The following is a 72089-nucleotide window of genomic DNA, read 5'->3' on the forward strand; positions in this document are numbered from 1 at the left end:
TATCTCATTTCTAGATAGTACAAGTCTGCAGCTGCTGAAGAGACCACTGCTTCATCATTTGCTTAGTGAAACCTTTTACATTAGTTGCCTTTAACCTTTAATATTTGTATGGATAACAAAAATCTATTTTCAGTTAAACATAAACATCCTTTATATAAGAAAAAAATATTACAGCCAACCTCCTAAATCAATTTCAGGGATGGAGAATAAACAATTACATAGTTTTGATAGGATTCTGTAAAAGCATTAAAAAAACAAGACACAAAGTTACATAGACCTTATAGAAGTTGCTATTCATAATAGATACAGGCAGTATATTTTGAACCAATTGTACTGATGTGAATCCAATTCCAATCTCAGTATTTGGTAGTAGATAGGATTATTTTGTTTTGCTGGAGTATTACTACACAAATTTATATATGGCTCTAAGAAAATACTACAGGTAAGTTTTATTGCAACTTTTAACTCCACATAAAGAAAAGACAGCCAATGACACCCCAATAATAATTTCTTTAGGAGTCTGATATAAGAAACCACAGAAAACATTCACTTAGAAGATATGAATTAGATTCAAATTCATCCTCTATCACATAAGACATGAAGTAAAATGAACAAAGAAAATTCTTAAGTTTACCATTTGCAAGAGTTTATATAATGTCAACAATCTCTTATTCAAGCATTTAACAGCATTATAAATTTGTGTGGGAATTAAGAGAATAAATATTCCTTAGAGGGAGTACAAAGTTTATCCAAACATTTAAAATAACTTAAAATAATCAGTTATAGAGCACAGTGAAATTAGTCAAAAACAGTATCAAGTAATTTGTTTTTAAAGCAACAGTACAATGTAGGAAAGTAGTGGTTTTAATTCTATGGAAGAATCACAGAAAAACACCTAGAATACTTCTTGAAAAAAATAATGTGTGAACTTTTTCTTTTTTTCCACTTATTTCAAAATTTTATCTCTATTTCAGATCACTTTTTGGTATTCCTGTTAACATTTAAGGTTAAAATGAGGGCCTCACAATTAAGTAGCCATATTGTTTTAATAATGTCATCTCTTCATTCCTATGAATATAATCATCTTTCAACTGTAGGATTCCTTCAGCCTGATTCTCATTTCCTATCTCAAAAATGTGTCTGTAGGGGCGCCTGGGTGGCTCAGTCGGTTACGCATCTGACTTTGGCTAAGGTCATGATCTCACAGTTCGTGGGTTTGAGTCCCGCATCAGGCTCTGTGCTGACAGCTAGCTCAGAGCCTAGAGCCTGTCTTGGGATTCTGTAACTCCCTCTCTCTCTCTGACCCTCCCCTACTCACGTTGTCTCTATCTCTCTCTCAAAAAAAATAAATATAAAAAATTTTTTTAAAATGTGTCTTTAATAAACTGTGTACAGGAGCGCCTGGGTGGCTTAGTCGGTTAAGCTTCCGACTTTCGCTTAGGTCATGATCTCGCGGTTCGTGGGTTCGAGCCACGCGTCAGGCTCTGTGCTGAGTGCCAGCTCAGAGCCTGGAGCCTGTTTTGGAGTCTGTATCTACCTCTCTCTCTGACCCTCCCCTGCTCATGCTGTCTCTCTCTCTCCTAGAAATAAATAAAAATAAAAAAATTAAAAAAAAATAAAATAAACTGTGTATATTGATTCCACTATTTATCTTTTCATACCATTGTCAGGTCTTTCAATACTATGCTTCTAAGTATCTACACATAATAGACAGACACAGGTTTTCTTTACTTCACTTACTTCCCTTAGGAGTAGTTCCTATTTTATGGGTAGCCAAGGTACCAATATAGTATGTTAGATGGCTACAGTATAGTAAAAACCAGAAACAAATGTAACACCTTTATGCTCCTAAACTCTGCATGTGCTAGGCAGAAATACACTAAGAAAAAGCATTTTAAATAATCTTAGAAATAGTAAGATCAAGATCCCGTCTCCCAACAAATAAAGGTAACAAACATACTAGTAACCACAGCCAGACAAGCATTATTTACAAGAATTCCATGAGACATAAGAAATAGACAGTTGAAAGCCAGGTGTTGAGATTTATTCTCCACGTCCAGCAAGTTTATAACCAGTCCAGTGAGTGCCATAGAGTTAAATGCTTTGGGGACTAACTGAAATATGGTTATAGTTATACAAGAAAACACTGATTCAAATCCAGCAATGATTTATCAACTTGCCTATAAGCTGATAGCAAAAAGAAAAAAAAAAGGCACAATTTAGGAACTTTTAAATCTGCCTCATGAAAGACCTTTATCTGTTAGCCTGAGTCCTCTTACAATTTTTTATTTACCTAATATACCCAACAGGCACTGGCTTTTGTAATGTGACTTTCTACCCCTATTGTACTGACAAGTCCAGGTGTTTTTTGTTTTGTTTTGTTTTTAAGATTTATTTTAAGTAATCTCTATACCCCACATGAGGCCTGAACTCATGACCCTGAGATCAAGAGTAGCATGCTCTTCTGAGCTATCCAGGCACCCCTGAACTTGCCTTTTAATGAAGCCCATCAGAGTTAGTAGGCAATGAACTTCAGAGCTGGATGGATGGGGGTAGTGGTCCTTACTGACCTCATTCCTTGCGAACCAGATGATTGCCAGCAATGAAACTACACTAAATTCTGAGGCATGACGACAGATAAATTTAGGAAGGCCTGGAAAAGAGGTACCAAAGTGCATTACAAATACAAAACAGAATATTTTAATATTCGTCATAAATATTTATATAAAAATTTACATATAATGAATAGGCCATTTTATAATACTGGTTAAATCCACGAAGAGCCGTTAAAGCAACAGGTTTATCAAGATCTTAGCTTCAAACTAATGCACAGAAATATTTTCAACTGAAATTCAATAAATATACTGAAGGGGGTTAGACATAACAAAAAACAGTAATTTAAATCTTTTTCTGTTTTTATCAACAGTTATCTTTTATTGGTAATGATGGACTTGAACCACACACTGTAAACCACACTCTGTAAAGAATTTCTGCAAAAATGCATTCATTTTCTGATAATAAACATATTCCATACAGTTAAAAACATAGGGTGGTAAAAAAGAGCAAAAGGGAAAGATAATAATCCTTGGCTCAAACCAAATGATTAAATCAAAGAGAAATATTTTCAGATTCCTCTCAGTGAGTCATGTAATTGACACCATTTCTTTTCAAGGTGTCTCAACTGGGCCCTAGAGTAATATTAACTCTAAAGCCCTCTCCTCTAATATTGCCTCTGATTCAATTTTTGCTAATATGAAACAAATCCTTTCTATAGGAGATGAAAAAATGAAAGTACAGATTTATTTAGATGGAATTAGTTCAGCTACAAGTCAAACTGAAATTAAGGGCTTGTTATAGCACTCCCATTAAGCTTCTGAAAATTCAGCTAGTGGCACTGAGAAAAATTAAACATTTTTCTACTTCTGTAAATATCCAAGGAATTTAAAAACTGACATCTAGAAAAAAAGCAAGGCATAAATTCATCAGCACCAAGTAGAAATGATCTTCCAAAGGAGGTCTCTCATGTGTCCTGATATACTTGTGTTGATGAATAGGTTCTAATTGCCCCTCTAGGAAAAGTCCATTGCCTATAGTCAACACTTTTAGGCAAAATGGAAATGACTCCATTTTACATTTTGATTTATCCAAAATGATTTTAAAAAGGGATTTCAAGGTTTCTGTACTATTTTAAAGATTTTTTAGAGGAGGTATGGTTTCAGGTTAGATTGTTTTCCTTCCCTATCCCATTATTTGCTAAAGTGGGAAGTATCAAATTTACCTTTACTACTAAGAATTCTTCAATTACCATCTAGATCTTGCACTTAGTCACAATACAACAGTTTCCATTTAAAATAAGACTCTGGCAGTAGTGAAAGGTGATCATAGAAAATCTTGGTTGTCTTTCCTGCATATGAAATACGACTGAATTGTTGGTGGCTGGACCTCAAATCACATACAGTCCACTACATTGTTTGATCCATGGCCTACATCTCGAATTTGGCTAGTTAGACAGGCGCACACAGCTACACCTGCTCCGGCTCTGCAGTGAGACACAGATCCAACCAGCTCCCACCTGGAAACACACAGGGAAAACTGTGTTATCTTAAAACAAAGCATGACTTATTTTACTCAGAAGACCAATTGAAAACAAACTCCCTATTATTGGGACTGGTTTTGAAAGACAGCAAGGTTCCTCAGGGAGATATGATATCCCAAATGCTTTATATTAACAGCTATGTCTAGAAGTATTTTAGCACTCTGGAGTAATCTGCTACAGGAAGATTCCATTAAAGCATATAGAAAACATGAAAATTACCTATTCAGCACGGGATCAAATGCTTCCACTGTATTTAAGTATGCATTTCCATTATGACCACCAACTGCAAAGATTTTGCCCATCACTGTTGCGATCCCCACTCCACCCCTGGGAGTGGTAAGTGCTGCTACATAATCCCACTTGTTGCTTCGAGGGTCATACCGCTCAACTGAACTCAGAGGAGAATTATCATCAAAACCACCTATATTTAAAAAAAAAAAAAAGATTTTTCAAATAGTACATTACATAGAAATAAGCTATCAAATCTCAATCCAATAGCTTCTAACATTTTAGAAAATAGAGAAAATCCCGGAAAAAATTCACCCCTATGCCTCTCATCACTACCAATTCTGATCAGACGTTTTCTACAATTCAAGATAATTAGATAGTATTTTACCTCAATGCTAAGACTAAAAATCTTAAAGTGGAAAAAACTGAAGTCCCTGTATCTAAGCAGATAATTTAGAAGGAAAAAACCCCACATTCATATAATTTGTCCTTAGCTTCCTAGAGGTAAGGAAGATCATACTGAGATTCCTTCTCTATGTGTACATTGTGTATTTAAAAAATTTTTTTTAATATTTATTTCTGAGAGAGAGAGAGACAGTGTGAGCAGGGGAGGGTCAGAGAGAGAGGGAGACACAGAATCTGAAGCAGGCTCCAGGCTCTGAGCTGGCTGTCAGCACAGAGCCCAACGAGGGGCTCAAACCCATGAACCATGAGATCATGACCTGAGCCGAAGTCAGACACTTAACCGACTGAGCCACCCAGGTACCCCTACATTGTGTATTTTAAACAGAGGCCTTGAGAAGAGAATAAACTACCACTGAATCATTTGACTCATATTTTAGATATGTTAAAGTTTTCCAACTGTTTCCTTTAATACTACAATTGCCATCATAATTACAGAGATGGCCATGACTGAATTCTAATTTTTGCCAAAACTGCATCTTCATGTTACATAATCTAGATGACAGTCCTCTCTATACATCATTCTAACAGTGTTACTTATTATAATCCTGAGGGTTCTTTCCTTTAAAGATAAATGTGCCTCTTTTTAGACTCCATCTCAGTCTACATGAGTAATAACTCTCATTGGCGACTAAGCCTATTTTCCTGAGGACAGGAAGTATTGCTATTATGATCAGTCTATTTAGAAACAAGGTCAGTAAAAAAAAAAAAATCATCAGTTAACTTCTCTAATGGCTTTAACTTTATTAAATCAATTTAAATGAAGTAAAATTCACCAATTTTATGTGCATAATTCAATAAATATTGACAAATGTATAGAGTAGTATCATTACCACCACAATCAAGATACAAAACATATTTTTCATCACAACAAAGGGTTTAGCTCTCCTAAGTAGGGAACTGTGACAGACAGCAATGGTGTGCTGCAAGAACTCTGGTTTCTCATAGACTCAGGTTCAAATTCCAGCTTTATAAGTGGTACAGACATGTGACTATAAGTAATTTATTCACACTGAGGTCTCTGCTACCTCACAGAGCTACGATGATCAGACAGGATCTGAAGGTAAATTATGTTATTTCTTTTCTTTAATCTACAGAAGCACTGGAATAGTCATCATTACTTCTATTACTTGCAGATATTTCAAGCTAATACTATCCCACATTTGCTTATCAAGAATTCGAGAGGTACCTGAGTGGCTCAGTCGGTTGAGCATCCCGACTTTAGCTCAGGTCATGATCTCATGGTTCGTGGGTTCGAGCACTGACTCGGGCTCTGTCAGAGAAGCTAGCTCAGAGCCTGGAGCCTGCTTTAGATTCTGTATCTCCCTCTCTCTGACCCTCCCCTGCTCACGCTGTCTCTGTCTCTGTCTCTCTCAGAAATAAATTTTAAAAAAATTTTTTAAAAATATTTTAAATTCTAAGTTATGTAACACTAAACAGTTTACACTAACATAAGTGTGACATATGCTAGTGACAACCTCTCTGACCTATTTCTTTCTCTATAAAGAAGGGAATTACTAATCACAATATTGCTACCTATTAACTGGGTAACTATAAAGTGCCAGATGCAGTTTGGGATGCTTCATATATGTTATCTCTAATTCTTAAAATAATTCTCTCAAAGATAATTCTCATTAATTCTAAATAATAATTCCATTATTCCCATTTCATAGCTCTTTAAAACCCTGCTACTGAAAAGTGTGCTGAATGGACCAGAAGCAGCATTGATTGTTAGGAGCTCTCAGAAATATAGCATCTGGGCTCCTTCCTTGTAGTTTAACAGTATCTCCAGAATATACATATACATATTAAAGTTTGAGAAAGCATTGCCCTTTGGTTCCTTCTAATTCTGCAATTCAGCAAGTCAAAAAGCAATACAGAGATGCCAACAGCATTTCATAATGCTTATGAAATATCTATTGATTTGCTTAAAGGAGTCAACATAATTCCCCTGAAATGATGAGAAAAAATGTCTTAGATCTGTAAAGATTTTAGCAAAGCACATTTGTGTCCTTACATTAAAAAAAACATATATCCTAAGTATAATCCTCTAGATATCTTTGCTACGCCTAGTAAAAATATGAAAGTAGAAATTTTAAACATGAAAAATGAAGAAGTTAATAAAAAAGCATGAATGTGAATCTAATAATTCAAAAGCAAATCTTAGGACCAATTCCACTTGAGCCTAAATGCAACATAATCTGTGTTACTGTGTTGTCTTATGACATGATCACTGTATATCCTGCAATAAATTAGAGAAATACCATCCACTCACCAACAACGTATAAGCAACCATGGAGCTCACTAACTCCATTGCCTGCTCTTCGTTGACCCATTTCTTTAACTTCTATCCACTTATCCAGATGTGGATCATACCTCTCCACACTAGATAAAGAAGCTACTCCATCATTGCCACCTACTGCATAAACATGATTCTAAATAAAGAAAAAATAAAAACACACATTAGATTTTTAAATGCTTTAAATGGTCTTCAATGGTAGACTGGAAGGTGCAAGAAAGCAGTGTTTCATGACATAATATGGTGTGCAATCAATATCTGCATCCTGGAGATATGAATATAGCAGACCTTTACTTATTTGGTTAGGGATGTGACATGATGTAATCCAATGAGCAAACTGCCACTTAACTTACTATAAGAGCCACAGAGCCAACTCCTCCACGGGGAGTATTCATTGGTGCCACTGTACTCCATTGATCAGATTCTATGTCATATCTCTCTACATCATTGAAGCAAGTGTTGTCATCTAACCCTCCAATTGCATAAATTGGACCTCCCAAGGAGGCCAAGGCTATGCCTCGCCTGCAAAGACAATAAAAACACATTGTAGCATCCAGTTTTTTTCCAAGAAAAAGGCAGTGAAAATATCATGTTAAAGGAAGTTGTTTACTTTAAGCCTCAGTGTGTTTTTTCCCATTATTTTTAGATTTATCAAAACTTCTAAATAGATGGCTACAAGGTTGCCAAACTGTGTGACTCTAAGTGAACAGTGCCCTCTGGAGTTTTATAATACACAACCCACACAGGTTACTTTAAACTCAAATGAAATAAAGTAAAACCCAACAAAATACCATAAATGTAGTCTAAAACATTCAATTAGCAAAACACACAGCTGCATAACGAGAGATTAATGAACTGACAGAAATTTTGCTATGGAGGGGCGCCTGGGTAGCTTAGTCGGTTGAGCGTCTGACTTCGGCTCAGGTCATGATCTTGTGGTTCGTGTGTTCAAGCCCTGCATCGGGCTCTGTGCTGACAGCTAGCTCAGGGCCTGGAGCCTGCTTCAGATCCTCTATCTCCCTCTCTCTCTGACCCTCCCCTGCTCACGCTCTCTCTCTCTCTCTCTCTCAGAAATAAATAAAACATTTAAAAAGTTTAAAAAAAAAATTTTGCTACAGAAGTCAGAAGTCATCTCATTTCTAAATTAATGTAACAGCAGAGTACATGTTTTGATGCAGGGTTTCATTGTACCACACAAAAGAATCCATTTTTATAATACAAGCTTTATATCACATTGTTTTACTTCTGATGGGCATTTATTTATCTTTCTGAAAAGTAGGAGACTTAGCCCTTGTTCAAAGCTAATTCACTGTAACAGAGATCAGAAAAAAAATTCTATGCGGCACTGGGGTGGCTCAGTCGGTTAAGCATCCGACTTCAGCTCAGGTCATGATCTCACGGTTTGTGGGTTTGAGCCCTGCATCAGGCTCTGTGCTGACAGCTCAGAGCCTGGAGCCTGCTTCAGGTTCTGTGTCTCCCTCTCCCTCTGACTCTCCCCTGCTCATGCTGTCTCTCTCTCAGAAATAAATAAAACATTAAAAAAAAAAGAAAAAAATCTCTTAAAAAACATTACATCAATCAAAATTTAAACTATTCTAAAACTATAATCGTCACTAAGTTGATATGTACTTTGGATAAAGCAGTGTATTTTATAAACATCTACTACCTTGCTTCTTCATCTGTAACCCATTTGAGAAAGAAGACACAGGTGGTATTTAGTTCATATAGGTAAAGCACTTAGAATGGCAACTGGCCCATATCTAGTGCTATGTATTTGCTATATTACTAGAGAGCACAGCTGTTGAACTGAGATTCTAACTCTTAAACTAAAGAGAATCCTAGGAAGAATTCTTAAAGATAATGTTGTTACTCATTTTTCAGTCCCCTTAACCTCCTTTCTCGAGTATAAAGCAATGACTTACAAAATACTGTAGCAATAAAAACTCACAGGTGCGTGAACATCTGTGTGCACACTAGGACATACAGGTGTTATATCATGGCAGATGTGTGCCTAATTAATGTCCCTCCCCTGCCACCATCCCAAGCCACAAGAGCATATGATATTATTGGCTATTTCCTACTACTCAAAACTCTCTTGATCTTCATGAAATCACACATATGAACTTCCTCCTAAATCTCTGGCTGGTGCTATTCTGCTTCCTTTATCAGTGCCTTCTTTACTTCATCATTAAATTCTGAAGTTCCCTAAGGCCTCTTATCACTTTTACTTTCTCTCCCAAGGCAATTTCATTCCTTGCATGGATTTATGACAACATTTATTTACAGTTCTACATAATAGCAATGGAGCATTCTGTATTCCTCCCAGTGACTCAAGTTATATGTGTACATGTTAAAATAATGTCTATTTTGCACCAAATGGGAGATTAAATTAGGTTACCTAGTCTTTTCCTTGTTCAAAATTAAAATTCAGCAAATAGAGTAAGGATGTCAAAGAGAGCTTAATAATTTACATGAACCTAGATATGAGAATAATTTTGCCTCCTTGACTCAAAGTGAAAATGTAACAAAGGGAAGAAAACATGTTATCTGGGTAAATACTGAGAATATTGCCTAAGAGGAGCTTTGTACATAAAACAAAATTCAAAACACCTTAATTTTACCTTGCAATTTTATTTAAAGAAACAAACCCAAACTAATAAAACCTAACTTCAAATACTAAGGTTTATATCAAGGTTTGCAAACTGTAGCAACATTCTGTAAGAGTTAAAAATGGCTAGTAACAAAATGAACAGTTTTATTATTTTTTAAATGTTTTTATGTTTTTTTGAGAGAGTGAGCAGGGACAGGGCAGAAAGAGAGAAGACAGAGGATCCAAAGCAGGCTGTGCACTAATGGCAGGGCTTGAACCCACAGACCATGAGATCATGACCTGAGCCAAAGTCATAACTGAGCTACCCAGGCCCCTCATAAATGAGCATTTTTAAACTGAACTGCACATGGGGATATAATGCCATTTAATTTTCTATTTTCAATTAATTTAACATGAAGTGTTTTTAACTGGGTTTTCTTCTCATCTTATAGTACAAGATATCAGATGGAAATATGAAGAGAGTTCTGCTGAGAAGAGATTTTTAGCTTTTCTTTTTTCTTCACAAGGAGAAAGAATCCTAGGGAAGAAAAAATCTGGTCTTAAAATATACTGTTACCTGTCACTTACCTACAAACAACATTTTAATGCTTTCATAGAACTGAATTTATGCTACATAGTAACTGCCAATAGTTTAAATTCTAATGCATAGATTAAGACATGGGAGAAAATTCTAAAGTACCTTTTTAATTTTTAAATCCTTGCTTTTTTATCATGCTAAGCTGGTTTTTAGCCAAGACTTGGACCAATATATAAGGCCTGAAACCATAAAAATCCTAGAAGAGAGCAAAGGTAGTATTTTCTCTGACAATGATCACAGCAACATCTTTCTAGTTATGTCCCGAGGCAAGGGAAACAAAAGCAAAAATAACCTTTTGGGACTACATCAAAATAAAAATCTGCACAGCAAAGGAAACAACGAACAACACTAAAATACATTGAATGGGGGAAAATATGTGCAAATGACATATCCAATAAAGGGCTAGTATCCAAAATATATAAAGAACTTATACAACTCAACACCAAAATAATAATGATAATAATCATCATCCAATTTAAAAATGGGCATAAGACACACACAGACATTTCTCCAAAGAAGACATCCAGATGGCCAAAAGACACATGGAAAGATACTCAACATCAATGATCATCAGGGAAATGAAAATCAAAACCACAATGAGATGCCACTTTATACCTCTCAGAATGGCTGAAAACCAAACACACGAGAAACAACAGTGTTGGAAAGATAGAGAATAAAAGGAAGTTTGCATCCCAGTTGGTGGGAATGCAAACTGGTTCAACCACTATGGAAGACAGTATGGAGGTTCCTCAAAAAATTAAAAATAGAACTACCCTAAGATCGAGTACTGGATATTTACCCAAAGGATATAAAAACACTAATTGGAAGGAATATATGCACCCCTGTGTTTACTGCAGCATTATTTATAATAGCCAAACTATGGAAGCTGACCAAGTATCTATCAATAGATGAATGAATAAATAAAGATGATGTGGTGTGTATATATATATATATATATATAAATATTACTAAGCCATATAAAAAGAATGAAATCATGCCATTTGCAACAACACAGATGGAACTAGAGAGTATAATGCTACGAAAATAAGCCAGCCAGAGAAAGACAAATACCGTATGATTTCACTCATATGTGGAATTTAAGGGGGAAAAAACAGAAACAAAGCAAAAGAGAGACTCTTAAATATAGAGAACAAACAGATGGTACCAAAGTGGGGGTGGGTAGGGAAGGGGTGAAACAGGTAAAGGGGATTAAGAGTACACTTATCTTGATGTAATATATGGAACTGTTATATCACTATATTGTACACCTGAAACTAATTTAACACAGTACGGTAACTACAATGGAAGTCAAATAAAATTTTTAAAAATCCTCTCTCCAAATCAAAAATCTTCAGCAATTTTTTTTTTAACTTTTTTTTGAGAGAGGCAGGCAGACAGCGTGAGCAGGGCAGGGTCAGAGAGAGAGGGAGACACAGAGAGAAGTAGGCTCCAGGCTCTGAGCTAGCTGTCAGCACAGAGCCTGACATGAGGCTCAAACCCATGAACCGTGAGATCATGACCTGAGCCGAAGTCGGATGCTTAACCGACAGCCATCCAGGTGCCCCAGCAATTTTTTATATGACACAGTTTTCAGATTTCTTACTAACCCGATAGTCTTTACATGCATCCCAGGTTATAACTCACATTTATAACAATTTTTTGCACCCCCATTTACCATGATTTTCAAATTATAAACATGTATTACTATATTAACAGGTTATATTAATAAAAAATCCAATTTAGAATAAATTTAAAAGGATGCAATGAAAAAGCAGAGTCTATCTTATATTCCCATATCCCAAATGATGTTGTGTATCCCACTGAGACCCCAGCTATAGATACAGACAGATCAGCATAAAGAATACCATGACAATCTTCCTTGATCTAAAGGCTCCACTTCTCAAGACAGGCAACTGTATAATATTCATTTTCCATTTTTTTTTAAGAGCTGGGCTTCATATTGGTTCAAGTACTTCTTTCCATAAGAAACATAAATTAACTGCAAACCTGGTTTTCCACCATGTTGTACTGGTATAATTTATATTTCATAATACCTAAAGCAGGCTTAAGTAACCCTAATATTTTTAGGTATTATTGTCTATAGAGTGTATTTGATCTACTATACTTTTGAACCTTGATTTGATCAAATATTAGCAATCCATCTACCTTAAGATACCTGAAAATCTGATATTCAGAATAGTCATTAAAAAAACCTCTGAATAGGCTAGTCAACATCCACTAAGTCATGTTACTGAAAATCTTTCTCCTCTTTAGACTGATCCATTTATCAACATATATTTCAATTTAATGAAGATGAAAATTTTTAAATATTAATGCTCATAACAAAAAATAAAGAGATTTAAAAAAATTTTTTTAATGTTTTTTATTTATTTCTGAGAGAGAGTGAGAGAGAGAAAGAGACAGTGTGAGCATGGGAGGGTCAGAGAGAGAGACACAGAATCCGAAACGGGCTCCAGGCTCTGAGCTGGCTGTCAGCACAGAGCCCAACACAGGGCTCGAACCCACAAACCGTGAGATCATGACCTGAGCTGAAGTCGGACGTTTAGCTGACTGAGCCACCCAGGCGCTCTGAGAGATATTTTCTTAACATGTTAAAATACCTATGCCTTAGTCCTAAAGCCAGTATCTCATTTAATAGGGAAAAACTGGAGACATTTCCACTAAGATCAAGCATAAGAGAAAAAGGCCTACTATATCTGCTACTCTTCACACTGTATTAGATTAACAGTCAATATAATTAGATAAGAAAAACCAATTCAAGGCACAGGAATATGTGGAAAAACTGGCAAAAGTTGAATAAGGTCTATGGATTAATTAATACCATTGTATTAATGTTAGTTTCCTGGTTCAAATAACTGTACTACAATGGTGTAAGATGTCAACATTATAGGTACTAGGTAAAGAGTATACAGCAGGATTTTTCCTATCCCAGCACAACTGACATTTGGAGCTAGAAAATTCTTTGCTGTGGGGAACTTTCTTGTGCATCACAGGATTTTTAGCAGCATCCTTGGCTTCTCCCAACTAGATGCCAGCAACAACTCCCTCAACATCCCCAACTCCAAACTATGGCAACCAAAAATCTCTCCAGATATTGCCAAGTATTCCACAAAGGGAGCGAATCATCTTTAGTTGAGAACCACTGGTATACAGGAACTCGACTATTTTTGCAACTTTTCTGCAAACCTAAAATTATTTCAGAGTTAAAAGTAAAAAAAAAAAAAAAAGCTCAGGTCTAGGTGGAAACTATGTCGATCATTACTATATTCGAAAATATAAAAAGAAAATATAAAATATATGCTCAATAGATGCTTTAACAAAATGTGTTTAAGAAGGTATTTTAAATTTCTAAAAGTGTAAAAAGTAGAAAATTAGTCCTTTCAATTACTGGGAGCTTTATTTTCCAACAAATTAAAAACAAATTGCATGTTGATTCACCTCTTTGTGTTCATTGAAGCCTTCATCATCCATTTATTAGTGAGAGGATCAAACATCTCCATGCTACCTAAATGTTCATTTCCATCATGTCCACCTACCGCATATACTTTACCTGTCAAATACAGAAGCATTTTCATTTGATTCCAAGTCAGTAAATTGTTTTATATATATATACATATATACGTATGTATATATAAACACATATATGTATGTATATATACACATATGTATGTATGTGTATATATATATATACACATCTACTCAACATATAATTAGAATAGCATGATAATTTCAACAACTATTCTTCTGTTCAACATCATGAATTAACATCACTTAAACAGTCAAATGAAAATAATTATAAGCTTCTACTTAATAAAATGCCTGGAATATGCCGTTATACATGAAGTTATTTAAATGCTCAAATACTATCCTACCTTAGGTTTCCCAACTTTTTATTACTTAGATGAAATCACTAATTATGCTTTCAAAGAATATTTGATAAAATTTTTAAAATGCTCAGTATGTTATATAAAGAAAATATAAAATTCAATACATATGATCAAACTTTTTCTAAATGAAATTATTAAAAATACACATATAATAACTGTAAAGATTACATACAAAAATGTCAGCTAGGATTATTTCTGAGTGTTTGGGTTATAGATGATTTTTACTTTTTATTAGAATGCTTTCAAATTTTCCCCAAAAAAGCATTTACACTTCTATAATCAGAAAAAGTTAATTTTTCAAGTCTCCTAACAATGTATCCATGTTTCTGTAATTATTTCATTTTCAGTAATTAGTAAAAAAAAAATTTTCAATAAATGCAGATAGAGAAAAAAGCTGATATACATTTGAGTTCAATAAACACCTTTCTTTCCTTAGTTTATTTTGCAAATATAACTCAGAAGACTTTAATTCTTTATTTTAACTTTGTTTTCCCTATTACTCATCTCCCATTAAGCACCTACATGCAAGAGATTGTTTACTGAGCACCTACGGGCATAAGGCAAGTAAATAATCACCACCCGAATATTTTACTGATATATTGAAACATTTTATAATTCAGCAATTTTCTTAGAGAAAGAAATTCTCATTGTTTACATATTTATAAAGAGTGTTATCATCATGTGCTATGACTTAAGACAATAATGAACCCACCTTCTACAGAGATTACACCGACGTGTCGCCTTCGACTATTCATTTCTGGCCCAAAAAACCAACTGTTTTTGTTGATAGAATAGCATTCAATACTGCGAAAGGGGTCACCAGATCCACCTCTACCACCTACACAAAACAGCACACCTAAAGGTAGAGAGAGCCACAAAACAGAGATCAAAATTATATCACCCTAATTTTTTTAAATTAGTGTGTAAAAACTACTTAGAAAGTCAAAATTTTGATGAACTGCTAAAAAAATGAGTTATTTGGATAACTTCAATGTCATTGTTACTAAAAAAATCTGATTTTCTTTTCTCCCCCTAGAATTTCTCAGATAGGATACATCAGCTATCTCTGTAAAATTTCTCTTGCTAAGATCGTTAACTATATCCAATAAAGTCTTAATTTCTTATTGAACACAACTGCCACATTTGAAATGTTGATCACCCAGTTTTGGGGGGAAACTCCTTAACTCTCCTGATTTCCACCATATCAAAGTTTCCTTCTGTCTCCAGTAATTTCTCTTTCATATGTTTCCCGTATTTCGTCCTTAGCCTACTTCTCACATACTTCATGATCAAACAGGAAAAGTACATCCATTCCTTGATTTAAACTCTATCTGTATCTGTAATGCCCTCCAAGTTACATATGTAAGCCACATTTCTTACCTGATGTCCCATGGGCACCTCAAACCCAACAGGTTCAAAAGGATCTCCCTTCCTTACCTACCTAAACAAACCTCTTCCTTCACTGAGGTGTCCTTCCTCTCCTTCACTACTCCCACTGGCATTGCCTTGGTTCAGGCCCTCATCAGTTATTACCCAGTAATTGCAAAATCCTGTCCTTTCTGATCACTTAGTAGTCTTTTTGCTTTCAGACTGTCAACAGAGTAAATTAAAAGATTCTTCCAACGGCCTTCCATTACCTACATCAGTGGTTCTTAAAAACTTTAGCGAATACCACTAAACTATACATTTAAAAATGGTTCAGGGTGCCTGGTTGGCTCAGTAGGTTAAGTGTCTGGCTCTTGATTTTGGCTCAGATTGTGATCTCACAGTTTGTGGGATGGAGCCCATCTCCAGCTCTGGCTCTGCACTGACAGTGCAGATCCTGCTTGGGATTCTCTCCTCTTTCTACTCCTCCCCTGCTTCACACACTCTCTCTCTCAAAATGAATAAACATTTCTTTTAAATGGTTAAAATGGCGATTTTTATATTATACATATTTCACAGCAATCTAACAAATATCAAAACTTGAGTGAAGTTTACAGAATCACCTGGAAGGCATAAACCAAAGATTTATGGGACTGACCCCCAGAGTTTCTGATTCAATAGGTATGGGGTAGATTCAAGAATCTGTATTTCTAACAAGTTCCCACGTGAAGGATGATGATGCTGGGCCAGTGGCCACCACTTCCTTTATACTTTCAGAACCAATGCCCTACAGGATAAAGCCAGCACAGCATTAAGACCTACTGTCTAATCTGATTTTCTCCCTCTCTTTCTCTTAAATTTTATGCTCCTGCAACATGCATATAGTGCTCATCTTTGATGTTCCAATGGTGATTTTTGGTAGTATTACTCACTTAACACACTTTAGAAATGATCTATTATGCTGGTGTCTGTCTCCAGAGTCCAAGATAGGTTAGGACTATATGTTAAGTTATGTTCTGTATTAATTGGGGCTATCACAGTGACTGGGACGTACTAGGCTTTTAAGAGGTGTGAAAGGGGGGCGCCTGGGTGGCTTAGTCGGTTAAGCGTCCGACTTTCGCTTAGGTCATGATCTTGCGGTTCGTGGGTTCGAGCCCCGCGTCGGGCTCTGTGCTGACTGCCAGCTCGGAGCCTGGAGCCTGTTTCAGTCTGTGACCCCCTCTCTCTCTGACCCTCCCCTGCTCATGCTGTCTCTCTCTCTCCTAGAAATAAATAAAACATTAAAAAAAAATTAAAAAAAAAAAAAAAAAGAGGTGTGAAAGGAACTGAATACCCCTTTCCTTAACTGACACCTAGGAAAACATCTGTTTATCATTCAAAACTGAGACTGAGGTTCATATTCTCTATAAAACCTTTTCTGACCCTTCCAAGGTAAAGATAACCACTCTTTTCTTTGTGTCTCCCATTATACTTATGAACATATCAACATCTCTTGAATACTTCACTGCATTTATTTATTCACATGTCTATTTCCCTAGATCAGACTGCAAGTTCTCTTAAAATAGGGCTGGCTATATTCTATGTGTATCTGCATTTCTGATGCCTACCCGAGAACCTGGCATGTGGTAGGCACTAAGTAAATATTTGCTTAATGACTACATTAAAAAATGTCTAAAACTGCTTGTGCCATCTTTTCCAACTAATTCAATATATTTTTTAATTTTTTTAAGTTTATTTATTTTTGAAAGAGAGCAAGCACAGGGGAGGGGCAGAAAGAGAGGGAAAAAGAGAGAATCCCAAGCAGGTTCCATGCCGCCAGCAAAGAGCCAACATGGGGCTCGAACCCACAAACCATGAGATCATGACCCGAGCCAAAATCAAGGGTTGGACGCCCAACCAACTGAGCCACCCACGTGCCTCCTTACAATTAAGTTTGGGCATACATAACCAACCCTCAAATACCACAAAGATCCTTCAAGTAGAGGTGATAAAATGAGTAATTTCATTACCAGCAGTATGTTTCCTTGGAGTAGTCCGAATAGAATATTCAAAGTCAGGTACTGCTCTGCTACTCAAGTGAAGATGGTAATTTCTTGCTTCATCCAATAAATCTCTACATTTTAGATTTTGCTTGACAATCTGTTCTTTTGCCACAACACCCATAAGAAAATCAACTGGCAACAGCGGCAAACGAACCTAAGATCATGAATAGTTGTGGATATGAAATTTAAGTTGTAATTAGAGAGCTCATTCTCTACGTCAACTGTAGTACATTTACATTCTCTTTTTAAAACTCATTTACCTCACAAAAGCCTTTCTAACATGTGAGTGAAGTTTAATGAGCCAAATTCTAAAGTGATTTCCAGTATGATGCACTGATGAAATCAGATTGTATGTTACAAGCATCTTTCCCTCTTTAAAAACAGATTTAAGTAGACTGGATAAAATAATTTCATATCTTCTTTCAAGTTACTTACTTCCAAAATTGGTAGTGTCAGAATCACAAGGCCACACTGCTGCTAGAGAAAAGGTGCAATCAAAACAAAATTGCTATGGTTTGTTCTTTCGTCTTTTTAAAAAAAGTTTTTTTAATGTTTTTTTATTTATTTCTGAGAGAGAGAGAGAGAGAGAGAGAGAGAGACAGCATGAGCAGGGGAGGGTCAGAGAGACAGGGAGACACAGAATCCAAAACAGGCTCCAGGCTCTGAGCTAGCTGTCAGCACAGAGCCCCATGCGGAGCTCGAACCCACGAACTGTGAGATCATGACCTGAGCCAAAGTCGGACACAACCTACTGAGCCACCCAGGCGCCCCAATGTTCTTTTGCCTTTTAAAGCTAAGACTGAACAAATGGAAATGTGATTTCTTTCTTAAACACAGAAACATTCATAATATTAAATAAGTGTTGTTTTCTTCAAATCAATTAACTTGGAAGGTTATATACTAAATCAGGGATGCATCCCTCTTTCAGTAGAGGCACTCACCATTCTTCCCTTAAAGATGCATTAATTTTCTAGTGAATAAAGGTGATGATCAAACCAGGTAATATGATTTGAGTTAAAAGTACACAAGCATTCACAATAAGGTATAGCTGCATTCACAAATAAGATACAGTGTAAGATAATAAAACTTTTTGTTTTTGTTGACAAACTTATATTCAAAGTAATTTTAAGGCCTATTATCTCCCTATCTGTAAGTAAACAAATAAATAAAAAGGAGCCATGTTTCTGAGGTTATAAAAGTGAAAGTGTGATGTGGAAAGAAAATGGAAAGTGATGTCTTGTGGTTCTTTCCAAATAGGAAAGTAATTCACTAAAATTTAGAAACTTTATTATAAAACAATAGCTATTTAGAGCTATTTCCTCAGAACCATTTTCTATCAGCATAGAAAAATATTCATTACTGCAATCCCACAGGGCTATTTTAAACATTCAGGTTAGGAGCATCTGGGTGGCTCAATCAGTTTAAGATTCCGACTTCGGCTCATGTCATGACCTCACAACTTGTGACTTCGAGCCCCACTTCAGGCTCTGTCCTGACAGCTCAGAGCCTGGAACCTACTTCAGATTCTGGGTCTCCCTCTCTCTCTCTCTGCTCCTTCCCAACTTGTCTCTGCTCTCTCTCTCTCTCAAATATAAATAAATAAACTTTACAAACAAACAAACCAAAAACACATTCAGGTTAAAAAGTAAATAATTACATTTATAATTAAATGCAATTCAGACTTATCTTTAAATAGCACAGTGAGTAAACAGAAAAGTAAACAGAAAACCATTTTCCCACTGTATTACACAATGATTTCTACATTCCTTCAGGTAGTCTGCACATTTCTTGATAAATGACACATGTTAATTTGCTTCCGTATCATTTCATTTCTATACACAATCTTATTTCAGCCCCTACCTGTGCTAGTGTTTCATCCAACCATTTGGAATGATGCTGAGGATTCGCAAGAAGCCACTTGATGGCTGCGCTATAGACCTGCTTTTCATTCTCAATATTTAGGTCACTGGAGGACAAGAGCTTATGGAGATGCTGGGGTGACACACTTACAAAGTCTTCACACTCCACTACTTCAGTAAAATGCTCACAGGCATACTGATCCGCCATGTCCATTAAGTCTATTCGATTGTGACTTTCTGCAAAGGCTCTTACTGCCAGGCAGTTGGACGGATGAAAATGTAACTTCATGTATTCACAACAAGCTCTAGCCACCAGTTCAACCTGTAGAATACAGGCCGCATATAAAAGAGGTTGGACATTGTCAACAGTCAAAGTGAGCCGTGAAGAATAGACAAACTTTACCAAGTCTTCGATTGCATCACCATCAAAATCTCTGATCTCAATCAGTGTTTGCTTAGCTTCAGCCATTTCAGAGAGAAACATGGCTCTGAAGTAGGGGATAACACAAGCCAATACTAGTTTGTGACAAGAGATTAGCTTTGAGCCAACCTGTTCAAAACAAACAAAAGAGACAGTTTAATATCAAAATCAGTTTTACATCAGTATGGAACATATGTTGTAGCAGGAACAAAAACTCCACACAGATGTAGTGTATTTGTTTGACAGTGTAATCCTTTGGTCACTAATATAGTCCAGTTTCTTAAGTCAGGCCACTTTCTTCTTTCAGATTAGCCCCTTTATCTTCTATACATTTATCTACAATGTATATATAGTAAACTGATTTTCTGTATTATCTCAAATTTCAGGAGCATTCTGTGAATGAGTAAGAACAGCATACGTCATCTAGCACTACTTGGACACTATTGTTGTTTTTGGTGAGTCTCTTTTCTAAAAAAAAAAAAATTTCCAGTTTTGTTGATACAATTGACATCTAACATTATGTAAGTTTAAAAGTTAAACAACATACTGATTTGATACATGTATATATTACGAAATGATTTCTACAATGTTTAGTAAACATCTAACACCTCACATAATTCTGATATTTTTTCTTGCCCTATAAAAAGAGCTTTTATGATTTCCTCTCTTAGCAGCTTCCAAAAATACAACACAGTATTACCAACTGCAGTCATCATGTCAGGCACTATTCTAAGTGCTTTTCACATGTTAACTCACTTAATTGTCCCAATTCCCCCATGAGTAGGCAGTATTATTACCCATAAATTATCAGTGAGAAAACTGAAGCATAAACAGACCACTATTTAGTAGTATTCACTACAAAAATGTTATCCAAATTTTTTCATTCTTTATTAAATTGTTTTGAAATAATACAATAAAAAACATAACAATAATGAAGGGACGCCTGGGTGGCTCAGTTAGTTACATGTCCGACTCTTGATTTCAGGTCAGGTCATGATCTCACACTTTGTGAGTTGGAGCCCTTAGCTGGGCTCCACACTGTCAGTGTGGGATTCTCTCTAAGGCCCTCCCTGCTCTAAATAAATAAACAAACTTAAACACTGAAATTTTATCTTATTTCCTGAAAAATTACACTATTGTCAATGGTTTGCTAATCACACTTTAGTAAAGTTTTGCTATAATTGAAACTTTATTCACACTCTGTTATTTCCTGCAGATAAATTCCTAAAAAGAAATGGTATTTCAAAGGATAGGCACAGTTTGGATACAGACTGCTAAATTGTCCGTCTCTGATCTACCTACAATATTTGTGCCATATTCTGAGTACTAACTTATTAAAAAGTATTTAATGAATGAAAATATTATCTCACTGTTTTACTCTATCATGTACTAATATCATTGAATCATTCATTAATTTTGGGCTATTTGTATCCCTTCTATGAACTTTTCCTATGATTGTTTTTTAATGTTTTTTGTAAGAACTCCTCATATATTCAGTGTGAGTCACTTGTCATATATAGTTCAAATGTTTCTCTTTTATGGTGTGCTTTTTTATTCACCCCCTGTAGACTTTTACACAGTCAACCCAATCTTTGTCTTTATGATTTCTGTCTTAGATGCTATGCTTAATACTTAAGCATATTAACTTCAGGTATTCTAGTATTTTTATGGTTTCATGTTTTATACATATATCTTTATTTCCATCTGAAGTTTTGGTACTGAGTACCAGTTATCTCCTTATTAACACAGTAGCAGTTATCCAGTTTTCCTAGCACTTTGTTAGGTAATATTTAAATACAGTAAGGCTAGTGTTTTACCAATATTCCTGTTTTCATGTAGCATTCTGACTATGTAATACACCTAGAGTTGTGTCTCATTATTTGGGAATGAATTTTAAAATGAGAACTTCTAAAGAAAAAGGCCTGAGGAATATTATAATGTATAAATGCTTTTGTTTAAAAATGTTCCTCCTTGACCTTTTGTCACTAATGTGGAGGAAGAATGAATATCCCTTCAACAAATACAAGATTATCATCTTTGTTGGTTATACTGTATTTAGTTTTTTAAAAGGATCCACAAGGTAGGATTCAGATTCTATTGAGACTCAAATTGCAACCTATACTAAAGCAGAAAGCTTAGCATGTTTCCAAATTCACTTCAGCCTAAAATGGGATCTGAAATCTGGTATTAAACATTTTAAAAACAGGCTAAAAAATACTCTTTTTAAAAATTTTCTGAACATGCCAACACTGAGATTTAGTTTCTATGGAAATATCTGTAAACCTCATGACATAAATCTGCTTAAAAAACTTGGCCAACACTCTATTACAGAAAACGGAATTCTACAATTTCCAGACAAATGTTATTTTAACACTGCCTTCTCACCCAAACTGTACAAATCAATGGTCCACAAATTATTTTCATACTGTTCATAATAAGACTTTGTCCCTCAACAACTCTATTTTAATTTCTTGATTCAAATAAACTAAAACTTGAATATTTAATACACACACAATCACACCCCCATGTGCCCTTTTAGAATGAATACCCAATCTTAACTTTAAAAAGGTCTTTGAGCCGTGTGTATGAAATAACAACATCAAAACACTTGGCTTTTTATGTGTTAATTCTCCTTTGACACTATATAGTCTCATATATCACTAAAAGTTTACTTACATAAAAATAATTATCAATCACTAAAAACATTTCACCAGAAATTTAGAAATGAAAGGAATCAGTATAAAGACTACATGTTGGAAACTGGGTGAAAAAAACACAAATTATATACACAAATTTATAATGTCTATAAAAATAGACATTACAAAATAATTTTAAATAAATATTAAAGTATTTAGTAAATAAATATATTGATACTAACATAAAACATTAAACTACCAATATTAACATTTATAAAACAGTAATATTTACATTTATAAATTATTAAAAATAAAATACTACTTATTTAATAAACATAAATACTATAGGGTCTTTGATACTACTGAGCTTTTTGATACTAGTGAACTTTCTAATTTATGTTTTTTTATTAAATCAATGAACATATGAATAATTCCAGGGGCAGATAGGGGGCGATTAAGCATCCAACTCGATGTCGGCTCAGATTCTGATCTCATGGTTGTGAGATTGAGCCCCTGCCTCTGGCTGAGTATGGAGCCTGCTTGGGATTCTCTCCCCTCCTCTCTCTTTCCCCCTCCCTGCTCTCGGGTGCACTCTCTGCAAAATAAATAAACTTTAAAAAAAAAAATTCAAGGGGAACCTGGGTGGCTCAGTCAGTTAAGCGTCTCACTTGGGCTCAGGTCATGATCTCACAGTTCGTGAGTTCAAGACCCATGATGGGCTCTGTGCTGGCAGCTCAGAGCCTGGAGCCTGCTTCAGGTTCTGTCTCCCTCTCTCTGCCCTTCCATTGTTCATACTGTCTCTGTCTCTCTTACTCACTCTCTCAAAATAAATAAAAATAAAAAATTTTTAAATTAAAAAAATTTAAAAAAATTTAAGGTGCTCAAGGGAAAAAAGCATGGAAGAAACACGTCAAGTTTAATTAGTGAAATATGCAGAATAACAACATTAATAAAATGATCTCTTTAAAAAAATAAATAAAAATAATTTAAAAAATACTTGAGGGGCACCTGGGTGGTTCAGATGGTTAAGCAACTGACTTCAGCTCAGGTCACAATCTCACAGTTCGTGGGTTCAATAATGGTGTCTTCTAAATCACTTATTCTCCTTTCTGCCTCTTCAATCCGTGCATTGGAGGCCTCTAATTTATTATGTATCTCATTTATCACATTTTTTAATTCTTCATGCCTATTTTTATTTTCCATTCTGTCTGTAGCCATAGTTTCTTTGATGTCCCCTATGTTTTTTTCAAGCCCAGCTATTAAATTTTACATTATTCTAAAATCTTGTTCAGTTATGCTGCTGATATCTGTTTTGAGCAGTTCATTAGCTGTCATTTCTTCTTGGAGTTTCTTTGGAGGAGAGCTCTTGTTTCGTCATTTTAGTTAGCTTTCTGGCTCTTGTTGGTTTTAAAGACCTGTTATGCTCTTTGTACCTATGAGCACTGCTATATACAAGAAGACTCTTTGTCCAGGGCCTATCCTTTCAGAGAGTATTTTTTGGATGGTATCTCTTGGTCTTCCTTGTTGGGACCTCGGTTATTTTATTTTCCTATTCGTAGTGATATTTGGGACTCTCCACCTTGTGTGCTCTGGCTTGTTTCTTGAGGTAGCCATTAGAAGGCTTTCTCAGTGGATTCTGCGTCCTTTTTTTCTCCCAATCTCTCAGGTTTTGTAAGGTTTCCAATGGCTTCAGATCTTTTCCGTGTGATGTATGGGCGCGAGTGCAAGTACGGAGCTCCTTACTTCTCCGCCATCTTCCCCCCTCTCTCTAAACTCTAGGATTCTCAAGTGTCGGAGACCGGCTCCGGCCAGGGTCCAGGGGTCCCTGAAGGATGGACGGTGTCAGCGAGGGAGGGATGAAAAAGGCTCAGAGTCTTTCTGGTCACCAGGTAGTCCTCTCACAGTTCGTGGGTTCAAACCCCACATTCAGGCTCTGTGCTGATAGCTCAGAGCCTGGAGCCTACTTGGGATTCTAGGTCTCCCTCTCTCTCTGCCCCTCCCCTACTCTACTCTGTCTCTCAAAAATAAATAAATGTTTAAAAAAAACTTGAAACACAGCTACTAATCAAAACTTTCAGTAATTTTCCATTAATTAGCCAATAGGGATCAAACTACATAGAATGAAACAAAGGCTTTTAGACTAGGAAAGCACCTCAATTTCAACATGCTGATGTGAGGGAAAGAAGAGCACAGGGGTAAGTCAATCATCCTTAATTTTTATTGCTGATTCTACATTTAAATACAATCAGAAAAACTACATGATAAAGTAAGCAGAACTTTTAAACCAGTAAATGATCTGCTGAATTATAAGGTAAAATGAACTAGACATAAGAAGAACATTAACTAAAAAACATTAAAAATTCCATTAACTTTCAGTTCTGTTACAAAATGAACCTATTACTTTACAAAATAACTTCCTTTTAAGTTTTTCCCCCTAACTAAATTACATAATATATAAAATAAAGAACAAAAATATAGGAGAAAGTTTTTGCTCATAATTCAACAAACACTGTAAACCTGTTGGTATATTTCCGACTTTTTTCCTTATAGATTTTATTAAGTAATCTCTACACCCAACATGGGGCTCAAACGCACAACCCCAAGATCAAGAGTCACATGTTCTGTTGACTGAGCCAGCCAGGCATCCCTCCATCTTTTTTAAGTGTCTGTTTATTTTTGAGATAGAGATACACGAGTATGCGTAGGGGAGGGGCAGAGAGAGAGGGAGACACAGAATCTGAAGAAGGTTCCAGGCTCTGTGCTGACCGCTCAAACTGATGTGAGGCTCAAAATGAAACCCCTCTATCTTTTTTTATTTTTTTTTACCTTTATCTTATTATGAAACATAATTAGGATCAATCTCCTAAGTTTCAGAAAACTTTTGTAACTTTATGCTTACTGGTAATTCAGTGGATATAACACAGTTTATTTAACCATTCTTTTTTCTTTAATTTTTGTTTTTAATGTTTTATTTCTGAGAGAGAGCGAGCAAGTGTGAGCAGGGGAGGTGCAAAAAGAGGGAGAGACAGAGAATCTGAAGCAGGCTCCAGGCTCTGAGCTGTCAGCACAGAGCCCTCAAACTCGCTAACGGTGAGATCATGACCTGAGCCAAAGTTGGATGCTTAACCAACTGAGACACCCAAGCTCCTATTTTCAATACAAATAGTATTTCTGAGCAGAAAGTGTCTTTCAGCATTTCAGAATATTTCAGAGATAAAATCTGAAAAAGAATTAATAAACCAAAAAATATAAGCCTTTTTATAGCTCTTGATACATAATGCCAAACTGTCCACAAAAAGTGAGCCAATTTCTAAATCCACAAGGTGTTTAAGAAGACCCCCTTCACCAGAAATAAGGTAAAAACAGAGAGGGAGGCAAACTATAAGAGACTCTTAAAAACAGAGTACAAGCTGAGGATTGATGGAGGCAGGTGGGTGGGGAATGAACTACATGGGTGATGGGCATTAAGGAATGCACTTCGTGTGATGAGTACTGAGTGTTATATTTAAGTGATAAATGACTAAATTCTACTCCTAAAACCAATTGTACACTATATGTTAACTCGAATTTAAATAAAATCTTAGAAGAAAAAAGAATACTCCCCTTTACCAAAATTTCAAAAGCAATAAATATGTTTAAAATATTCAATGCTGATAAACAATTTTTTTGATTGATTTCATTTTTACTTCTTGGCTATTTTTTTAAAGATAACACATCCACTCTTTTAAGTTTATTTATTTATTTTGGGCAGGGGAGGGGGGAGCAGGCAGAGAGGGGCAGAGAAAGAATCTCAAGCAGGCTCCACACTGTCAGCACAGGGCCTGACTGGGGCTAGAACCCACAAACCATGAGATTATGACCTGAGCTGAAATCAAGAGTGAGATGCTTAACGAACTGAGCCACCCATGTGCCTCTTAATACTTTCTTAAAATTTGGTCATTCTGGCAACTATTCTTTTGTGAACTAGTTGTTTTTACATAGGTTCACTTTGCTTCTAAGTATTAATTGTAAAATGCCATCAATATAGATTGTTACAAATAATTTATAAACACATACAATTGTTTTTAAATAATTAAACTAAAGTGTATTAGTTTGAGATGCTTATGCCACTTACTAATTCAAAATAAGTGTTTGAGAACTATATTGAAATAAAATGCAGAAGACAATGAAACAGAAATTGAGTAGAAGAAAAAAATCCATATGCCCAAGTCTTTGATGATTGTTTAGAAGCTATATTCTAATTTCTCAGTTTTAATTCCTTATAATTTTGTCCTTTTAACTTCTTAGCTATTCTTTTCTATAATCCACCAATTTTAATCAGTTTCAATAGCCAAAATAGTGTTTAATAGCCAACTTCAAGAGGGGTTAGATGTACAAGACTCAAGATATTTTGCCTTACTTGTAGTGAATTATCACATTATAATGTCTAGCCACATTCACTGTTCTACAATCTTGGTTAATCTTACTATATTCATTAAAAAAAACCTAAACAGGGGCGCCTGGGTGGCTTAGTCGGTTAAGCATCCGACTTTCGCTTGGGTCATGATCTCGCGGTTCGTGGGTTCGAGCCCCGCGTCAGGCTCTGTGCTGACTGCCAGCTCAGAGCCTGGAGCCTGTTTCAGAGTCTGTATCTCCCTATCTCTCTGACCCTCCCCTGTTCACGCTGTCTCTCTCTGTCTCTTCTAGAAATAAATAAAAATATTAAAAAAAAACCCTGCACAATAATATCCTAAAATAGGTAACATTTTAGGGGTCAAATAAACAAGAATCTACTAATATAAATATTTAAATACATCTGAGCAACATGAAAAAACTCAAAATATAAATTTATTACTTGACTGTCAGAAAGATGAACATTTATTAGACTGCTTAACATAGAATGCTTAAGTGTTAAATACAGAATCACCTCTCTCTCAAAAATCTCATTTCATTAGATTATGTCTGCCTTCTGATCAGGAGTTATTTGTTCCATTTCTAAGGGTAATAATTTTATCATTTCTACCTCTTAGAAGTATGATACTATAATGCAGTTCACATATTTTGTTTCCCTGCAGTCTTTCAGAGTGCTTATTCTTACCTGGTCATTTGAAAGTTTGACACCAAAAACTGATAACACAATCTTGAAAATATTTATTAAAACCCTATAGGGGCACCTGGGTGGCTAAGTCCGTTAAGCGTCCGACGTTGGCTCAGTTCATGATCTCGCAGTTTGTGAGTTCAAGCCCCACGTCGGTCTCTGTGCTGACAGCTCAGAGCCTGGAACCTGCTTCGAATTTTGTTGTCTGTCTCTTTCTCTACCCCTCCCCTGCTTTTGCTCTGTCTCTGTCACTCTCTCACAAAAATAAACATAAAGAATTTTTTAAAATAAAATCCTATAAATATTTTAAAAAATCACAGAAACATGTATATTCAAAAAAAAGAAGCCATTTAAATAATATGAATAAAACATACTCAGTAGAGGGATCAACAGGTGATGTAGGGGCTTTCCTTCCTCTAATAATTTGTTAACCTCTTCAAGTAAAATTAACTATGATCTTTAATAAAAATAATTAATTTCCTCAAACTACCATAAAGGAGTAGAAGCATCTTTGTAATCTTTTGTTGATCTAGAACATATAATTTAAGCACGAGTGCTATGCAACCTCTGCAAGACAAATTCCCGTCCTTTATCCAACCAAATTGTTGCCCTTAAGAAAGCTTCCCCCCTATATAATTTTAGAACTGCTACTGGATATATTATTTAAAATGTTTTCACTGGGACACTTAGGTGGCTCAGTCAGTTAAGCGACAAACTCTTGATTTTGACTCCAGTCATGATCCCGGGGTTGTGGGATCAAGCCCCATGTGAGGCTCCATGCTGGAAGCAGGGCTTGCTTAGGATTCCCTCTCTCCCTCTGACTCTCCCCTGCTCATTCTCTCTCTCTCTCTCTCTCTAAATAAACATCTAAAAAATAAATTAAACATAAAATGTTACCCCTAATAAACAAAATAATATATAAGAAAGTTTTACCTCACCCTGGAATGACCTCAAGATAATCTATTCTGTGTAGCCTTTCCGGTCATCTTTCAGGCATAATTCATAGATCCTCTCCTGTCCTGCCATAAAAATAACACAAAAATGATCACTAAATTATAGTTAGGTGTGTATGTGCCTTTCTCTGGATAAATTTCAAATACCCTCCAGGCAAGAACAGAATATTACTCAAATTTATTTATAATCTCCATATACTAGGGTAGGGCCTTAGTAAGTATCTGCTAAATAAACTTATTTTTTTTTTTTTAACAAATAGTTTATTGTCAAATTAGTTTCCACATAACACTCAGTGCTCATCCCCACAAGTGTCCTCCTCCATGCCCATCCCCCCCTCCCCCCCACATCCATCAGTCCTCAGTTTTTGTCAGCATTCAAGAGTCTCTCATGGTTTGCCTCTCTCCCTTTCCCCCACTATTTCCCCCTTCTTCTCCCCCTTGTTCCTCCGTCAAGTTCCTCCTAATCCTCCTATACGTGCAAACATACGATATTTGTCCTTCTCTGCCTGACTTATTTCGCTCAGCATAACACCCTCAAGGTCCATCCATGTTGCTACACATGGCCAGATTTCATTGTTTCTCATTGCCATGTAGTATTCCATGGTATAGATAAACCACATCTTCTTGATCCATTCATCTGTTGATGGACACTTAGGCTCTTTCCATGTTTTAGCTATTGTGGAGAGTGCTGCTATGAACATTGGGGTACATGTGCTCCTATGCCTCAGCATTTCTGTATCCCTTGGGTAAATTCCTAGCAGTGCTATTGCTGGGTCATAGGGGAGTTCCATTGTTAGTTTCCTGAGGAACCTCCACACTGTTTTCCAGAGGGGCTGTACCAGTTTACATTCCCACCAACAGTGTAGGAGGGTGCCCGTTTCTCCACAACCTCGCCAGCATCTAGAGTTCTCTGATTTGCTCATTTTAGCCACTCTGACTGGCGTGAGGTGGTATCTCAGTGTGGTTTTGATTTGTATTTCCCTGATGAGGAGGGATGCTGAGCAACGTTTCATGTGTCTGTTGGCCATCTGGATGTCCTCTTTGGAGAAGTGTCTGTTCATGTCTTCTGCCCATTTCTTCACTGGGTTGTTTGTTTTTCGGGCGTGTAGTTTGGTGAGTTCCTTATAGATTCTGGATATTAACCCTTTATCTGATATGTCATTTGCAACTATCTTTTCCCATTCCGTTGGTTGCCTATTAATTTTCTGGGTTGTTTCCTTGGCTGTGCAGAAGCTTTTAATCTTGATGAGGACCCAATCATTTATTTTTGCTCTTGATTCTCTTGCTTTTGGGGATGTGTCAAGTAAGAAGTTGCTGCGGTGGAGGTCAAGGAGGTTGTTTCCTGCTTTCTCCTCTAGGGTGTTGATAGTTTCCTGTCTCAAGTTCAGGTCCTTTATCCATTTTGAGGTGATTTTTGTGCATGGTGTGAGAAAATGATCTAGTTTCATTCTTCTGCATGTTGCTGTCCAATTCTCCCAACACCATCTGTTAAAAAGGCTGTCTTTTTTCCATTGGATATTCTTTCCTGCTTTGTCAAAGATCAATTGGCTGTATACTTTTGGGTCCACTTCTGAGTTCTCAATTCTGTTCCATTGGTCTAGGTGTCTGTGTAACAATACCATACTGTCTTGATGACGACAGCTTTGTAGTAGAGGCTAAAGTCTGGGATGGTGATACCTCCCGTTTTGGTTTTATTTTTCAGTATTACTTTGGCTATTCGGGGTCTTTTGTGGTTCCATACAAATTTTTGGATAGTTTGTTCTAGTTTTGAGAAGGATGCTGGTGCAATTTTGATTGGAATTGCATTGAATGTGTAGAGTGCTTTAGGTAGTAATGACATCTTAACTATATTTATTCTTCCTATCCATGAGCATGGAATGTTTTTCCATTTCTTTGTGTCTTCTTCAATTTCCTTCATAAGTTTTCTATAGCTTTCATCATACAGATCTCTTGTATCCTTGGTTAGGTTTATTCCGAGGTATTTTATGGTTTTTTGTGCAATTGTGAATGGGATCAGTTTCTTGATTTCTCTTTCTGTTGTTTCATCATTGGTGTATAAAAATGCAACCGATTTCTGTACGTTGATTTTGTACCCTAAACTTATTTTTTTGTTTCTAATAGTGCTCACTTTGGAATTTTTTTTTCATTTTGGAATTTTAAAATTGGCGAATGACCTTATATATGAAGAATAATATAAATTTGGATAACTGTTTTTTTAAAAAAAGATTTTCTTTTTAAGTAACCTCTACACCCAACACAGGGCTCTAACTTACAACTCTGAGATCAAGAGTTGCACACTCCACCGACTGAGCCAGCTGGGCGCCCCAATAACTGTCTTTATCTAAAATGTCTGCCTTCAAAGCAATAATGATCAAAGGAAACATACTTATTTTTAAAAAGGCAATGACTTTATATTACAGAATAATCTTCAAGGTTATATGAATATAAAAAGTGAAATTTATGTTAAACAGGGCATTATGAATTATCTGTAATCCTATTTGACTTAATTGTTCTATGATAGTTAAATTCTGTGTTGAAGAAATGCTGAATTAGAATTGAGAAACAAATCCAATAACAGACCTGTTAAAAGATTAAGTTGTAATAGTTTCTAATGAGTAGGAATAGAATATACTATAGCAGAATTACCTGATATCCCTGGAATTATTATAGTACTATATACATAACGATCCAAAGAGCTGATATTTATTATTATGTACTCAGCACTGCCATAAGGACTCTACTTGTATCAATTCACTTATTCCTTACAAAAACCTAATCATCACTCTTCATTTTACAGATGAAAAAATAAAAATGATAATCCCTTTAAATTAATGAAGTGTTTCTCATTCCTAAATGATCTGTCACTGTTTATTTTTTAATTGTTTTCATGTTTGTTTATTTTGAAAGAGAGAGAGAGCGAGAGAGAGACAGCGAACAAGCAGGGGAGGGGAAGAAAGAGAGAAAGAGAAAGAATGCCAAGCAGGCTCTGACCCTCCCAGGGCAGAGCCCAATGTGGGGCTCAATTTCATGAACCACCTGGTCATAACCTGAGCTGAAATCAAGAGTTGGATGCTTAACCAACTGTGCCACCCAGGCTCCCCTGTCACTGTCTAAAACATAGTATTTTAGTTTTCAACCGCTGACTCTTTGAAAGTTTTTATTTCAATCTATTGCTTAAGCTACATAATAAACAAAGTTATGAGTTTAATTCTTACTTGCCCTAAAATGGCTATATCCCCTATTTTTCACTTAACATTTATATGCACTATGTTATATATTCTAAAATTCAATTATAAAATTTATAAAATCAATACTCTATTTTCCATTTGCTGAATGATAATTAACTGAATTCAAACAATCTATTTTACATTTTTTATTTTTGTTAAAGCCAGTATGGGTCACTGAATTTCACACCAGGGTTAAAAATTAGAGCAATGGCATAAAATTAAAACATAATATACATACAGAACAAAAAAACTTGAGTGTTCCTACATGGTTAAATTTCACACAGAGCTAAAATTATATAATGGTTTTCTTCTCACTATCTAGGGTCTATAAATCATAAAGACAGTAAGGAAAAAATACAGCTCATTTATTCATGGTATAATACTATATATTCTCAGACATTCTGGACCTAAAATTCAAAGCTTATGCTTTCAGTTTATAAACTCCTATTGAGTATCCTCTGATCTGATTCTTCAAGTATGATTTCAATCCCTATGACTCAGCTTTAAAAATCTGTCTGATCAAGAGCAGAAAGCAAAATCTAAGAGATCCCAAACTGGCAAATCATATATGGAAAATGCTGCATGGATGCATATACATCATCAAAAAATTTTTTAATATTACACTGAGATATAGAAATGGTAAGAGTACTTTAAACAACTAATGAGGAACAATTAGAAAATGAGTTCTTCCACACTGCTTTATTACTTTTCCAATTTTACTAAAACTGTCTTGTGCAACAGAATAACATGATAACATATGGTCTACAGACCACAGACTTAAAATTTACCACACTTTTTTATCTAAGTCTAAATATATTCTACTTCATTATCAGGTATATAGAACTTCACTTAAGAGACAATTGTTATAAAGTAGAGACTAAATTACCAGACTAGGAACATGTACTAAAATACAAGTGCAGCTGAGTAAACAACCAAGGATTCCTAACTTCTAACTTACATCAAGAGTAAGTGAATAGCTCAGTATTTTAAATACATAAAAAAAGCTTACTGGTCAACAGCAATTTATTAATTTCACTAATAATAATTATTTGTTGTTTTAAGATCCAAAATTCTCAGAAGTTAAATTAACTATGAAATAATGAATATTAACAATTAATTAGTACAATAATTTTACCTTATCCTAATCCTCCTCTACTTACCTTCCTTAAATCTTTTCCCCTTCAACAAAAAAGGATTGAGACTAAAATTCTGACTATAACAAGTAAGTATGGTACCAAAAATTTGCCTTGTGTGGTTATAAACTCTCATTTTTCATAATACAACTTAAGGAGTTTGAAAAAGAAGACAAGACAGTCTCACCTTTAGTGTGACATCACACAGTTCTCCATTTTCATAAAATCGAAGAAGGGAACCATGAAAATCTTTCCAAGCTTCATTAGCTTCAAAGATAAAAGAGTCTTCTCCATCACCATCAGTAACTGAAGACCTATTCTTTATTTGCTGGTGCTGCTGCCTTTTCCCCTTTGTGCAGTGATTCCTAGCTTGTTTTGCATTCACAGATTCTGAAGCCATTTGCAACACTCTTCTTTTAATATAGCTCTCTTCTCAAACATTCCATTTATTCTCTTAAAAAGTGTGCAGAGGAAGTAGAAGGTAGATGCAGTCCACTAACCTTCAAACATTTTTCAAAACCCACTCAAATTGCCATTGTCCAATTGGCTGAGACTGAAAAATAAACAGCAAAACACATAAAAACAAACTAAAAAGTATCATTAGTAATTACAGTTTACCAAAGCTACATTTATAAAATGACCACATAAATTACTACTTAAAAAAGAACAAGTAACTTTGCAGCCCTATGCTAAATGTCATAATAATTACCTCATCTAATTATTTCAGTGAAGGAACACCTTTAAACTCTAATTTGAAAATTCTGGGAAAATGGTGGAAGAGAAGTAGCAGGAATCTGTCTTCCCCACCAAGGCAAAAATTGTACTGGCAGAATCAAACTGTGGAGTCTGTCAAGGGCTTTCAAAGAAAGACTGAAATGTTTAATTTTGTCAACTTCAGCTCTTAAATACAGTAGCAGCTGTGCGTCCCTACATCCTCAGTTAGGTGTCAAATAAGCAGCTGTGTGCATGCTCCTGGAGCAGCTTACACAATGTTCAGGAGTTGGGGTGGGCAAAAAGGACTTTGTCCTCCAAGTATCAGGGATCTCTGCTGAATGCTGACTACTGCTTCTGATCACAGAAGCGCAGACAAAGAGGTGGATAGTCATTGTTAATACACCTCCACATACTGTTGCACCCCCTCTTAGCTGAAGTGCCTTGCAGAGAATTTAAAAGGCTCATGCCCTTCCTCCTCAGTCTTTTTGTTTGTTTGTTCTCCCCTTCTACTTTTCACAGTTAAGACAATAAAAAACATGAGTATATACAAGGAAAATTAGGAAGTGACAATGTGTGCCAAGGGAAATGCTAAGAAAAGACCTGAGAACACCTTAAATTATATACCTCAGTCTGATTTTCAGCACAGAGATGGCTTACAACAATCAAAAAGAACAAAAACAAAAAAAAGCAGACCTTAAAGAATCAGATTAATCTGGACACTAATTTACAGAATTACTACATTATAGATTCAAAAGCCCAGTGTTCAACAATGAAACAGGGAAATATGACCCATTCAAAAGGTGCAGTTGGTGGAGTACAATAAACTGTACTGAAAAGGAACTAATGGAATTTATAGTAAAGACTTTAAAGCAACTCTCTTAAAGATGCTCAAAGAACTAAAAATGTAAAGAGAATCAGGAAAACAACCAATACTGTCAAAAATGAAAAAGAAAAACTAGATAGAAACCAAAAAGAGTTTCTGGAAGTAAAAAGAATAATAATTGAAATATCCTCTAACAGAAATAGGACATTAGTTAAAACTAAGGAAATATGGATGGCTCTGTCAGTTAAGCATCCTACTCTTGACCTTAGCTCAGGTCTTGGTCTCAGGGTTATGAGTTGGGAGTTCTGTGTTGGGCTCTGCATTGGGCATGGAGCTTATTTAAAAAATCAAAAACAAACAAAAATCTGAGAAAATCTGAATGAAGTATGGGGGGTTAATTAATAATGTATCATACTGGTTCATTAACTTTAACAAATGTACCAATTTAATGAAAGATGTTAATAAAAGGGGAAAGTGAATGGTGGGTTTACAGGAATAACTCTAAAAACACTTTAAATGTAAAACCTTAAACAATGACAATATGATAATGACAAATGGATAGACATATATGTCAATAGAACACAGTTCAGAAACAGGCGTTGACGTACTGTTAGGCTACTACTGACCTTCTGATGATACATCAGGAGGATCATCTGTTTCTGAACAGCAGCTGACCTCACAAAATTGAAACCATAGAAAATGAAATTACGGATAAGGTGGGTGGGAGACTACTGTACTGAGACCTACAAATCTTGCCTGGAGTAGAACAGCTCCCATTAACCAATCACTGTGCCCCTATCATCCCTATACACCTACTAAGAGCAATGCTGCCAGATTTATCTAGCTCTCAGTGTCAATTCCAAACTGTTTTATCTACATAGTTCAAATTGCTTCTTCTGGCATTCAAAGCCAAGCCCTCCTTGCTCTGATTCCAGTCTTTTCCTCCATTAAATTTGGACATAAAGTAGGGGAAGGGAGGGGGAAAACCTACTTATTAAATCACCATGTGTCACATACTTTGCCAGAAGTCTTACACATACTCTCATTTAAGCACCACAATTACATTATAGATGGCCTTAACATCCCTGACTTGCCCAAAATCACACAGGTAGAATATGGGAGCCAGGATTTCAATTCAGCTGATTAAGCCCGCTATTTTTCTACTACATCAGACTTCACTATTTCATTTTTCTCAAATATATGTGTAAGTACTTAAGCTATTTCTTTTGAGGGAATGATGTGTAGGCCAAACTTAAACAATGTTTCTGAATTGCATGAAGCCTTCTCTAAATTCTCCCAATGGGTTATGATCACCCTTCTGTGAATCTACATAGTACACTGTACTTCTCTGACTTTATTCCTTTTGTGTTTTAGACTTGTCTGCTCAATACAATGTTAACTCTTAGAGTATCTTAATATCTATGTATCTTGCCCACATAAGCCTGGGTCATAAGTGATTGAGTTAACATGATTTTTGTTGGCTGTATGTTTTCCCCCCAGTATAAAGAACAGGCTCAACTCTTCATTGCTGGTTAGGCCAGTGAGTCTTCCATCATCCAGAACTTTCATCATACCATAATTTGTGCCCAAGAGTCGGAATATTCTGATGGCAAGTATTACTGATATCTTACTTCTCAACTTCACTAGTTTATGTAACAGGATTCAAAACTATCATACACATTTTCCCTTATATCAAACCACTCTAGCTTCTGTTTAAAGGCTTAATTTATTATTGCCACAAAACTTCCTTTGTCAGAGGGCTGCTTTATGAAAAGGGCATTATAAATATTCATTTTTATAAAATCATTCTTACATTTGACATCAGATTTGGGTAAGACACAAAAGCTCAAAATCTTTCTATACCAAATTCTTTTAAAATGGTCTATTCAAAGAACACAGTGCCCTTAATTTAAATATATATATATATAATAAAATAGGAAGACAAAATCAGGAAAGGAATATTTACCCTACAACACTTCACTTCTCCAAGGAAGTTAGCAGACTTTAAGACTTATAAAGACTATATGTTAGTATTAAGTGAAAAGTAAATCTCAATCTAAACTCTATAACCCAAAATGTTAAAAAAAAAAAAAATGTACTTAGATTCTGACACTTCAGGAGAAAAAAATAAGATACTACTCCTTCCCCAAATATATTAAGAGATTAAAAACAGAAAAAAGGAGATGACCCATGGAGGTCTGTTTCTATCACACCATACTGTGTTAATCCTACTGAAGCAGGTAAGAAATGAGACAATTTTCTGTTCCTCTAAATGCTAGTAAAGTCATTATCAATCCAGAAAATAGGAAGTTCTGAAAAAAAAGTATTTCAAACAGAAGCAGATGGTTTTACTGGTTGGATGCAGAGAATATATAACTAATGTGTTTTTACATGTAAACACAACTCAATAAATTACAACAAACACAGTAAAAGCATAAAGGCATTACATTAAGTCACTCTATTTTCTTTTTTCTAACTTATTTGCACTTACAATCTACATGTACTATCAATATATAATAATGTTATGCAGAACACTATATTCATACTGTATTATTCTTATAACTAAAGTCTTTGTAGGCAAAAAGTGACTTTTACACTACATATTAATCAGAACAGTACTAAGTAGAAAGAGGAACTCCAAATGGCACTTTGAAGAACTTCTCTATAGTAACTATTGCTATATAAGGAGCATAGTGCTATTAGACTCATTCTTCTTTTGTTTTTAAAACTGAAGTACAGTTGACATATACATTATATTACTTTCAAGTATAAAACACAGTGATTCAACAGTTCCACGGATTATGCAATGTTCACCACAATAAGTGTAGATACGTCACCTACAAAATTATCACAATATTATTATATTTTCTATGCTGTACTTTTCATTCCTGATTTACTTGATAACTGGAAGTTTATACCTCTTGATCCCCTTCATCTGTTTCACCAATCTCCCACCTACCTCACCTCTGGCAACCTCTAACTTGTTCTCTTTACTTAAGAGTCTGTTTAGCTTTTTTGTTTGTTCATTTGTTTTTTAGATTCCACATAAAAGTGAAATCATATAGTATTTGTATTTTTCTGATTGACTGTACTTAACATAATACCCTCTATGCCTATCCATGTTGTTGCAGATGGCCAAGATTTTGTTCTTTTTCATAGCTAATATTCCACTGTATTTATATACCACATCTTTACTGATGGACACTTGGGTTGCTTCCCTATTATAAATAATGCTAATAATAACAATAGGGTGCATAGGTATTTCCATTTTTAATTTTTCTGAGAAACTTCTATACTGTTTTCCATAGTGGCTACACCAATTTACATTACCAACAATACATAAGAGTTCTCTTTTCTTCATATCCTTGCCAGGACTTGTTATTTCTAGTCTTTTTGCTAATGACCATTCTGACAGGTGTGAGGTGATACCGCATTGTGGTTTTGATTTGCATTTCCCTGATGGTTAGTAATGTTGAGCATCTTTTCATGTGCCTGTTGGCTATCTCTATACTTTCTTTGGATAAATATCTATTCAAGTCCTCTGTTTGTTTTTCATATATGACCTGTATTGTGTTGAGGTATGTTCCCTCTAAACCCACCTTGTTGTGTTTTTAACTTGAGTGAATACTGTACTTTGTTAAATGCTTTTTCTGCATCTATGAAGAGAATCATGGTTTTTTTTCTTTCCTCCTGTTAATGTGATGTATCACATTGAGTTGTGACTACTGAACTATTCTTGCATCCCTGGAATAATCCCACTTAATAGTGGTGCATGTCCTTTTCATGTATTGTTGAATTCTGTTTACTAATATTTTGTTGAGGACTTTTCCATCTATGCTCGCCAGAGATAATGGCCTATATGTACATTTTCCTTTTTTTGGTGTCTTTGGTTTTGGTATCAGAATAATCCTGGCTTGATAAAATAAATTTGGAAGCACTCCTTCCTCTTCTATTTTTTTGAATAATTTTATAAGAATAGGTACTAATTCTTCTCCAAATGCATGGTAGAATTCACCTTGGAAACCATAGGTTCCTAGACTTTTGTTTGTTGGGGGTTTGATTACCAATTCAGTTTCGTTACTAGTAATCAATCTATTCAGATTTTCTATTTCTTAATTCAGTTTTGGAAAATTATGTTTCTAGAAATTTATGCTTTCATCTAAGTTGTCCAATTTGTTGGCATATTATTTTTCATAGTTGTCTATTACAATCCTTTATATTTCTATGGTGTTGTAGTAACTTCTCTTTCATTTCCGCTTTTATATATTTAAGTCCTCTTCTTTTTCTTCCTGATAAGCCTAGCTAAAGGTTTTCAAAGAACCAGTCCTCAGTTTCATTGATCATTTTGCCTTTATTAAGAGCATTTTATTTCTTCTCTGATCTTTGTTACTTTTTTCCTTCTACTAATTTTGGGCTTTGCTCTTTTTCTAGTTCCTTTAGGTATACAGTTAAATTGTTTGAGATTTTTCTTGTTTCTTGAGGTAGGACTTTGCCACCCACTAGAGTATTTGAACCATTGTGATTCTATTCTCATTTGTCTCCATGTATTTATTTCCTCTTTGATTTCTTCAATGACCACTAGTTATTCAGTAGCTTGTGGTTCTGCTTCCGTGTTTGTGTTTTTTTCCAGTTTTTTTCCCCCCTGTACTGATTTCTAGTTTCATACCACTGTGATGAGAAAAGATGCTTGCTTCTTAAATGTACTGAGACTTGAATTAATTGAATTCATTCAATTAATGAATGATTACAAAAATTTCTATTTACTATAGAGAAATCTGTGGAGGAAAATTAGGAAACATAAATTGAAAGTGGGCCACAGAAATTTATAGACTGGGACATACAAAGTATATTCCCAAAAGTTCCTCAAATTTTAAGAATAAAAAAGAAATGACTAAATATTTACTATTACAGCTAGCATGCCTGTTTTAACTAGGTTAAATATTCTTATAGGTCAGGGCACCTGGGTGGCTCAATGGGTTAAACATCCAACTCTTGATTTCAGCTCAGGTCATGATTTCACAGTTTGTGGGTTCAAGCCCTCTATCAGGCTCCATGCTGACAGTGCAAAGTCTGCCTGAGATTCTCCTTCTCCCTCTCTGTCTCTCCCCTGCACACTCTCTCTCTCAGAAATTAAGAAACTTAAAAAATATATATTCTTATAGTCATAAACATTTTACAATGCTTTAAAGTCCCTTATATAATGACCATAAGGTACAGCTATTGATTTTAGAACTTAAAAAGAGGTAGCATGTGGCACCTGGAGGGCTCAGTCAGAAGAGCATGGGACTCCTGATTTCAGGATTGTGAGTTTGAGCCCCGTGTTGGGTAGAGAGATTGCTTAAATGAATAAATAAATTAAAACTTTTAAAAAGATAAAAATAAAAAGAGATAACATGATGTAGCAGGAATAACACTGAGTTAGGTATCAAGATAACTGGATTTTAACTAGATACATTTTGGGGAAGTTACCTAATCTCTCCAAGTCTCAGTTTCTTCATTTATAAAAAGAAGATGATTGGGCAGGTCACAGATCATCAATCTGTTTTCATAAAGGACCAAATAGTAAATATTTTAGGCTCGGTGAGTCATACAGTCTCTTTCATGACCACTCAACCATGCCATTATAGTATGAAAGCAGCAAGAAACAATACATAGGGAACTGAGTGTGGCTGTGTTCCAATAAAACTTTATTTACAAAAGTGAAAACAAGTTGAGTATGACCTCTCAGACCCTAGTTTTAGGTAATCACTGTTTCTTTCTAAACTATGAGAGTACTTTTCTTGTATTTAAAATTCCTTAAGCTGTGGCTTAGATTTTTAGAAAAATCTGTCAGCAATGTCTAACACAAGGCACATAAACTAGTGATTAACAGCAGACCTTAGGATCAGTTTTGAAATTCTCTATTAGCTGTCAGCCTTGGGCATGTCACTTAGAATCACTCTGAGCCTCAGCTTTCTTGAAGTTTGTTGTGAAGTTTAAATGAAGTAATAATAATATAAAATGTTTAACCCTATATTTAGTTTACAATCGGCATTCAATAAATGAACATTATTACTTTCATAAATTATGTGATCCTGAGTCCTTAGGAACACAATACTCCAACATTTTTTCCAGCAAACAAATAAAATATGCTTTATAATAATCTACATGCAGATGCATTTTTCATTACAGCAAAAGATAATCAGAACTGGCTATATTACCCTAAGTCTTCCCTACTGTTGTTCTTTCAAGGACAACAGTCAGCTTTGAGTGCTATCTACTTATTAGCTGTATGACCTCGGTTAAGTTATATAATCTTTCATTAGCCTCAGTTTTTTCATCTGTAAAAACGTAGAAAATAATAGTACTAACTTTATAGAATTGTTATAATAATTAAATGACTTAATAAAATGTCTGGGACATAAACTATACAAGTAACTGCTATTATTTGAGCTAGATATTTAACATTTGTTCATTTCAGTCCTTGGGACAACCCAAAGAGTATTATTCCTATATTGAGAGTTGTGGATAATGAAGTTCAGAGAAGCTAAGAAAGCTACCCAAGGTCACAAAGCTATTATGTGTCAATGCCCAAGATTCAACATAGGCTTGCCTGACTACAAAGCCAGAAGTCTTACCACAAGGTCAAAGATGACGTTAACTGTATCTTTGTATGGTATATACAAATTACTTTATAAGAAGTAAAACAGAGTATTAATAATTATTTTCCCATACAGGAAATGTTTTTGAAATTTTTAAAGTTCGACAGTAAGAGAATACACATAAAATCAATGATCTTAAAATGATAGTTTTCCCATAGGTAAAATTTTTGCTGAAATGATCTCTCTTTGTTTTATATCCTATTAATTTAACTCAAGTTTTCATTATTAAAGTAATAAGCAATCCTTGCATTAAAATAGCTAAAGATGCAGCATAGTGGCTTATCTTGTGCATGCAAAGTACTATGCAAATGCTAGCATTCACCTTGAATTGATCTTTGAAATTTATATAAACCTCTCAAACTAATTTTATTAAGAAGCAAACCTAGAGATTCAAACACAGGTCAGTTACTTTATTCTATAAATTCCCAAGAACTGGTTTACAACTTGAACTTTGAAACATTTTCCAATTCAAATGAAAATACTGACCAATAGCAAAAGGAAAAAGTAAAAAAGATCTCAAGGAGAAAAGCAAAAGGTATTACTCTGCAGCATACGTTTCTTCTTAAGTTTATGCTCCAACACTTAACTCACCTCCTACTCTTCAGGCCTTGTGAATGTTCCTTGTAACTGATCCAGAAACAGAAGTTGCTTCACACTGTAGAGCCTCGGAGCGCAGCAACCTAACACTTAAAAAGAAAAATAGGGCAGTTTGATATAGCTTACTTCCAAACTCTATTACAAGAATGAACCCAAACTTAGAACTCTAACCTAACTCTAAAATTCCCCAAATGCAAGTAAGATTAATTTTACATGTTATAAACTAAAATTATAAATTATAATCTAATCTATATAATCTAAATAATCTGTCAATTTCTTGAAAAATCACAAATGAATTCTTTCTAAACCAGCAAAGTCAAAATAACCATCAATTAGGATTTAATAAAACCTTACACTCTATGCTATACAAGAAGAAACATTATATAACAACAAATATCTAATCTGGAAGGCAAAATTCTTAATTTTCTTTAGCATTTGGTGGTCTGTTGAGAAAAGAAAAAATGTTCAAATTTTAAATAAGGAAACCAAATTATCTTTTAGCATTTCAAAATAATATTCTAACATACTGAATCGTATTAGGGTATCATTCCTTGGGAACTATCCTACTGCCCATCAATACTGGAGGAGAGGGGCACCTGGACGGACTCAGTCCATTAAGCCTCCAATGACATCAGTTTAAGTCATGATCTTCTTGTTCCGTAGATTCGAGCACTGTGCTGACAGCTCAAAACCTGGAGCCTGCTTTGGATTCTGTGTCTCCCTCTCTCTGACTCTCCCTGCTTGTGCTCGCTTGCTCTCTTTCTCTCTCTCTCTCAAAAATAAGTAATAAACATTAAGGGAGGAGAGGAATGGGCAGTATCTGCCTAATAACAATGGATCAATCAGTGGTGTCATCGCCACATAAAAAAAGCAGCACTATTATTTATATGAACATACTATATCATAAATATCAACTACTAGTTCCGGAAGAAAAACAGGCACTCATGTGCTTCAAAAATTACCTTTCTTAGCACTGGGTGTTATATGGAAACCAATCTGACAATAAACTATAATTTAAAAAATTACCTTAAAAAAAGAAAAAAAAACGTAGTATTAAAAATAATCTACAAAATGTTTAGTAAACAAGCCTGCCTAGATAACTGATCCTAAAAGTTCTCAGAACCTTTGTGGGGGAAGAGGGGGGCGGTTAATGAACCCCTTTTGAACATCTATTAAAAGCTAGGGGTCTTTTCCCCAGAAAGTACAGATATACAGAGTTCATACACTCTGGGAAGACTATTTATGGACACCCTCATAGATCTAGGTTAAGAACCAGCAAGATGAAGAAATTTTCCCAAGGCACTTTTGATTCTCCTCCATAATTTTATCTGACTCCTAAAACTAAATCTCTGACTCATCTAACTAAATCATTCACAACCAGACAATAAACTCTCATGTACAAACATTAAAAAAAAGTTTGATAGTATTAAGCAACATTCACCTGAAAATAAACTATATTGGCAGCATTTAAATTTTTTTTTTTAATGTTTTTATTTATTTCTAGGAGAGAGAGAGAAAGCGTGAGCAGGGGAGGGTCAGAGAGAGAGGGAGTCACAGACTGAAACAGGCTCCAGGCTCCGAGCTGGCAGTCAGCACAGAGCCCGATGCAGGGCTCGAACCCACGAACCGCGAGATCATGACCTAAGCGAAAGTCGGACGCTTAACCGACTAAGCCACCCAGGCGCCCCTATATTGGCAGCATTTAAAAAAAACAGCATCTAACTAATGATATCAATAAACATTATAGTGTATTATATGACAGTTCATAAAATGATTTCACATTATAACACTTAATACGTTATACCCCTTTTACATATAAGGAAATAATGGTTACTTTTGTTATTCTGTGAAGAATTTCTTGTTCTTCATCTCTTTAATTCTTAATATACAAAAACAAAACTAACTGTTGAAAATTTAAACATAAGAAATCAAAAGTTTAAACACCCAATTTTTTTAAAACACAAATACTATTTGAAATTAATTTTTAGGATGTTCAAAATATTTCTTGTAATCTTTTTTATTTTTTTTTAAGTTTATTTATTTAAAGAGAGAGTGGGTGTGTAAGCGAGAAAGGAACAGAGAGAGGAGAGAATCCCAAGCGGGCTTTTTCCAAATCAACTCTGAGCTCCGTGTGGGGGTCCATCCCACCAACTAGCAAGATCATGACCTCAGCCAAGATCAAGATGGAGAGAGTCCCACGTTTAACCCACCCAGGCGCCCCACCCGTGTAATCTTTTTTGAAATAACAATACTCATGTTTACATTCTCTACAACTCTTAAAAGTTCTTGATTTTTTTTTTTTAAAGTGTTATTTGTCTAAACCCATAGAATATACAACATTAAGAGTGAGCCCTACTTAAACTACAGACTTGGGTGATAATGATCTGTCCATATAGATTCATCAATTCTAACAAAAGTACGATTCCCACATGGGAATTTTGATAGTGAGGGAGGCTGTGCATATGTGGAGCAGGGCAGGAGGCATATGGAGGCAGAGGGTACATGGGAAATTTGTACCTTACTCAGTTTTGCTATGAAGGTAAAACTGCCCTAAATATAAACTCTTTTGAAAAAGGAGTGGGTGGGTGTGTCAAAATTTACCTGGCTTTCTTAGCAAATGAGGAGACACTGTTTTCTAAAAATTACCCAGACTGTGAATTAGGTTTCCTGCCAAAATAGAAAACATGCAATTATTACAGAATATATTATCATTAAAAAAAAAAAACACAGTAAGAGCACGCTTATCAAATGCTAAAACAATGTTTTAAATGTTAATATGAAATTAAACGCATAAGTGAGTACGGTGATCTTAAGATTCCTTTTATATTTGTGTTCATATTATTTGATATTTTCAAAGGCAATGTACAAAGGGACTAAAAGTTTGAAGTGGGTCATGGGTTTGACTGACAAACTACAGAGTTGTTTAGGAAGAAGGGAACGCAGCAGCCAATGAAAAAAGCCACCGCCAAGCAGAGGTCCTCTGTTCTCCCAAGTCCACCCTCTGCCAGAGTCAGGATTCAAGGGAGATGGAGAAAGCGTTTCCACATTGACTGAGAATGAACAACAGCAAACGTCAAACAATTATCAACTTGCATAAAAGAAAAATAATGGGGGGATAAAAGTGCAACCAGCAAATAAAATACTTTAGTCAACCCAGGTTTTTCAAGAAGCTTTCCCCAAAGTATCCTCCCAAGGTGGTAACTAACGTTAGCATAGGGTAAAGGGCCAAAAACAGTTATGCTATTATAACGGATAAAAGGCAATACGGAGAAAGGTTCAATTTCCTACGAAAAGTCATCGGATTCAACGCTGCCAAGTGGTAAAATACGTAAAAGGCTTTTCACATCCAGGCGCGCAAACGCTACGACTGTGCAAATTCAGTAAAGGGCAAACCCCGGGCTAGAAAACTCCCAACTATGTAGACAAATCGCCCTCCCTGAGGAAACCGGCACGTTAAACAAGCCCAGAAGCGAGTCGAAGGAAGAAAGAGCTGGTTCTGGCGCAGTGAAACAAACTCCACGGAGCGGCTGCGTCTTCGGAAAGGGGCTTCGGTTACTGGTGTCCCATCAGGAGGCACTCTTCCATTAGGGTCTCCACTGCCGAGGAAGGGACATCTGGCGCGAGCAGCAACCCCCCACCCAGTACCAGCAGGTCCCAACGGACAGCGAGCCGCTCCGGCGGGCCAGCCCCGGGCGGGCTGCGCGTCCCCACGCCGCAGGGCGGGTAGACAGCCCACCTGCCGCGCACCCACAGGCCGGCCGCCCTCACCGCTACTGCTCCCCCCTTGCACCCCACCAAGCACCTGCGTGTCCGTCTCTTCCTCGAAAGACCCAGGGAGCGAGCCAAGGGGCCACCGACGGGGCTGACAGAGCCAGAGGCTTGGGATGTCCTCGAGGAAATACGACCCCGTTCCTCCCGCCAACCGGAGCTACAGAAAACGTGCAGCTGCTTAATGGGGCCCCAAACCCTCTCAGCTGTGGAGTTGGTAGTTACTGCTCGCAGGGCTGGAGTTGCCCGGAGCTAGAAGCGCAAGCCCGAGCCGCGTAACGATTTAGGGTTGGGTTAAGGGAGGGCTCAGCTTGAACCGACAGCACCGCACAAAGGAAGAGAGGAGTGAGGGGGGGAAGAAGCGCGGCTACCTCGATCCTCCGCTGGTCCCTCCGCTCGGCTCCTCCCGGCCTCGCCAAGGATGCAGCCGCGCAACCAGGCTCGCGCAACCCAGCGTCTGCCCGCAGCACCTAGCGGCGCCGCACTCGACCCGCGCGAGCACCCGACGGACGCGCGCCCTCCTGCGCGGCCCCGCAGAGCCCCGGCAGGCGCCCGGCGTCCTCTCGGCTCGGCCCCGAGAACTGCGGCCTCTGGGGTGGCGAGAGGAGCGCGCGCTGAGGCATGCGCACAGCACTCTGGGAGGTGTGGTTTCTGGTTACCTCCCCCGGGTGCCCGCCCCCCACCGCGTCCTCCCCGCCCCCGCTCGCTCGTGGGCGGTGGGAGTATTCAGGCGACTGTCTCTGTGGTGCTGCTGGGGGGGCGGGGTAGGTAGACGAAGGCGTAAGGGACGTCGTCCAAACAGCTCTAGGTAGGACGCCGCCTAAATAATTCTGGAGTTTTAAAAAAAAAAAAAATAATAATAATTCTGGAGTTTTCCATTTGTTACACTTCCACGGCCATGCAAAATTTAGTTTCTTTTTACATCCACAAACTCCCCTGGTGTGCCTTGGGTATTCTTGGGGTTTATACCTCTTCTGTAAAAACGGTGGGGGGAGATGATGAGGACTTCCGTTTTGATTCCTAAGGAAGTTTCTCCACACGTTCTGCACGGGAAATACACGGCAGCTTGTGTTTATAAATACAGACCCACAGTTTATAAACCTAAGGAAGCAGTTAACTGACCTAAGCACACGCTGCCAAAAACCATTGCAAGTAAAAGTGATGTTGAAAGCAAGCAATTTTTCAATAAACTCCATGGAATGTAGAGGTGGGAGATGAAGAGAGAGCAAAGAAAAAAATATTAAAGGATATTCTCCCAATATGCCTTTTGTTAGAACAACCTCAAGATTTTACAACCCCAGAAATCTATTTCAGAATAAGTTTAACTCTAGGTACATTTCTCAATATTACACATAGGTTTGTATTGACTTTGCTAGAAAAAGAGCTTTTTAAAAAAATATATCATGTAAAAACCCAAAAATGACTACTTGAATATGAAATTTCATTTCTAGAAAAAAAATCACCTTTTTACATAACAAAAATTAAATAAATAATCCAATAATCTTTAAGATTTTAAAATATTTCTCTTTAGAGCATTATATTTTACAAATTTAATGTCAATGACCTTAGGAAAATAGAGTAAGACCAGTTTTAAAGCGTACACACTAAGAGCCCCCGGGCGGCTCAGGCAGTTAAGCAAACCACAGTTGATACCATGCCTCAGGCTCTATGTTGACAGTGTGTAACCTGCTTAGGATTCTCTCTGGCTCTCTCCCTGCTCGCATTCCCCCCCCACCCTCTGTCTCTCCCACCCCCTCTCTCTCTCACAAATAAAAATAAAGTGTATACACACACAATTATAAAACTTGTCTGGAAGCATGATGTAATACAATATATATTTAACAAAACAGGGGGAGTTGGGTGGGTGAGTCGGTGAAGCATCCCACTTCCACTCAGGTCATGAAATCGCAGTTCCTGGGTTCCAGCCCCACACTGAGCTCTGTGCTGACAGCTCAGAGCCTAGAGTCTGCTTCAGATTCTGTGTGTGTCTCTCTCTGCCCTTCCCCTGCTGGCACTCTGTCTCTCAAAAATAAACATTAAAAAATATTTTTAATAAATAAATAAACCATGTTCTAATAGAATTTCTTCTATAATAAGAACTTTTCTTTTTAATCAGGTATACTATATCTCCTAAAAGAAATGTTCATAGGGGAAGCCTGACTGGTTCAGTTGGTAGAGCATGTGACTCTTGATCTCAGGGTCATGAGTTTAAGACCCCTGTTTAGTGCTTACTTAAAATAATAAAAATGAAATAAAAAATGCTTATATAGCAGAGCTGTTTTCTCTGCTGAATATACAAAGCAATATACTACCTGTAGTTACTAATTACATCAAAGAATTATACCCAAAATTTCAATACTCTTATTTATTTATTTATTCAGAAATATTTATTGAGTATTTACTATATGCCAGACACTGAGCCAGAAAATGGGAAATACACAGTGAACAAAACTAAATAGTCCCTGTACTCCTGGAGACATGAGATCTAGTGGAGGAAACAGAAAATGAGCAGAGAAATCAAAAGGTATGTATAAAGTGACAAAGGGAATGGGGAACACACAAAGTACACCAATCTAGAGCTTTTTGTTGGGAGAGGAGAATCACACAAAAAATCTGAAAATTAAATAAAATTCTCAAAACAAATGTCAATAAACTAGGGGTAGTGGGAAGAGAGTCGCTCCCTAAAAAATAATATATCCACAGCAGTGCTCTCAATTATTTTAACAATATATATATCTCACAAAACAAGATATACCTTTGAGGGGGTTCAGGACTACTAACCCAAAATACAGCACATTGGCATATTGAATAAAGCTGAAGGAATTTGAGAAAAACTGCAGAAGGAGGAAGGTCACTCTGCACCTCACCCTCTCATCTTTCTTCCCTGAAAGAGTTCATAAAACTGCGATGTACAGCAAAACTAAAAGGCAAACTGACAGAATGGGAGACGATATTTGCAAATGGCATATCAGATAAAGGGTTGGTATCCAAAATGTATAAAGAATTTGTCAAACTTAACATGCAAAAAACAAATAATCCATGAAGAAATGGACAAAAGACATGAATAGATACTTCTCCAAAGAAGACATCCAGATGGCCAACTGACACATGAAAAAATGATCAACATTACTTACCATCAGGGAAATACAAATCAAAACCACAATGAGATACCACCTCACATCCATCAGAATGGCTAATATTAACAACTCAGGCAACAACAGATGTTGGGGAGGATGTGGAGAAAGAGAATCTCTTTTTCACTGCCAGTGGGAATGCAAACTGGTGCAGCTACTCTGGAAAACAATATGGCATTCTTCAAAAAATTAGAAATAGAACTACCCTACAACCCAGCGATTGCACTACTAGGTATTTATCCAAGGGCTACAGGTGTGCTGTTTCCAAGGGGCACATGTACCCCAATGTTCATAGCAGCAGTATCGATAATAGCTGAAGTATGGAAAGAGCCCAAATATCCACTGATGGATGAATGGATAAAGAAGATGTAGTGTGTGTATATGTGTATACACACACATACACACACACACACACACACACACACAACGGAGTATTACTCAGCAATCAAAAAGAATGAAATCTTGCCATTTGTTACTACGTGGATGGAACTAGACAGTATTATGCTAAGCAAAATTAGAGAAAGACAAATATCATATGACTTCACTCATATGAGGACTTTAAGACACAGAATGGATGAACACAAGGGAAGAGAAGCAAAGATTGTAGGGAAACAGGGAAGGGGACAAAACATAAGAGACTCTTAAATATGGAGAACAAACAGAGGGTTCTGGGAGGGGTTGTGGGAGGGGGAATGGGCTAAATGGGTAAAGGGCATTAAATCTACTCCTGAAATCATTGTTATACTATATGCTAACTAACATGGTTGTAAATTTTAAAAATAAATAAATAAACAAACAAATAAACAAACAAAACTGCCACGTAATAGGTGCCTTCTCTGTACCAGGAGGAGAGAAAACATTTTAATCACCAGAAATGTAATTTAGAGTGGAGAAGGCTACATAAACAAACCTTGTTAGGGGCACCTGGGTAGCTCAGTCAGTTAGCATCCCACTCTCGGCTTTGGCTCAGGTCATGATCTCCTGGTTCCCTGAATTCAAGGCCCCAAATCAGACTCCATGCTACTAGCATGGAGCCTGCTTGGGATTCTCTGTCTCCTTTGCTCTCTGCCCCTTACCCCCCTCATGCTGTCCTTGTCTTTCTCAAAGTAAATAAACTTAAAAAAAAATTTTTTTTAACCTTGTTAAACTTACCCTTATCTTCCTAGTTACTTCTTCACTCTTTAATACCCATAGCCCAAATTCCTTGTCAATTTGTCACAAATGTATTACTTCTTTGTTCAAAAGGTATAAAAGCTTCCTGCTCCAGTCACTTCTTCCGGTCTTCATTATGAAGACTCCCGTATACATGTAAAAATTCATTCATTCCTGTTCATCTGTCTTTGTCAGTTTAATTTTCAGACCCAGCCAGGGATCCTAGGAGGGTCAAGGAAAACTCTTTCCTCCCTGTAACTTTAACCTAAAGAAAAGAACACATATTTCCTAAATCTGATAAGGAATATCTTTAGCTTTTATTGATTCCTCTGTAGCTCCATTTGAGAATAAACAGCACTGGCCCTAATAAGTAAAGATCTTTCATTAGATACTCCTTCCTTCCTTAAATCCCACAAAGTCATAAATTAAAACTGGAAAAGATCTGATTTTTGTTGGCTCATTGTCTGTTGTACTTTGGTCTGAATAAATCACAGTTTTAACCTTGATGGATATTTGCATTTTAACCTAAAGTAGAAGGCATCTTTATCTCTAATCCTGAAATAAAATGCTTTATAATCTCCAAAAGAATTTCAGATGTGGCCTGCAGAGGGATTTGGAAAGATTAACAAAAAGGACAATTTGTATCTTCATTTGCAGTGGAAACAAAACCTGCAGCCAGCCACAGTTCCTAGAGAGCTGCCGGTCTATGAAAAGTTCCTTAAAAAGCCTGAATACCACTAGCAGGACCACCTCCCCCTGCCCAAGTGCAAGCCCAGAGTCACTGGCTTGCACTTTCTTGTCATTCTTCCACCCCTATCTTATCGCCTCTTTCACAGCCAAACTTTATTGTGGTGCTTTAACTTCCCTTAATAACTATCATTTCCTCCTGCCTTCTCCCCGACAATACACTAGATGGCTACGTTTTCTGGCTTTCACCCAGTGGCCCAGCTTATGCTATTTTAATTTATGACAGTTCTAACCGCCATTACCCTTGCCAATAATCTGTCTAAACCTTTGCTAACTAAGTATTAGATAAAAGCACTGAATGGAATTTGGGGGATGGCTGCTTAAAGGGAATTGATTCACCTGGGAAAATCCTCCCATCCTCTCTTTTCCTGGAAGTAATAGCTTGAGTTCTAATCACTCCTCAGCCTTTTGCTAAGATCAAGTGTAGTGATAGCTTGAGTTCTAGCAGCCATCTTGGACCAAGAGGCTCTTTGAGTTATAAATAGGATGGCGAATGACAGAGGGGCCTGAGTCCTTGATGACCACTGAACCACCAAAACGGTCTCACCATAGGACTCAAGGAGTGTTAATTTCTAGTTGCAAAAAAAATATCAGTATGTGAGAAACAAAACGTAGCTGCTTCCAAATTTTGGAACTGCCACAGAGACCTGCCCAGGCTTGCAGGCTTTCTTTCCTTATTAATTAGCAACTTAAGACTGCTTTTTCAATGAGTCAGTAGAGAAAGATGGTACAACAGTCAGGGGCCAAGAAGAGATGAGCAGATGAAAACCACCAATAAAAACAATAAACAAGGTTGAGTAATCAGACAGCGGATGTACAACGGATGTAAATTACCTCACTAGGTGGTGACCATTTCTCATAGAAACTTTAAGACAATACTTTGAGGTTATCACTTTGCAATCTTTTGTAGATGATGTAATTCTTTCCCTTTAATAGTAGCTGGCTGTTCTGTAACCCTTCTGCACCATATAACATCCTTACACAAGATGGTCCAGAAAGAAGCTCAAATTTCAGAGCCTCTCTGTAAGTAATTGTCTTTGGGAGTTTACAAGCCAACATTGAACAAGAGAAATTGTTATAAGTTCATTTGTTTTTTAAGGAAGCAGAACCAGAACTTTTGGCCAATTTCCTCAGAGGCAAACTGGATTACTAGTAGAATAGTCTGTTGTTCAGCCTAGTTGGAAGGTTTCAGTTACTACTTTTATCACTGGCTGAAAGCTTGTATCATAGAAGACCAGCGGGTAATTGGATATGTGCCTACCTACTGGAGGTACCCACAAAAAGCCTTCCTTTATGTTCACAACTGTTGAGTAGAAAACAAATGAGGCCAAAGAGAGCTCAGGATACAGAATATGAGATGACCTTTGCTGCATGCTCTTTGGCAAACAGCCATTTACATGTCATTCAAGAATATTTAAACTTCACTCAGAATGTTATCTTCAGATCTGTAGTATCATGTTTCCTTAAAGGGGTGCCTGAGTGGCTCAGTCACATAAGCGTCCAACTCTTGATTTTGGCTCAGGTCATGGTCTCACATTTCATGAGTTGGAGCTCTGTGTTGGGCTCTAAGCTGATGGTATGGAGCCTACCTGGGATTCTCTCTCTCTCTTTCTCTCTCTCTCTCCCCTTTCCTGCATACATGCGTTCACCCACCCACCTACACTCTCTCTCTCTCTCAAAATAAATAAACGTAAAAAAAAGAAAAATATTTCAAAAGAAAATGTCCATCTTCCCTACTTCTACTTTGCAACATGAACCCTTTCATCAAGTTCTGTCAAACATTTCACTCTTCTCTCAACAAAGCCTCTTCTCATCCTTTCAGTCAAGCAGCTGACAGAAAACTCATGGTGTGTTTGAGGAGCAATTTGAAATTTAATGAAGGTATGAAAAGGCTCTACATTCTAGGAAAAGCTCCTCAGAACAGTGCAGCATCCCTGAGCTAGCAAGAGAGTAGTTGCTCTTGCTAGCAAGAGAGTAGCAAGAGAGTAGAGAGGAGAGAAAGCTGTGTGTAGAGGCCCTCCTGACTGCAAGAAAGACTCAATAAAGGAAAGCAGCCAATTTGTGGTAACCCTGCAAGAAGGAAGTTGGGATAGATACCTCTTGTCCTTCTCTTTGACCTCAAGGCACAGACCCTCCCAAAGGCAGATGCTGGAAACCAGAGGACAAGGAAGTCTGTTAATTTTGTCCAAAAGGTCAGCTTTTCTGGCACCAAGCAGGATAGAGACAATGGGAAGATAGATAATCAGCACACCTGCTATTACACCTTTGTTCGTGCTGGGCTTATCACCTAGAATGCTCTTATTGTCAATTGTAATGTAATCCTCTGGTCTGGCCTATGATTCAGTGTATGACCTACTTTTTAAATATGGAAATGCCTCTCCTCAGCATTTTATGTATATTATTGGTACTAACACTTAACTATATACATCTTTATTACCACTTTGAAGTGTCACATGTATATACATATTCCATTCTATTGTAAGCTCGGTGGACCAGAATTTATGACTTACACTTTTTTTTTAACGTTTATTTATTTTTGAGGGGAGGGGCAGAGGCTGTCGGTGGAGTTGGGGTGGGGAGACAGAGGATCTGAAGCAGGCTCTTTGCTGACAGCAGTGAGCCCGATACAGGGCTTGAATTCACGAACTGTGAGATCGTGACCTGAGCAGATGCTCAACTGATTGGGCTACCCAGGCACCCCAAATTACACTTCTTTTCTATTTCCACAGCATCTAACAGTGTTCAGCACAGACCAGTTAAAACAAACTACAGACTTTTTAATCCTCTCCCTCTTTTTATCATCATCACACCCTACTTACCCCTTCATATTATACCTTCATATTATTATGTATGTAGTCAATGGGGGAAAAATCATTCAAAGTCAATATTGGAAAGAAGGAAATATCTAGATGTTAGGATTTTTACATACTTTGTCAGTAGAGGTGTTCTTGAAATTGGGCAGGTGGAACCTAGGCTTCCCTATGCAGACATCTGTGACTCTTAGCTGAGGGTTTGTTTTTGTTTTTGTTTTGTCTGCCTGACTACCCAAAGGCAAGGGAGGCCAGAAGTGCTGAGAAGTGAGCTGTCTTCCCTCTCTCTCACAAACATCTCTCAACCAGTGACTGAGGGATGTCTAATGTGATGACTAAAATTCACAGCAAACTCACTTACATGGCAGGGGTGGGGGGCAACTCTGACGTACCTTCTACACAGTTTCCCAGAATTCCTTAGGACACTGAACCCATTTGCCCAGAGAACTAATCTACATGATAATGCACCTTTAATAGCTTTCTTCTCTTTTCTTTCTCATTCTGCATCTCTGCTACTCCTGCTTCTGGATATCACCTCCCAAATGAAATAATTCTCTTTTTTTTTATTTTAAAAATGTTTTATTTATTTTTGAGAGAGAGATAGAGACAGCGTGAGCAGGGTAGGGTCAGAGAGAGAGGGAGACACACAGTCCAAAACAGACTCCAGGCTCTGAGCTAGCTGCCAGCACAGAGCCTGACGCAGGGCTCGAACCCATGACATGTGAGATCATGACCTGAGCCGAAGTTGGATACTTAACTGACTGAGCCACCCAGGCACTCCCCAAATGAAATAATTCTAACTTAAATTCTTCAGGTTTACTTCTAGGGTAGAATGATGAGATATACCAATGATAGCCAGCTTACTTGTGGCAGGAATATATAAAGAGTGTGCTTTGCTAGATATAACTTCTATATCCTGATATTTTCCTTGTTCTTTGCTTTCATGATATCTAAACACATTTTTGAACCACTGGAGAAAATTACAAAGACATTTTTTTAAAACTAAGAGTAAATGTCACTGTTGTTTTATCTTATTATAAAAACACCCTATGCTTATTGAAAATTTGGAAATAAAAACAATATCATTATTCTAAAATAGCAATGGTTAATATCTTGCTGTGTATGCTTTAGATCATTTTCTTTACATGAATTAATATTCTTTTTTCTCACTTGAGAATATATACGAATAACTTGTCAAGTTAAAAATATTTATGTTTGACAACATTGAAAAATTGTAGACTGTTTCACTGTATGGATTTACTATTACTATCCCTTTAATCAAGCTTTCATTTTTGGTTATTTTGAGTTTTTTGGTCTTCAAAACAGGCTGTATAGCTTGTAGCTAAATCATCAAGCTATTTTCCAAAATGTGGAACTACAACATCAGAGGGCACATAAATTCAAAAGATTTGTGACCTCTTAAATGGCTTATACTAGGAAGGTTTATACTCTTACCAGTAAGGATGAAATTGTTTATTTCCTAACAACTCTATCAATGCTTTTTTCTTTTTAAAGTCTTTGCCAATATTTGTTTCCTTGATTAATAATAAGGATGAACTGGGGCGCCTGGGTGGCTTAGTCGGTTAAGCGTCCGACTTTCGCTTGGGTCATGATCTCGCGGTTCGTGGGTTCGAGCCCCGCGTCGGGCTCTGTGCTGACTGCCAGCTCAGAGCCTGGAGCCTGTTTCAGTCTGTGACTCCCTCTCTCTCTGACCCTCCCCTGCTCATGCTGTCTCTCTCTCTCTCCTAGAAATAAATAAAACATTAAAAAAAAATTTAAAAAAAAAATAATAAGGATGAACTTTTAATATTCCCATTGGTAATTCTTTTATGAATTGCCTTCTTTCTTTTTTATTTTTGAATTTACTTATTTCAATTGAGAGAGAGGGAGAGAGAGAGAGAGAATCCTAAACAGGATCTGCCCAGAGCTAGATGAGGGACTCAAACTCACGGACCATGAGATCATGATCTGAGGCAAAATCAAGAGTCGGTGGCTTAACCCAGGTGCCCCAGAATTGCCTTCTTCCTATACATAAGGATAGTTATAGCGAGATGCTGCTGTAGTAGGAGCTGAAGGTCAAGCTGTATTGCTCTTTGTTACTCAGTTATTCTTCCTACAGAACAGACCTGTCTGATAGAGCACTCTGACATCTTCTGGCTTCAGGTGTATAATTCACATCTAAGTTTAACCTTGACCCCTGTACCAGTGACCCCTCACATGAGTTTTTTTGTTTTGTTTTGTTTTGTTTTTTTAAGCAAGACCATATCCAACACGGGGCTTGAACCCATAACAACTCCAAGATCACGAGTCATAAGCTCTACTGACTGAGCCAGCCAAGCACCCCTCACATGAGTCTCTTTAAAAACCTACTGGATCTTTCCATTGGCTCTCCTATCAATATTATCAGCATATTGAGTCCTGACTTCCAATCAGTTACTATTCTCAGCTTCCTCAGTGACACCCAAATTCCCTTGGCTTCCCAAATTTGAAATAGAGGAGCTTCTTTTTAAACTCTTTTCTTTTTTGTACCCAGATCCAAACTTGATTTTGTAGTTTCTTTGTTCACAATATCTCATTTTCTCCTATAGCAGGATTCTCACACAAAGAATCATAACACCGAGGCTTTTCTTTCCAGGAAGCAAATTTATTTGTGCTAGAACAGGCTCAGTTGGGTTCATACCCAAAAAAACTGAGTCTCAAACACCTTGGGGGCTTTTTATGCATTTTCTACTTATTTGTCTCCCAAATATGGATAATGTATAGACATACAGTCTGATTGGGTAGTCTCATGTTATAGGAGCTTGAGGGATGTCATGTAGGCATGGCGCATAGCCAGCTGGCCTTCCCTTATCTTGAGATCTTTTCTTTCTTTTTTTTTTTTTAAACGGTCTTTTTTTTTTTTTTAATGTTTTATTTATTTCTAGGAGAGAGAGAGAGAGAGAGACAGCGTGAACAGGGGAGGGTCAGAGAGAGAGGGAGTCACAGACTGAAACAGGCTCCAGGCTCTGAGTTGGCAGTCAGCACAGAGCCCGACGCGGGGCTCGAACCCACGAACCGTGAGATCGTGACCTAAGCGAAAGTCGGACGCTTAACCGACTAAGCCACCCAGGCGCCCCTTGAGATCTTTTCTTATCATATTCCTTAGGGAGGGAACCCTACCACACTCCTACCACTTTATCTTTATGTTCATGACTCTAATTTAAACCTATCACATTCTAGGGGTATATGGGTGGCTTAGTCAGTTAAGCGTCCGAGTTCAGCTCAAGTCATGATCTCATAGTTCATGAGTTCGAGCCCTGCATCAGGCTCTGTGCTGATAGCTTGGAGCGTGGAGCCTGCTTCATATTCTGTATCTCCCTCTTTCTCTACCCCTCCTCTGCTCTCTCTCTCAAAATGAAATAAACATTAAAAAAAAATTTTTCAAACCTATTCACATTCTGTCAGAATGACTTTTCTCAATACAGAGCTAATTTGTATGTTTATTATTTTATTAAAATTTTTTTAATGTTTATTTATTTTGGAGAGAGAAAGACAAGAGTATGAGCGGGGGGGGGGCTGGGGGGGGTGCGAGGTAGAGGCAGAGAGAGGGAGATACAGAATCCGAGCAGGCTCCAGGTTCTGAGCTATCAGCACAGAGCCTGACATGGGGCTCAAATTCATGAACCATGAGATCATGACCTGAGCTGAAGTCAGATGCTTAATCAACCGAGCCATCCAGGCACCCCACTAATTGTATGTTTAATACAATTTTTTCAATATTCTGAAATAATTACATTTGTTTGGCACTTAATGGTATATGTGCATGTACCATTTAAATAAAGGTAGAAAGAAAAAAATAAAGGTAGAAAGGGTAATTAAATAAACTGTGTACTTACCTTGGTGGGCTGCTTTCCAAACACATCTATCTCTCTCTTCCACAGATAGATAAACACTATCCCGAATGCAATATTATCATTCCCACATATTCCTTTGTAGTTTTATCATATTTGCATTTATTTTGCATGTTTTTGAACTGTAAATAAACAGTAATATATGTATTTTTCTGCAAATGTATTTTTTACTTTCTTTGTTCACTATTATATTTGAGAGATTTGTCCTTGTTAATGCATTTCGTTATGGTTTATTCATTTTTTACTGCTGTATGTTATTGCATTGGATGCATATACAATACTTTTCTCATCTTTTCTTTTGATGGGTAATTGAGTCATTCCTAGATTTTTATGTTTACAGACAACACTGCTATAAACATTTGTGAAATGTATAAGTTAACATAGAAAATCAAGAGTTCCTCTAGAAGTAGAATTGCTGACTTCACAGTGTTGGTGACTTTGGTGTCACTAGATAGTGCCAAATTGTCTTCCAAGATGGTTATATCACTTAGAATATTGAGAAAAGTTTCTGAGGATTTCAGTTGCTCTACATTCAGGCCAACACCTAGTTTTCCCATACTTTTTCATTTTTGTCAGTCTGGTAGGTAAAAGTAGTATCGCCTGGGGGGCCTGGCTGGCTCAATTGGTGGAACATGTGACCTTTGATCTTGGGGCTGTGAGTTTAAACCCCACGTTAGGTATGGACCCTACTTAAAAAAAAATAGTATTTCCTGGTTCTAGTTTGCATTGATCTAGTTATGAATGAGTTTTAATATTACATATTCAGATTTCTTTTTCTGCAAAATTTTTCTTTAATTGTCCTTCCATTTTTAATTTGATTTTTGTTCTTTTTCAGATTATTTTTTTAATTAAAAAAATTTTAAGGTCGTTTTTTAGGAGTAATTTTTTATATTCTAAATAGTAATTCTCTGTTTATTATATGAATATTAAACATCTTCTTACAGTTTGTGGTTTGTCTTCTTACCTTTTTTTTGAGAGAGAGTGAGAGTGCACAAGAAGGGGAAGGGCAGAGGGAGAGGGAGAGATAGAATCTTAAGCAGGCTCTTCCCTGAGCACAGAACTCAATGCAGGGCTGGATCTCACGACCGTGAAATCATGACCTGAGCTGAAATCAAGAGTTCAATGCTTCATGGACGGAGCTACTGGGGTGCCCCCTTTTTACATTTTTTTTAAACACACATTTATTCAGTGTCATGATCAGACTATTACATTTAGCAATCAACAGCATAGGTGCAATAAAAAAATCTACATTAAAACCCTTTGTTGGTATGCTTTACACTTTCCACAGAACAGAAACTAAAATAACCTGTGAAACAATTAGTCACAAATACAGTCCTCGAGTTTTTTGCCCATACTTGTGAGTATTGTCTAAAACATGTCTTCTTTGTAGCAGTGAGGCCCTACCACCATGTGCTTGGCTGAGCTCACAAACCTGTTGTAACCTGTAGCTTCCCTGTCACTTCTCTGGCTCTCCTCTCCTGCTAAGCTTTGTTTCCTGGCAGTAATTAAAACCTTCTGCCACTGCCATAGCTACTGCTGCTGCTGAAACTGCTATAGCTACCTTGGTTTCATGGTTTGGCAAAGTATTGGCCTCCACAGCCATAGTGGCCAGAGCTCTGCCTCCAAAATTTCCTCTGTTCATGGGTCCACAATTTGAAGACTGATCGTTGTAACTGCCAAAATCATGATAGCTTCTACCACCTCCAAAGTTGCTTCCATTATTACCAAATCCTTTATAGCCATCCACTGCCACCATATCTACCACCACCTCGATTGCCACCAAAGCCACCATGCCCACTGAAGCTTCCTCCATGACCAAGTTTGTCATTCCCACCAAAACCACCTCCATGACCACCCCTGAAGTTTCCAGAACCATTTCCACCTCTTTGGCTGGAGGAAGCACTAGCCATCTCTTGCTTAGATAGAGCCTTCCTAATGTCACAGCTGTGGCCACTGACAGCATGGTATTTTTGAATGACAATCTTGTCTACAGAGTCATGGTTGTCAAATGTTACAAAAGCAAAGCCTCTCTTTTTGCCACTGCCTCAGTCACGCAATCACTTCAATTTTTCCATACTGTTGAAAATAATCTCTCAAATGATTTCTTCAGTGTCTTCTTTAATGCCACTGACAAAAATCTTTTTCACAGTTAAGTGGGCACTAGGTCTTTGAGAATCTTCTCTCGGGACAGCCCTCTCTGGTTCTACAACCTCAGACTCTCATCAGTTATTTCAAAACTCAAACCTTCCATGAAAAGCTTCCACAGCTGTTCAGGCTCTTTGGGAGGCTCTGACTTAGACATGATGGCGGTGGGAGGGGAGACTTTAACCATGCTTACTTGGCAGAGTCCACAGGCAGAAAGCCCCCCCCTTTTTTTTTTTTTTTTTTACAAATAGTTTATTGTCAAATTAGTTTCCACATAACACTCAGTGCTCATCCCCACAAGTGTCCTCCTCCATGCCCATCCCTCCCTCCCCCCCACATCCATCAGTCCTCAGTTTTTGTCAGCATTCAAGAGTCTCTCATGGTTTGCCTCTCTCCCTTTCCCCCACCGTTTCCACCCTTCTTCTCCCCCTTGTTCCTCCGTCAAGTTCCTCCTAATCCTCCTATACGTGCAAACATATGATATTTGTCCTTCTCTGCCTGACTTATTTCGCTCAGCATAACACCCTCAAGGTCCATCCATGTTGCTACACATGGCCAGATTTCATTGTTTCTCATTGCCATGTAGTATTCCATGGTATAGATAAACCACATTTTCTTGATCCATTCATCTGTTGATGGACACTTAGAGAAAGCCCCCCTTCTTACTTTCTAATGGTAATGTTAGATAATCAGAAATCCTTAATTAGAATGATAATAAAATGTATCAAGCTTTATCTAATGGGTTGAGCTTTTCATAACTTAAAAAAAACACTTTCCTATTCATGAAACATAAAGATATTTTTTCAAAAGCTTTGGAGGTTTTACATTTTATATGTAAATCCTTTGTATGCCCAGAAGTGATTTTTACAAATGAAATTTTTTATCATCATAGCCAGACTATAGAAGATACTCAATATTTTCCATTTCTTTTTTCATTGTTTGATTTATTATTATTTTATTTTATTTTTTAAAGGCTTTAAAAACATTTTAAAAATATTTATTTATTTTTGAGAGAGAAAAAGAGAGACAGAGTGCAAGCCATGGAGGGGCAGAGAGGGAGGGAGACATAGAATCTGAAGCAGGCTCCAGTCTCTGAGCTGTCAGCACAGAGTCCCATGCAGGGCTTGAACTTATGAGCTGTGAGAACATGACCTGAGCCAAAGTTGGACGCTTAACTGACTGAGCCACCCAGGCACCCATAAAGGTTTCTTTTAAAATTTATTTTTGAATGTGGGGGAAAGGGAGAGAGTCGAACCATGAGAGACTCTTGAATGCTGACAAAAACTGAGAACTGATGGATGTAGGGGGGAGGGGGGAGGGGCATGGAGGAGGGCACTCGTGGGGATGAGCACTGGGTGTTATGTGGAAACTAATTTGACAATAAACTATTTGTAAAAAAAAAAAAAATTATTTTTGAGAGGAGACACCTGGGTGGCTCAGTGGGTTAAGCCTCTGACTTCAGCTCAGGTCATGATCTCATGGTTCATGAGTTCCAGCCCCACGTTGGATTCTCTGCTGACAGTCTGCTTCAAATTCTGTGTCTCCCTCTCTCTCTGCCCCTCCCCTACTCAAAGTCTTTCTCAGAAATAAACATTAAAGAAATTTATTTATAGGAGTGCTTGGGTGGCTCAGTCAGTTAAGCATCCAACTTTGGTCCAGGTCATGCTCTCCCTGTTCATGGGTTTGAGCCCCGCATTGGGCTCTGTGCTGACAGCTCAGAGCCTGGAGCCTGCTTTGGATTCTGTATCTTCCTCTCTCTCTGCCCCTGTCCCACTCATGATGTGTCTGTTTCTCAAAAACAAATTAAAAAAAATTTTTTTAAATTTGAGAGAGAGAGAGCATGAGCAGTGGAGGGACAGAGAGAGAGGAGGACAGAGAATCTGAAGCAGGCTCTGCACTGACAGCAGCAAGCCTGATATGGGACTTGAACTAACTAACTGGGAGATCATGACCTTAGCCAAAGCAGACACTCCACCAATGGAGCCACTCAGATGCCCCTTGATTTATTATTTTAAGTAAATATTTTTTAAATGTTTTATTTCAAACTAAATGTATCTTTTAGAAACATTCCACAATGCATTCTTTGTGATTGTTTATACATTGCTTAAATTACCAAAAACACAGGCCAACTAACAATTTACTATAACCAACATTCAATTATTGGATCAGTACATTTAGAGTAGGATGTGTTTTGGGTCCATATTGTAGGTGTAAAGATATTTTTAAGAATTGACCTGCTAAATTAAGGAAATATAAAAATATTCTCCTGTCTATTTACAATAGCCAAATTATGGAAGCAGCCCAAGTGTCCATCAATAGATAAATGGATAAAGATGTTTTATACACACACACACACACACACACACACACTCACACTCATACTTGAATATTACTCAGCCAAAAAAAAAAAAAAATGAAATCTTGCCATTTGCAGCAAAGATGGATCTATAGGGTATAATGCTAAGTGAAGTTAAGTCAGTCCAAGAAAGACAAATATCATATAATTTCACTCATATGTGGAATTTAAGAAACAAAACAAATTAACAAAGAAAAAAAGAGACACACCAAATAACAGACTCTTAAATACAGAGAGCAAAGTGCTGGTTACCAGAGGGGAGGTAGATGAGAGATGGGAGAAATAGGTGAGGGAATTAAGAGGACACTTACGGTAATGAGCACCGAGTAATGTACAGAATTGTTGAATCCCTGTATTTTAATATAAGTAATATAACACTATATATTAATTATACTGGAATTAAATAATAAATCAAAAAATCAATAAATAAGGAGCTATAAAGCTATAGAGTACAATCCCTACTTTATAAAAATAAACATATTTGTCCATGCATTGGAATGTTGGTTATATGGCACATTGAACAGCGGTCATCCCTAGTGATGAGATTGTGAAGGGTAGAGCACATTGTCATTAAAAAGAACTGTTTTGCCAGGAAAAAATTTTTTGTGTGTCATCCTTTGAGACAGTTGGACAAGCTACACCTTTGTTGTGGGGGGAGGGCCAGAGAAGCATGGTCGTTATGATTTAATCATCATGTATTATAATTTCTAACTATAACAAATCAAGCATTACATATTATGTTCTATACTTCATAATAAATCGTTAAGTATGACCTTAATTGAATATGGAGATTTATGATATAATGCACTCTTTCTCTTCAAGTTGTTCAAACCTTACCAGCTCCTAATGTAGGTGCCAGGGAAGAGCCAGACCCATTCAATGACTTGGCACCAGAATTAGATTAAAATTTGGCTTTTGGATACGTGGAGTGGGAGGAAGTGAGACTCCATAATAGTTGCAAAGCACTTGGAGCTCCCTCTGCTGGAAAACGTTGCTAAAGGAACAGTAGTGAAGGAAGCACTCTACCTTCAAGGTGGAAGGAATGGAAACAAAAGGAAACAGCTCTCTAAACGTTAGCGTTGAAACTGTCATCATCAAGACAGTGTGGTATTAGCACAAAAACAGACACATAGACCAATGGAATAGAATTGAGAACTCTGAATTGGACCCACAAATGTATGGCCAACTAATCTTCGACAAAGCAGGAAAGAGTATCCAATGGAAAAAAGACAGCCTCTTTAATAGATGGTGCAGGGAGAACTGGACAGCAACGTGCAAAAGAATGAAACTAGGGGCGCCTGGGTGGCTTAGTCGGTTAAGCGTCCGACTTTCGCTTAGGTCATGAAATCGCGGTTCGTGGGTTCGAGCCCCGCGTCGGGCTCTGTGCTGACTGCCAGCTCAGAGCCTGGAGCCTGTTTCAGAGTCTGTGTCTCCCTCTCTCTCTGACCGTCCCCTGCTCACGCTGTCTCTCTCTCTCTCTCCTAGAAATTAAAAAAAAAAAAAGAAAGAATGAAACTAGATCACTTTCTCACACCATACACAAAAATAAACTCAAAATGGATGAGGGACCTGAATGTGAGACAGGAAACCATCAAAACCCTAGAGGAGAAAGCAGGAAACAACCTCCTTGACCTCAACTGCAGCAATTTCTTACTTGACACATCCCCCCCAAAGGCAAGAGAATCAAGAGCAAAAATGAACTATTGGGACCTCATCAAGATTAAAAGCTTCTGCATGGCAAAAAAACAATCAATAAAACTAATAGGCAACTGACGGAATGGGAAAAGATAATTGCAAATGACATATCAGATAAAGGGCTAGTATAAAAAATCTATAAGGAACTCACCAAACTCCACACCTGAAAAACAAATAATCTGGTGTAGAAATGGGCAGAAGACATGAACAGACACTTCTCCAAAGAGCATATCCAGATGGCCAACATACACATGAAACGATGCTTAGCATCCCTCCTCATCAGGAAAATATAAATCAAAACCACACTGAGATATCACCTCACGCCAGTCATAGTGGCTAAAATGAACAAATCAGGAGACTATAGATGCTGGCGAGAATGTGGAAGAACAGGCACCCTCCTACATTGTTGGTGGGAATGTAAACTGGTGCGGCCCCTCTGGAGAACAGTGTGGAGATTCCTAAAAAAATTAACCATAGAACTCCCCTATGACCCAGCAATAGCACTGCTAGGAATTTACCCAAGGGATACAGGAGTGCTGATGCATAGGGGCACATGTACCCCAATGTTCATAGCAGCACTCTCAACAATAGCCAAACCATGGATAGAGACTAGATGTCCATCAACTGACGAATGGATCAAGAAGATGTGGTTTATCTATACCATGGAATACTACATGGCAATGAGAAAGAATGAAACCTGGCCATGTGTAGCAACGTGGATGGAACTTGAGAGTGTTATGCTGAGCGAAATAAGTCAGGCAGAGAAGGACAGATATCATATGTTTTCATTTATACATGGATCAGGAGAAACTTAACAGAGGATCATGGGGGAGGAGAAGGGGAAAAAAATGGGGAGAGGGAGGGAGGCAAACCATGAGATACTCTTGAATACTGAGAATAAACTGAGGGCTGATGGGGGTGAGGGAGAGGGAAAGGGGGGTGATGTGCATGGAGGAGGGCACTTGTTGGGATGAGCACTGGGTGTTATACGGAAACCAACTGACAATAAACTATGAAAGAAAAAAAATGAAAAAAAGAAAAGTTAGCTTTGATAGCTTTGATACCAGGTTAAAGGGAAAGTTAAAAAAAAAAAACAGTGGCCTCTCTTCTAGGAATTTTGGTAAAATTTGTCACGTTTCCTTCTATTTTAGGAATATTTGTCTTATACTAGGAACAAAAACCATGAACTTGATATTTTTGGGAGGCAGTCTCAGAGAAACTCATAGTATCATTTTAGCAGGCTGATGATAGAAAATTTATTCTAAATAAATTTAAATAAAATTTAATATTTAAATAAAAGCCTGGACTTTTATTCACTGTGTAACTTTTGGGAAGTCATTTAACTTCTCCATACTATGTGTTTCTAAATTTAAACTGAAGATGACAAAATTAATCCCAACCACTTTGATAATGAGAGAGTAAATGAGAAAACAACAGATGTGAAATGAACTTCCAAAGTGCCACATATTCTCATGGCTAAAATCCCAGAACTGGCTGGTAGCCATGTTCCCAGATAATACAATATTGAGTCCCTGGCACTGCACCAGGCCCTGGTGACACAGCGATGAATAAAGCATGCTCCTCCTAGAACTCACAGTCTAACAGTCTGCTAGGGAAAACACTGTAACACAAACAATAACAATAAGACATGGTAAATCCTATGAAACAAGAACATATTGGAAAATTATGGGAACACATAATTTTTCTGGAAGATCAGAAAAGGCTTCAAAGAAAAGTTGTATTTGCACTGGGACTTGAGTGATGAGGTACTTGCCAGTACCTTTTTTTCTTTCTCAAACTTGTTTATTTAGCTGTTCTCAGTAGAAACTCTCTTCCAAGAATGTTTTTTAAAATATAATTAGAAGAACAGAGAGTTAGCTTAGTTCTAGTTTCTTTCATTGGAAGACTTAACAAACAACATAGAGATTCAACCATTGGTTAAGTAAATAAATTATTAGATTGAGATAGATATATCAGCATGGACATAAAGAAAATATTGGTTGATTGGCAGAGAGGAATTAATAGAGTGATAGTTTACAAGTTTTACATTTATTATTCATATCCTACTTCTGAAAATAATATTAGGCTTGATGGCTTTTAGTTGGTATATTGAAGATAATAATACAAATTTAACATTGATAATAATAATGAGTTCTGCTTTTGCTCTTCTTGCAGAAAAACAAATCTGTGTCCTGTTAATACCTTTTAGGTCCTTGGATGCTAAGCATTACATTTTATATTCCATGCATTTATCCCTGAACGATTATCAATAAGCATGTTCTTAGAGCAGCGTAAAAAATGTATAGCTGCAATTGCCTACATCAGAAAAAAAATAATAAAGAGCTTAAATCAGTAACCTAACTGTATACATTCTTTAAAGAAAAAAGAAAATTAGACTGAAAGCAAGTAGAGGATAGGAAATAATAAATGAGGGGAATTATATAAACAACTCTTTTAATGTTCATTTATTTTTGAAAGAGAGAGAGAGACGGAATGCAAGCAGGGGAGGGGCAGAGAGATGGAGACACAGAATCGAAAGCAGGCTCCAAGCTGTCAGCATGGAGCCAGAAGTAAGGCTTAAACTCACAAACTGCGAGATTAGGACCTGAGCTGAACTCAGAAGCTTAACCAACTGAGCCATCCAGGAGCACCAATGAGTGGAATTATATAAACTGGAGAATGTAAAAAACAAAAGAGAAAATTAAAGAAACCTAAAGGGTTTTTTTTTAAATAGTAGCAAAATGGGAAAGATTTAGCAAGACTGATAAAGAACAAATGAAGGAAAACTGAAATTACTAAAATCACAAATGGAATTAGGGTAATTACTACCAACTTTATAAAAATAAAAAGGATTACAAAGGAATACTATAAACAATTAAATGTCAAGTGCAGGGCTAGATAACCTACATGAGTGAACAGATTCCTATAGCTGTCCCAACTTCCCAATTCATTCTATGAGGTTAGCATTACTACATTACCAACAAAGACATTACAAGAAAAGAAAACTATAGATCAATATTCTTTATGAACACAGATGCAAACATCTGCAACAAAGTACTGGTAAACTGAATCCAGCATCACTCTTTTAAAAAAATTTTTTTTAACGTTTTTATTTATTTCTAGGAGAGAGAGAGAGAGACAGCGTGAGCAGGGGAGGGTCAGAGAGAGAGGGAGATACAGACTCTGAAATAGGCTCCAGGCTCTGAGCTGGCAGTCAGCACAGAGCCTGATGCGGGGCTCGAACCCACAAATCGCGAGATCATGACCTAAGCGAAAGTCGGACGCTTAACCAACTAAGCCACCCAGGTGCCCCCAAATCCAGCATCACTCTTAAAAGATTGTACACCAAAGTGAGATTTATCTCAGGAATGCAAATATAGTTCGACCTATGAAAATCAAGCAATTTAATATATCATATTAAAGGATGAAAAGGGAAAAAAAAACACAAGCTCATTTCAATAGATACAGAAGAAGACACTTGAGAGAACCCGACAACATTTTATAATAAAAAACACACAACAAACTGGAAATATAAGAGAACCTCCTCATCCTGACAAAGAATATCTATGAAAAACTCACAGTTAACATCATACTTAACAGTGAAAGACTAAAAACTTTCCCCTAAGATCATGAACAGGACAAGGATGCCCCCTCCTGTCACTTCTATTCAACATTGTTGTGAAGGTTTACTGGAGTAATTAACCAAGAAAAGGAAGTAAAATGCATTCAAATTGGAAAGCTAGAAGTAAAAGTCACTTTATCCACAGAGAACATAATTTTACATATAGAAAATCCAAAGGAATACACACACACACACAAAACTATTAGAGCTAATAAATGAGTTCAGTAAGTTTTCAGGGTGCAAGATCTGTATACAAAAATTAGTTGTATTTCTATACACTAGAAACGAACACTCTGAAAATGAAATTAAGAAAACAATTCCATTTATAATAACATTAAAAGAAATATAAAACTTGTACACTGAAAACTATAAAATATTGTTGAATAAAACAAAAGGAGACCTAAATAAACAGAAAATCATCTCATGGTCATAGATTGGAAGACTTAATATCATTAAGATGTCAATAGTTCCCAAATTAATACAGAAATTCAATATAATCCCAACTGTTCTTTTTTTTTTTTGCAGAAATTAACAAGCTGACCCTAAAATCCATATGGAAATACAAGGCACGTAGAGTAGCCAAAACAATCTTAAAAAGAAGAACAAAGTTGAAAGATTTATATTTCCCAATATCAAACTTACTATAAAGTTATGGTAATCAAGACAGTGTAGTACTGGTAGATGGATACACATACCAGCCAGCATGCAAAAGAATGAGTTTGGATCCCTCTCTTACAACATATACAAAAATTAACTCAAAACGGATCAAAGACCTAAATGTAAAAGCTAAACTATAAAACTCTCAGAAGAAAAAGTAGGCATAAATCTCTGTGGCTTTGGATTGGGCAATGGTTTCTAGATATGATATCAAAAGCACAAGTAATAAAAGATAAAATAAAATTTTTTTAAGTGGGCTTCCTCAACAATAAAAACTTCTGTGCTTCAAAGGACACTATCAAGAAAGTGAAATGACATCTCATAGAATGGGAGAAATATATGTAAATTATATACTTGATTAGAGACTTGTAACCAGAATGTATAAAGAATATTTACATCCCAATTTTTAAAAATTTTTTTTATAAATATTTTTATTTATTTCTAGGAGAGAGAGAGAGAGACAGCGTGAGCAGGGGAGGGTCAGAGAGAGAGGGAGTCACAGACTCTGAAATAGGCTCCAGGCTCTGAGCTGGCAGTCAGCACAGAGCCCGACGCGGGGCTCGAACCCACAAACAGCGAGATCATGACCCAAGCGAAAGTCGGACACTTAACCGACTAAGCCACCCAGGCGGCCCTACATCCCAATTTTAAAATGGGCAAAGAACTTGAATAAACATTTCTCCAAAGAAGATACACAAATGGTCAATAAGCATATGAAAAGATGCTTAACATGATTAGTCATTAGCAGAATTACAAATCAAAACCACAATGAGATACCACTTCACACACACTAGGATGACTATAATCAAAAAGACAAACAATAATTAGTGTTAATGAGGAAGAGGAGAAATCGGAATCCTCATATATTGTTGGTGGGAATACAGAATTATGTGATTGCCTTGGAAAACATTTTGGCAGTTCCTCAAAAATGTTAAAAATAGACTTATCACATGACACAGCAATTTCATTCCTAAGTATTTACTGAAGAGAATCGAAAACTTATGTCTGTACAAAAACTTGTATGTGAATATCCATAACAGCATTATTCATAACAGTCCCAAAGTGGAAATAGTGTACATGTCCAACCACTGATGAAAAGATAAACAAAATGTGGTATGTCCCTACAATGGAGTATTATTCAGCCACAAAAAGAAATGAAGTACTGGTGATACATGCTACAACATGGCTGAACCTTGAAAATACTATGGTAAGTGAAAGAAATTAAGACCTTGGGGCACCTGGGTAGCTCAGTCAGTTGAGCCTCTGACTCTTGAGTTCAGCTTGGGTCATGATCCCTGGATCATGGGAACCCCCGCATCAGGCTCTGCCCTGAGTGTAGAGCCTGCTTAAGGTTCTCTCTCTCTCTTCATCTGCCCCTCTCCCCGCTTGCATGCTCTTTCTCTCTCTCAAAAAAGTTTTAAAAATTAAAAAAATCTTTAAAAAAAAGATGAAATCATACACAAAAGGTCATGTAGTCTGTGATTCCATTTATGTACAAAATCTATAACAGGCAAACTCATAGTATCCAAAAGTAGATGAATGGTTGCCAGAGAGTGGGAGGGACTGGTAACATGTACAAACCTTTTTTTGCAGTGATGAAAATGCTCCAGAATTACATAGTGGTGGTGGCTGTACAACTTTATGAATATAGTGAAAACCATTGAATTATGTATTTAAAAAATTAAACTCAAAAACAAAGAAAGAATCATAGCCTTAAAAACGTGTTAAAACTTGGAGGCAGCTAATAATAATACGTAATACTTTATAACACTAACTATTTCTAGTATTCAAAATCCATTATAGATAGTAACCCATTTTGTTCTCATTACAAGCCTATGACACATTCCTATTACTATCTCTACTTTTTAGAGGAGAAAACCTGAACTCAGAGAGATTAAGTGCCTTGTGAAGTTTACACAGGTAAGAAAGAGACAGAGCTGAGATTCAAACCCAGGCAGCCTGATATGGAAGTCCATCAACCAGGCCATTCTTTGGCTTGTCACTGTGACTATGACACAGAGTTCCAAAGGAACTGGTAAACAGGAAATAACTTATAAAAAAATTCATAGTGACAAAAATTATTGTGCTTTCTAGAGGATATTGGGAAATTTAATCTTTAAAAATGTTTTCAAAGATTAATTTTTGAGGGGCGCCTGGGTGGCTTAGTCGGTTAAGCGTCCGACTTTCGCTTGGGTCATGATCTCTCGGTTCGTGGGTTCCAGCCCCGCGTCGGGCTCTGTGCTGACTGCCAGCTCAGAGCCTGGAGCCTGTTTCAGTCTGTGACTCCCTCTCTCTCTGACCCTCCCCTGCTCACGCTCTCTCTCTCTCCTAGAAATAAATTAAAAAAAAAAATTAGTTTTTGAGAGAGAGAATCACAGCGTGAGTGACGAAGGGGCAGAGAGAGAGGGAGACACAGAATGTGAGGCAGGCTCCAGGCTCCAAGTTGCCAGCACGGAGACCAATGCGGGGCTCAAACCATTGGATCATGACCTGAGTTGAAGTCAGAAGCTTAACTGTCTAAGCCACCCAGGTGTCCCTAATCTTTATTTTTTTTTTAAGGTTTACTTATTTTTGAGAGAGAGAGAGCACACAAGTGGGTGAGGAACAGAGAGAGGGGCACAGAGGATCCCAAGCAGGCTCCATGCTAACAGCAACCAGCCCCATGCAGGGCTTGAACTCACCAACTGTCCAGATCATGACCTGAGCCGAAGTCAGACACCCCACCGACTGGACCAACCAGGCTCCCCAGGGAAATGTAATCTTTGAAAAGAAAAGAATAAAATAATTTATTATTAATTACGCAGTTTAGGAAAAGCACTTTCCTGGCACTTACATTTCAATATTATTGGTAGCATGCAAACCCAAAAGCTTCCACATTAATTCTTTTTGAAAGGTGTGTTTTCTTAAGTCTTTGAGAATTAGAAATATTCACTTTGTTTTGAAGTGGAAGCTGGAAAAACCGGAATGGGGCATTTAGCTCTGATAATTAACAAGGGCCGCGTTTCTTTGAATGCTGCCAACTCAAGCAGGCTCAGCGAGGCTTGTGCTACAAGCTGCTGCTAACAGTGGGGTTCAGTTCACACCGGAGAGTCTCGCCAAGGTCCACTTTGTCTCTGCACAGAGGGGAGCACTTCAGAGTGAGTGAGGGCTTATTCTCTGCCATGCCAAGATTAATCTGCTGGATGTTCATTCATGTTGTTTATCAAGAATCCCAAAAAGAAAGTTGTCCCCTGTCCCAAATAGAGCTGTTTGGTAGGAAATGTCTACATCCAGGGTAGTCACTGATAATCTTGAAAACAGGAAAATCTTCATGTGAAGTCATAGCTGAGGGACACAAGATTAAGGGCAGTGTCTAAATGCTGCAGATGGCAGTGACTCTGCCTGTTTCTACTCCTGCCCACTAGATAATCCATTATCCGCATGAGAAAGAGGCTAGAAAAAATTGAGATCAGAACATTTTATTTTCCTAAGGACCTTCCATTGCAATTAAAACCTAAAGTTCTCACAAAGGCGTATAAAGCCATTTATATGCTTGCATATCTGAGCCTGTCTCCCACTTTCGGTGTCCTCAACAATAGACTGCCAAGAAAGAAAGTGTTCAAGGGAGAACTCTAAGTTTCAAGAAACTTAAGAGACCTAGAAGCCACACACAATGTGTGAATTCTAGTTGTGTTCTGACTTGAACAAAACAACTATAAAAAAAATTGTGAGGCAAGAGGAATAACTTCAACATGGATTGGATATTCGGATTAAGAATTATTGTTAGTTAAGCGGTGCCTCGGTGGCTCAGTTGGTTGGACATCTGACTTCAAATCAGGTCATGATCTCATGGTCTGTGAGTTTGAGTCTCATGTCAGGTTCTGTGCTGACAGCTCAGAGCCTGGAGCTTGCTTTGGATTCTGTGTCTCCCTTTCTCTCTGCCCCTCCCCTGTTCATGCTGTCTTGTCTCTTTCTCTCAAAAAAAAAAAAAGAATTATTGTTAAATTTTTTAGGTTTAATAATGGTATTGTGATTACAGGTTTTTCTTTACAAGAGCCCTTGTCTTTAGAGATACACTAAAATCCAGGTGAAATAACATGGTATCTGGGGCACCTGGGTGGCTCAGTTGGTTAAGCATCCAACTCTTGGTTTTGGCTCAGGTCATGATCTCATGGTTCATAGGTTCAAGCCCCAAGTCAGGCTCTGTGTTGACAGTGTGGAGCCTGTTTGGGATTCTCTCACTCTGTCTCTGTCTCTCTCTCTCTCTGCCCCTCCCCTGCTTGCATGCACTCTCTCTCTTGCTCTCAAAATAAATAAATAAACATTTTTTAAAAATTTAAGAAAGAAATAACATGGTTTCAGGATTTGCTTCAGAATAATCTAATGAGTAGGGGAAGGAGTGTACAGGTATAAATAAAACAGGATTGGTTACAAGGAGATAATTACTGATGATGGACGATGAGTA

The 72089-nt window shown here is 37.0% G+C and overlaps 1 protein-coding gene and 1 pseudogene across 3 annotated transcripts; both read right to left on the reverse strand.

Annotated features, from left to right (window-relative positions):
* Positions 1-2903: 2903 nt before the first annotated feature.
* On the reverse strand, positions 2904-46018 carry KLHL8 (kelch like family member 8). 3 transcript variants are annotated; one of them, XM_039250577.1, is made up of 12 exons: positions 45809-46018; positions 41664-41758; positions 33082-33447; positions 19851-19997; positions 19449-19769; positions 17556-17742; positions 14894-15037; positions 13733-13844; positions 7439-7607; positions 7062-7221; positions 4316-4517; positions 2904-4072 (listed from the first exon to the last, which is right to left on the reverse strand). In XM_039250577.1, the coding sequence occupies exons 3-12, from the start codon at positions 33292-33294 to the stop codon at positions 3949-3951; spliced, it is 1779 nt and encodes a 592-aa protein (XP_039106508.1). In that variant the 5' UTR covers positions 33295-33447; positions 41664-41758; positions 45809-46018; the 3' UTR covers positions 2904-3948. The 3 variants fall into 3 exon arrangements, with proteins under 3 accessions (XP_039106508.1, XP_039106506.1, XP_039106507.1); XM_039250575.1 differs by having other exon boundaries at positions 19449-19997; XM_039250576.1 differs by lacking the exons at positions 41664-41758; positions 45809-46018 and adding an exon at positions 38932-38949 and having other exon boundaries at positions 19449-19997.
* A 12657-nt stretch (positions 46019-58675) lies between these two features.
* Positions 58676-59472, reverse strand: LOC120244174 (annotated as a pseudogene).
* Between the last annotated feature and the right edge of the window lie 12617 nt (positions 59473-72089).

Source organism: Hyaena hyaena, unplaced genomic scaffold (genome assembly GCF_003009895.1).
Source record: "Hyaena hyaena isolate Hyena2069 unplaced genomic scaffold, ASM300989v1 scaffold_373, whole genome shotgun sequence".
Classification (NCBI taxonomy): domain Eukaryota; kingdom Metazoa; phylum Chordata; class Mammalia; order Carnivora; family Hyaenidae; genus Hyaena; species Hyaena hyaena.

Coding starts and splice junctions, on each gene's coding strand:
- KLHL8 (XM_039250575.1), bottom strand. CDS start 33,294: ATGGCTTCAGAATCTGTGAATGCAAAACAAGCTAGGAATCACTGCACA. Junction 4,518..7,061: donor TGGTTGCTTATACGTTGTTG/GTGAGTGGATGG, acceptor TTTTAAATATAG/GTGGTTTTGATGATAATTCT. Junction 4,073..4,315: donor TTTGATCCCGTGCTGAATAG/GTAATTTTCATG, acceptor GTGTGTTTCCAG/GTGGGAGCTGGTTGGATCTG.